Source organism: Motacilla alba, chromosome 2 (assembly GCF_015832195.1).
Source record: "Motacilla alba alba isolate MOTALB_02 chromosome 2, Motacilla_alba_V1.0_pri, whole genome shotgun sequence".
Taxonomy (NCBI): Eukaryota; Metazoa; Chordata; class Aves; order Passeriformes; family Motacillidae; genus Motacilla; species Motacilla alba.
Window position 1 is genome coordinate 120,645,866 of NC_052017.1, and position 72,089 is coordinate 120,717,954.

General features: G+C 37.9%; 1 protein-coding gene across 1 annotated transcript; it reads left to right on the forward strand.

The window, feature by feature from the left end:
- The first annotated feature begins 35,349 nt into the window (after nucleotides 1-35,349).
- Nucleotides 35,350-57,009, forward strand: PI15 (peptidase inhibitor 15). The gene is made up of 6 exons (XM_038128295.1): nucleotides 35,350-35,666; nucleotides 36,206-36,543; nucleotides 51,816-51,934; nucleotides 52,162-52,294; nucleotides 52,460-52,575; nucleotides 56,370-57,009. The coding sequence occupies exons 2-6, from the start codon at nucleotides 36,271-36,273 to the stop codon at nucleotides 56,503-56,505; spliced, it is 777 nt and encodes a 258-aa protein (XP_037984223.1). The 5' UTR covers nucleotides 35,350-35,666; nucleotides 36,206-36,270; the 3' UTR covers nucleotides 56,506-57,009.
- Nucleotides 57,010-72,089: the final 15,080 nt, after the last annotated feature.

Below are 72,089 nucleotides of genomic sequence, written 5' to 3' on the forward strand. Positions count from 1 at the left end.
TCTTCTCTAATTTTACCAGGCACTGAAGTGAGACTGAAATGCCTACAGTTTCCAGGGTCATCGTTATTACCCTTTTTGAAAACTGGAAAATGTTCACCAATTTCCATGTGATGTGGAATGGTCATATTTCCAAGACCATTCAAAAATTATTGACATGCTCTATGAGAATATCAACCAGCCCTTTGAGTATTCTCAGATGAATCCCATCAAGCCCCGTAGACTTACAGAGATCCAGCTGGAGCAAGCAGATCATGCAGGTACTCAGGGTTGACTGGGATTTTATTATTCTCACAGCTCTGAGCTCTGGGATTCCAGCATCAGTTTTGAGGACTGAAGTGAAAAAGCATTAATCTCTGTTTTGTCCATGTTCCTGTTTGTGAGGCAACCGTGTTCTTCAAGCAATGGACCAATGTTTTTTCTGGATTTCCTTTTGCTATTAACATATTTAATAGCTCTTTTTATTGCCCCTCAGAGTACTGATCAGCTTCAACTCCAATTGAGTTTTGGCCACACAAGTTTTCTCCCTGCAGTGGTAAAGAGCATTTCTGCAGTTCTCCCACTTCCCCTGACCTTGCTTACACTGGGCATACACGTGTTTTTTTGGGGTTTTTTTTTTTTTTTGGGGGGTTTTTTTTGTTTGTTTTTTTGGTTTTTTTTTTCCCCTTAGTTCTTGAAGATTCCTGCTTAGCCAAGCTGGTCTTCTGCCTCGTCTGCTTGACTTTTGGATATTCTGCGCCCAAAGTAGGTGGTGCTTAAACAGTGGCCATGATTGATGGAGCCCAGAACCCGCAAAAAAAGCATCTCCCAAGGGGACCTTACCGACTACTTCCGTGAGGATTTTGAAGCCTGCTTACTTCCCATCCAAGGTTGAAATTTTGTTGGCACTTTTTCTGCTGTCAACAGAGATTTTAAACTTGACTGCATGGTCACTCTGGCCAAGATGGCCACTAATCTCACTTCATTCACAAGACCCTCTTTGCTAACAAGTAACAAATCAAGGAGGGCATCTCTCTTACTTGGTTCTCTTAGTACTTGTACCATGAAGGTGCTTAAGGAGTTTTCCTCTTTAAGGAATCAGGCTTCCTCAGTAACCTTACCAGGCATTATCCTTTGCCAGGCATTTACTCAATTTTACTATTATTATTGTTTTTCTTCTCAATACGATTTAACTGTAATTTGATGCTGGAACTAACCATGTTTATGTCTCCAAAGGTTCACAGAAGGAAAATGCATCAGTCAGGCACTCTAGATTGCAGCACTGGAGTCACACAACGAGTGGGGTAGCCAGGACCACTAGAGAGAGCTCTTGTAACAAAACACTGCTCCCCCATGACGATCACTGCAATCAGTCCAAGCACTTCATCAAGTTCCAGTGAGACCTTGCCACTCACCTGCAGCTAGATCCCAAGCTATATATAGTTTTATACAAGGCTTAATCCTGAACTGGCATAAAGCAGACAAAAAGATTATAGATCCATGACCTATTAGCAGTCTGGATTTATGAAGTGAAAACTGTGCAGTACAAATGTTGATTATTTTTCGTGGAACAGTTACAAAAGCAATTGAGAAAGGAAAGAGCATATCATCTGTGTTTTGGTATAGCATTCAATACAACGTCTGACAAAATCTTACTTTTCAAATGAGTTACAATTGGCTTGGATCTGAGCTCCATCACATGGACAGGAAACTGGCTCATAGAGCACAAACAAAATATGATAATAGACAAGAACATATTGAGCTGCATGACAACAGGGGTGCCACAAGGCTCTATTGAAGGTGCTGTCCTCTTTAAAATTCACATAAATAATCTGGAATTGAAACATGACTGTGATAATGCAATTCACAGATGATGGTAAATTAGAGGTTGTTCCAGGAGCATTCAAGTCAAGAAAATAATAGAGGGTCTTAGAAAAAATTGAAACATGGGCCGAGAATAACAGAATGAGAGTCAACTTGGAAAACTGAAAATTCATCTGCAGAAAATTAATTCAAACCAGCCACTCCACAAGAAGGCTAAATCTGGAAAGCAATTAAGCTGAAGTATATTCCTGAAGTGACAGATGATGATCAGTGAGATAATATGTGAGTCTCCAGTGTAACAAAAAAAGAGCCAAGGGATTTGGAGCAACCAGCTCAAAAAGTCTCTTCTCCACAAGGTTGAAATTACAGTATCTTGAATATGCTAGTTGCTGCTAGACATTTCACAATCACAAACTGAAAATTAGAACCTTGATTTTAAAGAAGGATGGCTATTTAGAAGTTGTGTCTAGTCTAGCAAAAGAATCTTATTTCCTTTACATTCCAGGAAGAGGAAAAAAATAAAAGAAAGGAAACAGAAAGCAGGTGGCTTATAAACAGTTAATTCCACTTCTCTAAAAAACCTACCTGCTATGGGATAAAAATGCATTTCTATGACTATAGAACTTGAACTTTGAGACAATGAACTGCCTGACTTTGAGTAAGTGTAATTACATTTACTTTATTGTACCTACTCCAGGTCCTTACATTAGGAGTATTCATGCATTTACACTACTGGATAAAACTCTAAAAGTAGTTCAGATGGAAACAGCTTCATACGAGATCTTGTTTCTGAACTACCTAGTCACCAGACACCTTATCCCTGAGACCCTGGTGGCCTCATAATTCCTTTGCTACCACATGCTCAATGGCTTAGCTATCATAGGAGACTGCTACTCTTCCTCACTCCAATCAAATGGCATGTTTTTTGGATGCAGCAAATATGAATTTTAATTTGAATCTGGTCAGACTGCAAAACTGTATAAACCAGGTCTCCATTTCCAGTGTACAATCTGCAGCAAAGGTGCTACTTTTGGCTGTATTCTTGAATAGAAGACGTTGACTCTGTGGTGCTGCCTCTGGATATCAGAAGGGCTTAGGGCATAGCTAATGACGTGACTGTCTTTCCTGGAAGCCTTGCATAGAGGTCTGGACTGATTTCTATTTGGCTGTAGCTGTCTACCATCAACATGTGAGACATGTGAGACACACACACACACACACACACTCTAAAGCTAGATAAGATGCATCCCACCCAACTTTTCACCAGTGCATCTTTACATCAAACAAGGACATGGATGGATTCCAGCACCTAGGTCCTTCAGTAAAGCAACTTTGTGTACACACAGCAGCCTCGGCAGCTGAGATTTAAGTAGGAGTTGATAAGTAAGATATGTTCATAGAAGGCTGCCATTGCATTGACTTTCTAGATTGTTGTCAAGATTGACATTGGTGCCCATATTCTATATAAATACAGTGCCTTGGGTGTTAAAAAGGTGTTGGATCTGGATCCTATCCAAAACCTTGACTGTTCCAGAGAATGGTGTGTTCACTCAGATTTCAGACTGACTTTTCTGTCAAGGAACAGACTAAACTTTGTTTAATTAGAACAAACACATAAAGCTAAGCATGTGCAGCAGAGGAAAGGAAAGCCACTTGAAAACCATTATCTCTTGCAGTTTATCTGAATTGTTAAACAAAGCTAGAAGCAGAATCTTGTCAATGCTTTCAGAAACATCTCTGTTCTGTATTTTCATATTTCTATGAACTAAAAGAAATTTAAAATTATTCCTTATAATACTTTTGATTTCCACACAGATGCTTTGTGTGGAAAAAATAAACTTCAGTACATAACTATCTGTTATTTTCTTTCGTGATGCTTTTCTTTCCATTTCTAAACATAGATTCATTGGATTTTTTAAAATCTGTCTAGAGATATGGATCATTCTGTGTTGCAAACAACTCAGGATATTAGTGTAAAGTATTAACATTTAAATTCTTTGTTTGATAATATTTGAATTGCTTGCTCTAAAATGATGGTAATTATTAAAAACATATTCACCATTGTTGCAACATGTAGTTGTCCACCAGACTGATGAATTGACTTCCAATTCTGCCTGAACTTGCCCCTATTTAAGTTAGCCAAAAGTAAGACACAACCAGATTTTTTAGGACAAAAGACCCAAAATATGTAGGAGATTAACTATCAGCATGTTTCTGGGTTAATGAAAAACTTAATAAACCCTTCACATCTCTTGAATGAGAAACTTTGGAGTTAAATCTGAGAGAAATAAAAATTTTCAGTTTGAGAGTTCATACATTTTTGTAATTTGCAACCATGAAAATGGACAGGGAGTATGAGGTAAGTGGTTACATCTGGATAGCCAAACTATTTGTGAATTCTGCATATTTCTTTGCTTCTAACAGTGCTATTCCTGTACCTTTTCAAGTCATACAGAGGGTAGCCAAACCAAAAGGTACTAGCGAGTTTTATTGGAAAATGTTTTTTCTTTATGTGCTGTTTAAAAGCTCATAACACTCTAAGTATACTTGAAGATCAGCTTTTTTATTTTTACATTATGTTCCTCTTACTGATTACTAGACCAACTGCCAGGATTTGAGAGCTGAATACTGTCTTAATACCTTGCATGTGATTTAGAATTCATTGCTATTAAAGATCAGACAAGAACTTTTGTTGTCTGTGTTTTTCTATTGTGGTCTTAAGTTTTTCATGGAATACCTGATGAGAGATCCATGGTGGAACTCCTATCCTTTCACACACCACCATGAAAGTTGAGTATGCAAAAATATCCCTGGTAGGAACAATAATTTCTGGTAAGAAAAAACCCAACCCTCTACACTGAGTTAATTTTACGAAGAAATCTGTTTTGGAGAGGAACCCCCTAGCACACATGCCTGGTGTTGTCAGTTTTTTAACAATTTTTAACAATTAAGCATAAAAGGAATACATCACAGTAACAGGACTCAGGTAGTCCTAAACAAAAGTCACTCAGTTACTTATGTTAAACCCTAAACTTTTTTTTTTTCCTATCTTGATCTTACCGTTTACATCTGGGAACAGTCATGTTCGGTAAATCATGGTTTTTTTGTTGTTTTTATTTTACTTTAACTTCCTATGATTCCAGTTCTCTGGCTGGTCAGATCAAATCATATTTGGTTGATTGATTATGCAAGTTAAATGTCACTCTAAGAACTCATATTTAATTAAAGAACATGATCAAAGTCTTGCTTTTGATCAATGCAAATTTGGCATATGTATGAACTCTGGACACACAAGACTAAGCCTGGAAGAGGGACTGAGATCACCATAGTGCTGGACATTAAATGCCTTCCTTGAGCAAAGTCAAATTATAGACTCATAGAATTGCAGAGATGTTGGTTAAAAGTGATCTAGTCCAACCCTCTTCTTGAAACAGGGGTATTACTCTGTTACCCAGACTAGAGCTACCAGGACATTCTGGTTTTGTAAATCTCCAAGTCCCTAATCTTCCCGGGCAACCTGTTCCAGTGCTACATTTGCCCCCGTGAATGTTTTTCACTTGATGTCTAATCTGAACAATTCAGGGTGCACCTAGAGGGAAGTTTTGTTTCTTCATCTCTGTCACACCACTTTACATAGTTGTAAAGAGTTGTATCACCCTGTAGCTTGAACAAGGTCAGCTCTGAGTCTTTCCTGCTGTGTCCTGTGCTCTATTTTGCCAATGAACAACCCAGTGATACGGGTCCACGTATCAACTGCTGGGGAACTGTGCCTGCTGACAGTTGGACGTTGAGGCTGCATCCACCTGGTAATTTTTCTGTACATTCTGTAAAAATGTGCTCCTTCAGGTCATACATCCTTGGCTTCTAGACACAATGACAAATAATGTCTAAAGCCTTACTAAAGGCAAATTTGTTACTATCCAACCTCTCCAGATGAATAATAATCTACTCACTTTCCTATTAGAAGTAAAAGTCAAAGGTGCATATTCTCTTGAGAAACCAGAAAAAAAATTTGTTCCTTAAGTGGTGATGACAATGAGTATCTTGAAAATCTTTATATTATCTGCTTTCATTCCTGTAACCCTTTTCTTTCAGATTGACACCTCCTTCAGCTTTATGCATGCTTTACCAGAGAAAGCCATATGCCAGTATCTGGTAATGATTATGAAATAATATTATATTTTCAGTGCTGAATAGAAGCTTTCAAATTAATTACAGTTAAAAAGACAAACAATCAAGCAGCAACTTCAATGCTGTGAAAACTGAAAAATAAGAAATTGTCAGCTTTATGTAGAATTATATTGGCACATAGCCCATTTATTTGCCAAAATTTTCTAGACTGGAAGGGAAATGGTTATCTGTGCCACTCATTCCTGTCATTCACATGTCATAACAGTCAAATCCTTTTATTTAGACAAGTCAATTTTTTATCACCAATAGCTCTACCATTTAGATCACAGGTGGACATAGACATAGTGACAATTTTTATAAATTCCTTGCTGTTCCCTAGTTCCTTGGATAAATTATTGATCTTACCATTTCTCTTCTAGCTTTGAAAAGCAGAAGTTTTAATACCACAGATGGAATTAGAGGATAAAATCCTGCATTCAGAGTTACTCTGAGTCTTTTTATTTTGCCTTCTGAGAATGCTTTTATAACATTAAGCTGTATTTCTGTAATCTTCTGGAGTTAGTAAAAAGGATATGCAAAAATGACAGTTTAGGCTTTCCACATATGTAGTCCATGTGGAGTAAGTGCTCAAGAGGCAACTCTAAAGCTGACAGTAAATTGAGCTAAGGTCTATTTTCTGACCCAACAACAAAAAAATACTCAAACTAAACCCAACTCAAAAGAAGAACAACAAAAAAGCACCAAACCACATAAACAAGATTTTAGCTTTCTGGTGATAAAAGATGTAAAAATGCAAATATTTGGGTTGTAGGTGTTCCCTGCAACAGTCAAGAACAGAACCATGATGTGATTAAATTAAGTTGAACATCATCATATCTTATGGTGCATTGTTGCAGTCAGTTAACTGTGATTTCTGTCTTATTTAAACCAAATGCTATGTAATCAACTCAGTAACACATAACCCCTCTCTCCCCACAAAAAAACCACAACCACATATTTAGAAGGTGTTTTATTAAAAAAAGTTGAGTATAATCAACATTCTGTTTCCAATTCTACTGAACTTGTACATGGGATTGCCAGAAAGATTAACAGTAAAATGTAAGACATTTAAAGATCCCACTGAAGTACTTTCAGAGATGAGTTACAGATTTTTGAAAACACTTCCCTGCACAGAACAGCAGGATGCTTAATCCCTAAAAATTCATTGTTGATGGATCATTGAGAGTTCATGATCAATAATACACAGAATTTACCACAGTGTGGTGGAAAACCTTGTTAACTGCAGTCAGTGGATGGAAGTCCAAAATGGAATGACAGCAACAATATGAAGTAGTTATTATCAATCTTATATCTTAAAATTAATAACTGTGGGAGGTAAACTTACTTGCTCCCCTGAAAGAGACTGGAGGGGAACTATTCTAAGTGTGGATGTGGGCAGGAGGAAAAAGAAGATGGAAAAGAAAGAAAGATGGAAGAGCAATGAGCATTTTAACTTGCCTCTCTCTTTCATGGAATCATGAAAAGTAACTCCAAAATGGACCCTTTGATTATATAATGTGACCTACTGTAGATTACAAATCACAGTCAACTATAGTCATCCTGTATTTTCCTGTAATCTGCATTTCTGTAAAATTTATCTTTTAAACCAGTATTTGAATACATCAAAGGCTGCACAATTCTCCATTTTCTTTGCTTGTTCATTGTAATTTTTTAAGAAAGGACTTTATTGTTGATTGAATATCTCCTACAAAAGTGCTTTCACTACCTTATGCTGAGAGAGCTATCCTATCAGATTGTCAGGAAAAAGGTGGCTAAGAACTACTGCCACATTACTACTCACTTTACCTTTTCCTACAATCTTAGCGCTTTAAAAGCATAGAAAGAAAACTTTGTTCTGTCTCCTTCTACCCTAGAAAAGATTCAGCTCCAGATTCCCTCTGCTACAGCCTTGGGGTGGAAGTTCAAGTCATTTGTTTTATTGTCTGAGTATGATTGTTAGCTACCACAGAAGCTGTCAGCAAATTCTGCATAGAGAAGGAAGCAAGAAAGAAAAAAATCTGTAAAACAAGTATGGAAGAATTTGTGAAGAAAAAGCATCATATATGATATAAATTAGATCCTAAGAAGAGCAGCCATCTAAACTCCAGCAGGAATCTTTTAATTTGAGGTCAGCTAGAAATGTCAGGGAAATGGAAAACGAATGAAGTCAAAGCAAGGTTCCCAACTCAGTACTGCTGTTCTCGATGCAAAGGATAATCACAGAAAACCTTGTGCAAAGAGGGCACCCTTTCTATTTGTAAACAACACAATTATTAAAATTCTTGTCACAAGTAATTTGAGCAGCCTAGCATGTATAAATAACAGAGCTTTGTAATAGTTACTGGTAACATCCTTACACAAATGCATTTTTCCCTGCTCTTATGCAAGAATGGGAGATTAAAGGGAATGCCGATGAGGCTTCAGAGAGTTTCTATTGCAGCTACATTGAGTTTCTCTTAGCAGCACCCATTCAGCTATGAAAAACTCCTAATTCTACTGGTTGTTAGCATGAATTTAAGGCTTGATAACACAAGATAAATCTCATCTTTCATCACTTCACTCTTTCAAAATTTTTGTAGAAAACAGTTATTAAGAAGTAACAGAACTTGGGTCTTAGCTCTAAGATCCACTGAAATGCAGATTTATAGTTTGATCCTTTGAGAGGTGGCTAAAAGTATTATAGGAATAACTAAATCTGGCCTGATTCCTCTAAACATTTTTCCTCTCTTCTCACTGGAATAATTATCAGAAAAAGCAACAAAAGTATGGATATCTTGTGTCAGAAAAGACGTATTGGAAGGGAATTCTCATCCTCTCATCTTCATGTTCTTCATTATTTCTGCCTTATGGTTATATGGTTTGTGTACTTGTTGCTACTCAGAGGACAGGTTGTACACATCTTTAACACCATGCTTATTTACAGAAAGCTGCTTTAGCTACCAGATGATTATCAGTAATTTTCTGACACTATTGCTTCATTTTAACTTCTTTTAAACTTTTTTTTTTGTCAACACATGGTCAAAATTACTAAGGCATAAGCATAAATTTCTATAAAATTCTTGGTAGAAGTGTTCAGAAAAGCTACAGACTCTACTGAAACTGTTTTTTCCCCTGCTTTATTTGGCTGGAAGGGAAGCTATGTGTAGTTTAATGTCAGTCACTTTCACTCAACAGCTCAACACTTCAGGGTCAGAAGTTTGCAGATTTTGTGTATGATGCCTTGAAAACTGTTTTTAATACTTGCTTATTTATTAAAAGAAAATGAACAAAAATATCGCCCCCCCCCAAAAAAAAAACAAAAACAAAAACAAAAAACAAAACAAAACAAAACAAAACCAAAAAACAAAAAAAAAAAACAAAAAAAAAAACCAAACCAGAGAGGGTTATGGAATTTTGGAACCTGTAAATTCTGTTTGCAAATGGTTTATCCAGAAACTTCTGTGAATAAATAGGGAGACTTACAAAAGTAACTTGCACATTGAATGCATCTAATGAGGATTCTGCAAGTAGTTAGAATGTCTATTACTATAAACATGAAAGAGACCAATAAAAGCCTTAATGTAAAGTTAATGTAAATGTATTGATTAAGAAAAAACCAGATCTGTTTCATAATCATCTCTCTCTATCTTTTTTTTCCTTTTTCTTATAGAAATTTCTCACAAAAACACAGCTTCTAAAACAATTCCTTGCAATATGGTTTACAAGCAATCCACACTAATCCCATCTACTTTTGGAAAGAGGCAATCTTCTCTGCACTGTATTTCTATTGCTACAAAATACACCACTCAGTACAAAGCTTGATGCTGACATGAACAGTCCTTAGCCAATGCAGGGAATTCTATTTCTGCCTGGTTTTGACTTTCCATGACAACAGCCACCCTCAACAGGAATCAACTTTCAAACACAATAGTGAAATTAGACATTATAATGACAATGATCAGATTTCCAGAAGCATCATTTAAGAGCTAACTCTGATGGCTCAGTTACACTCTCATTTAGAAAATCCTACTCTAACGCAAAAAGTGATGATACTTTAGAAAAAAGTACTTTTTCAATGTGTTCAAACACTCTCCCAAAGAGTGGGAGAGGTAAAAGAAAAAAAATCCTACATTTTCACTGATAAATGTGCATGAGAATCAGATGACAGCCTGAAATACACTTCAAGTTATTGCATCCTTCCATAACCCTGATCTTCTCTATGTGAAGTTTCTGCCACCAGTTTTGCTAATTGCAAGGAGGTCAAATTATTTGATTACCTTTGCCCAGTATAGGTTTTCTCATCCATCAGCTTCTGCACGTCTTTTGATTTTAATTTTTATGGATGCAGATAAGATTTTTTTCAGCATTGCATAGAAGAGGAGGATATGTAACATAATTTCCCCACTGTCTATAGACCAGTTTACTTTTTACACCCTTTTCATGGCCATGTCTGAAAGCAGTTTCTCCTTGGCATTGTTTTCAGTAATTGTTACTGGGCATTCAGCAATTTTCCTTGGCCTGCTTATTTTCTTTTTTTTAAAAATTCCTCCTATTCTCAAAGTCATCCAATTTTTCATCACCAACAACATGGCATTAGCACACACTTCTTTTTTCCCATCAAGAGCATAAATGAATCAGTCTTGTACCAACAGCAAATTTTGGGAAAGTCTATACTCATTCTGAATTGCCTATTATACATCTTTTCAGTACTTTTAGATATTTTTACTATTTATTTTCTATGCTTGATCTTCCTCTTAGTCAAAATTCTTGCCTTCTCTAGTTATTCAGCAGATTAATTTCAACTCATAATTTCCCATAAGATATTATATCCTATTCTTTATGCAAGCATAGGTATGCATGGACTACAGTATGTGTTTCATTAAGAATACAATCTACACCAGCAAAGAAATTCCTACACTACCTGCTAATTTTCTGAAAATTTTGAAATGGATGATCATCCAATTACCTAATCATGACTACATTGAGGTGTCTGATTTCTAAGTCAAGTTCCATTCTGATATTTTGTTTTACCTTGATTTCTGTTATTCAGTTTGCCTCTGCCAGTTCATACTGAAATAATTAGTCTTACTGAAAGCTGAGACAAACTATTCATTTAGTATGGGGGCCATATCCAGATTATCTGAAATCTCAACCTCAGTCTTCTTGTTTCTTTTTTATTTATTCTGTTTTTTCTTTATATTCTCAAAGTGCTTTTTTTTCCTATTTATTTTGATATCCTTTAAAGGTCTAACTGAGCTTGACTTTTCGCTATTCTCATTTTATCTCGACACTTCTTGACCTCAAAAGATGATTTCTTGGCTGTTCAGTCCTTTTTTCCATTCCTTATAACTTTCTGCTTACTTCTAATATCCTTTTTGTTTATTCATTTAGCTAGGTCTGATGCTCTTCCTTGCACGTTTTTCTTTTCAAATGGAAGCATATTCTAGATAGCTGATGAAACTTTGCCTAAGGCTTTCCTCTATATAAAAGTCTTGTGTTTAGGCCAGATGACTTAATTAACTAGAATTTCCCTTTTTATAATAAAGGAATTGGGGTTTTTTTCTGTTATAAACTGGACCTGTCAATGAACACACTTTGGTAATGTTATTTTCCTATTTTGATGTAGCTAATATGTCTTCAGGCCAGGTTTGTAATATGCTCTTAGTTGTCTCAGTAATTCTGTGGAAGCTTTCACATTTTTAGGGCCTCTTTAAGAGTAATAGCATTTGTTTTCCAATCTATAATTATGAAAGCAAAGTCTCCCACACTGTTAGAGTTTATAGATGCATTGGTCTGAAATAACACTGGAGTGATTCCTCTTCATAGCCTCCCTCAGTGTTGGCTTCTAAAATTCTATGAGCTTAAGATCAGCAAAATTCCTTTTTCTTTCTTTCTTTCTTTCTTTCTTTCTTTCTTTCTTTCTTTCTTTCTTTCTTTCTTTCTTTCTTTCTTTCTTTCTTTCTTTCTTTCTTTCTTTCTTTCTTTCTTTCTTTCTTTCTTTCTTTCTTTCTTTCTTTCTTTCTTTCTTTCTTTCTTTCTTTCTTTCTTTCTTTCTTTCTTTCTTTCTTTCTCTCTCTCTCTCTCTCTCTCTCTCTCTCTCTCTCTTTTTTTTTTTTTCCCCACTCTTTTGTTTTTATTCTTATTTTTTCTGGGTGACCTAGCTGTACTCCATGTGTGACTCTGTGTTTCTGTTAGTGTCTTTCCAATCCTATTCCATAATTCTGCTCCCTTCATTTTGTTTTCCAAGTTGCTTGAATGTGTATGTGAAATGTTCATTTCTTTTTGCTCCTCCATACCACTAACAAGATCAAGTTTTCTACACAGACAACACACAGTCATTTCTTTACAAATTAGATTATTTCAACTACTGTCAATGTTAATATTTTCTTTCCTTGCTTTGTCAGTCTTAGAACCAGTGAAATTCCCTTCTCCTTTGCTGTATCTTTAAAAATTGTTTTTTTAAATATCTCTTTAATAAAACAATATATAGGTTTCATAAATTTCTCAATACATATCTCTTAATGATAAAGATCTTTTGGTTTCACCAACTTCATTTTGAAAAAAGCTCTATCCATACAACTTCAGAAAAGTCCTCTTCCTGTCTACTATATCCCTACTCACTGGTTTTGTGACCCATATTTTTTACAGAGCAAATCCTTCACTCCCTTTCTCAGACATATGGGAATGATTATGTTTTGCAGTAGACTCACTCCAAGTTCACCCACCTAAAATTCCCAAGCTTTCTTTACCGTCTCTCTGAATAAAACTCTGTCTCTTTGGCCCAAGTGTAGTAGCTAATGTCTTTTGGCAGAAACCCTGACTTTTCTCATGCTAATGTCCTTGTTGTAGGTCCTGGCATTAGTAACACAGATCTGGGCTTAGGACATCCTCCAAGGTGTTTAAGCGGGCAGATGTAATGTAAAACTCATAGGCCAAATAGAGTACACTTAGCTACTCATTTGGCTTCCAAGGGCTAAAAGGCAGGATGAACAGCTTTTTCCTAATGAGCTTTTCCTTCCAAGGCAATCACTGAATAATCACAGAATAATAGAGCAGAGCTAGGAGAGGTGCTCAGGCCCCCTGATCATCTTTGTGGACTCCTTTGGACTTGCTCCAATAGCTCCATGTCTTCTTTGTGCTGAGGATCCCAGAGCTGGATGCAGTGCTCCAGGTGGGGCCTCATGAGACACTTCTGAGGCAGTCAACATGTTCAAACCTCTTGAGTAATTGTGATCTACCAGGAGACATATGCTGATGAGTCAGAAAGTACTGGGTCCCTGTGCTACCCCACTGCAATATTTTACCAAAAGATAAAAGTGATGAGGTAAGTAAAGTGTGCATATATGATATGTATAGACACTGTCCACCTTCAACTAAACAGGGATTAAAAACTGCAGCATTTAGTAGCCACACCAGCAGTCTGTGTAGTACCAGTAAAAATTCTCAAGTCACATTTTGTGCCTTTGGCTTGACTTTCCAGGTATTTTTCTAAAGAATCCATTTAACTCCCCACCAGAAAAACTGGCATGTAAAATATGCCCTGAGTTGCAGAAACTGTCTCAAATAATCCTTGTTTGTTTAGGGAGGATTCCTTCTCAAAAAATACTTATTCCACAAAGGGGGGTGATGTGTATTTTTCTAAACTTTAACCAAAAGATATGCTCTGAAAATACATTTTCAATAAAAATAGTTTATTTTGGACTGCTGCAGCAGTCATGTTTTTTAGCACATTAACAAAATGATCTAGTGTTTCTGAGTCCTTGAGCATCCATCTGTTGTTATGTTTTTTCCATTGCAGTGAACATACTCAGTCAAGACCACTAAAAAAGTCATTTAAGTGACCTGAATGTGAGAAGAATTTAGCTCCATGCCCTTATTTTCACTCCCAACTCCTATTTCCTCCTCCTGTCCAAAGGAGACAGGACACCGACTCTGTGTGATGGCCAATCCACTTGTCCTCTGCATCTTGTTTCCTTCTTCACCCCCCAATGGTCCTCTTCAGGTCCTAAGCCAAAAGTCTAGGTCTGCAAATGGCCATCTTCCTTCAGGACCTGGAGAAGAGTTACTTCCAAACACTTCACCAAGTATAGACTCATAGAATGGTTTGGGAATGGTTGGGAGAAACCCTTAAAAATCATCTAGTGCAAGCCCCCTGCAACAATCAGGGGCACCTTCAATTAGATCAAGTTGCTCAGAATCCCATCCAACCCAGCCAAAAAAGTTTCCAGGGATGGAGCATCTATCATCTCCTTGGGAAACCTGTTTACCACCCTAATTTAAAAAAAATAAAAATCTTTCTTATATCTAATCCACATTAATCCTCCTTCAATTACCCCTAGTTCTGTTGGAAAAGGTTCTGCTAAAATGTTTGTCCCTATTTTTCTTACAGCTCCTTTCAAGTACCTGAAAGGCTGCTGTAAAGTCCTCCCAGAGCCTTTTCTTCTCCAGACTGAATAACTCCAGCTCTCTGAGCCTTTCTTCATAAGCGAGGTCCGTCCCTCTAATAAAGTCCATAGACCTGCTCTGGATCTGCTCGAACAGGTCTATGTCTTTCCTGTGCTGTATCAGCAGCGTAGTGCATTTGAGATCTTACCCAGCAGCAAAGACATATGCAGCTGCTGCTCCAATGCACACCTAGGGATTGGAGATGTGTGGCTCCCTTGAGGCAAGTGTACCACAGCTAGAGAACCTCTGGTTCTGGAACCTCAGCTACACAAAATGCTTTGGACACAAGAATACTGATTGCATTTGTAAGGAAGTGATAATTTGATTGGAATGGCAAATAAATATATACAGAAAATGATTATTTAATGTTGTATTGTAATGGAATTTATTTTCTTCCAAAGCGTTTCATGGAAATAAAATTAGGCTCTGTTGCAACCAGAATACTTCTATAATCTATTTTTATCGCTGTAGACACTGGGGAAATAGTAAAACTGTTTAACATTCTCTGCTCTATTGATTTAGCCCCAGCCTTTTGGAATCACTTTATAGACTCATGCAATGGGTGATACTTGTTGCTGAACAACAGGTTAGGTTGTTTTCTCTGTAACTGAGACATGAACAGTCTCTTATGTGGAGGACATTACATATTTGGCATGTAAGTATGAACTTACCCATAGTTTAGTCTCCCTTCCTGCAAGGTAAAAAGGGATTTATTGGATTAATTCTTAATTAATTATTTCAAAATTGTCACATAAGAAGATTAATGCACATGCTAATTTTTTTTTTACAGAGCAGCAATAATTAGTTACAGAACTGTGCCAGTAACATTTCAGCACTGATTACTCCTACAATTTGTCAGTTTTTAAACTGTAGACATATCAGCAATAAACAGAACATGGAAACCAATGTTTGTTAACATATATTCTATGTATTATTTTGGAACACACAACCAGCCTACTTCATCATATAAAAGTAATTCCAAAGCATAAAAGTAGCTCATTAGAGTGTTTATTTAGCCACACATTTTCCCCGGGCTTTTTAATTTTGAGAAATAGCATATTGGATTCTCTTTCATTTGCTTTGCTTTCAAAAAGCACATGAACAAAATGGCAGTGTGAGCTGATTCAGCCAGGCTTTGTTTCATCAAACTAAGTCACATATGTGAACTCAAAGAAAGAAGGTGGCTTCTCCCTTTCCCAGTATTGTTGTATGCTTTCACAAGCAAAACTTGGGAGATGTAATAAAATAAACAGATTGTTTTTAAACAGATGTTCTTGTGCTGGTCTGCATGGGAACAGCTGATATATGAGGGAATAGTCTAAGACCCATTACAAAAATAATATTTAAATTGGAACAAGTGCTCTTGTGATTTACACCTAATGTTGTTCTCACTCTGACAGACAGCCAAATGTTACAGAGAAAACATCCAATGACTGTTCTCATTTTGAAGCAGCACAGAAGATATGTAGACAGAAATGCATGAAGGGTACATTAAACCTTCCACAGTTAGTTTTAAGATGCAGTTCAATGAGTTGTATGTAATGGGCTTGATTACAGCTACTCTCAAACTTTTTAAAAACCATATATATATTCTAGTAACTAGCTTGGCTTTAAGACTAGGTATTTCATGGGTGACTAGGAGATACATATATTTAATTTCCTTTGAGTATGACTGCTGAGCTACCATTCAAATAACCTGATCCAACAGAGCCCCTGGAAGCTCAGAGCACAGAGCACAAAGCTGTATCAAATTTTACATCAAAATGCTTCAAAATATCTCCCATACTAACTGCTAAATCTGCACTCCAATGAGAGATCACCCATCTGTTGAAAGCACTCTTTGAGTGCCCAAAGAGGAGAATGAGAATCTTCCAGATGGAAAATCATTGTGGGGGATATCCTATAGAGTGGTGAATCTCTGATAGGGAACACCATGAGCATGAGAAAAACTTGTCTCACAGAGGATAGAAGAACAGGTGAGCACAGGATGTGCATGGAATTTTAGAGGGAAATCAGGAGAGCTGTTCCTGTGGATCTCCTGCTAAACTGGAGGAATAAAATGTGCCAGGGCCATGCTAAATGGAGGGACACACCTGTTCCCCATTGTCCCCAGCTCATAAGGATGCGAGGCTGTCAGTCAGCATGCAGAAAACCTTATTCCTGGCAGAAAGTGTGATGCTTAGATTTAGGATAGGTTATTTAGATTTGTCCACAGTTCAGGGTAGTAGTAGAGAAGAGCTAAATTCACACAAAGAATGTTTCAGTAAGGGGTGATTTATAAAATCCCATCTCACAGTTCATCATCAGAGTACTAGTAAATAAAGGTGTAAGCATATAAGTATCTGTACTCTTTTATTTCACTTGAAAAAACCCATGCCATGTGGTATACATTCTCTTCATATATGTACTCATAGTTTGATGCCATGGGTAGTACTATAAGAGCCTAGAAAAAGACAAAAAGATGAAAAAGTCTAGAAATGGCCTGCATTGAAAAAGAATTTATCAGATTTATTTCATGAACTCAGACATTTCTTAGAGCTCTGCAAGGAGCTTTTGTAGTGGTTGACTTAGAAATCAGGTCAGGTGGCAGCTGCTGCCAAATACCTCAGTGGGTCATGTCGTACAGTGATGGCTACTCTGGACTTTAATGAAGATTTTTGATAGTCTCTGGAGTGGCTAGTGCAGAGCATTATGAAAATGCCTGTGCCCGTGCCAGTACGGAGCCAAACCAAACATACATAAGCCTGGGATAGCCTAGAGTTGATCTTCTGACCAAATTTCCAAATAAAACTCAAAATATAACAACTTCCTTTTCACTCACTTTTTTTTAAAAAGCTCGACAGAACTTCTTAGAAAAGTGAGGGGAAAATTATTACTGGAGAGAAAATGTTGCCTGATCCCTTAACTAGATGTCTGGAATTCAGTCAGCCCTTGAGACAATCCTGGACTAGAGGTCTTATTCCTTTATCTTCTTTATCCACAAGTCTAGTTCATATAACTACAAATCAAAACTCAAACTCTACCTTTGAAGACACAGAAGTATATTCCAAATTTTTTCAGTTGCCTGTCTTGTTTGGCAAGAGATGACAACCTTGGATAATGTTATTCCAGTCTGCTCTAGTCTGAAGTTTGCAACAAAATTGTTCTTTTCTGCTTCATTTTTCTTTTTAAAGCAGGGAATTTTCAGGAACATTGGTGATTTAAATGGCAAAACATTTGAGGCCATTTTGCTTCCTGCTTTTCCCTCCTAAACATATAATTCCATAAGAGTGCCACCAGGTGGCACATGCAAGTGCTCTCCAGACACAGCTCTCCAAAGCCCAAAGCCCACTCAAGAAAAAGAGAAGGTAGAATTTGCCATTTGATCTCTGTGCCATTGGCTTTCTCATAACCTAGGGTACAATACAGGAAGTTTTTCATACTTCTAGCAATCAGGATTTAAACAAATATTCCATCCATGTGCAAGTGAGGGTAAAAATATTAATTAAGAACATTATGTATTTAATATGTACATAATTTTCCCACATTATCCAGAGGACAAAAAAGTGATACCTAATTCTTACACTTGTTTGCAATTCTTTCTCTGGCCTAACTGTTGATTGTCATCTCATGTCAACTAATTTTATGTTATTTAACATGTTAGGTGCCAAAGAGATATTAAATAACAGCAACACTTCAATGTGAAAATGCTTAAGCCTGCATTCTCTAACAAAAGCATATGGTCCTTTAGCTACAGTTATGAGACATAAAAGTGTTTGAAGCTACACTTTTTTGCATATGCAAATATCTCATATTTTAGTGATGGCTAAAATAGTGAGAATGCAGTAAAAACCATCCTTGAAAAAGGCTCTTTTGAATTAATATATAATAAAAAAACGTAGAAGAAATGCACCAATGAAAGAGGCCTTGGCAGAAATCTCTGCTAATATTCTGACTGTCTTCAGTTGGTGCTGTGACCAGATAGAGTGTGAGTACATGACACAATTCTCCCTGTGACCCAACCCCTGAATCAGCCTCAGTGGGGACTTGGACCTCCAAGTCACTTGCCTGGTGGTCTTGTGGAAACAGAAAAGCAAAGGATAGGGCTGGGGAGGGCTGGTGGGTTTCTGAGTCTCATCCTCCCCAGGGATCAGCAGAAGAACAGAAGAATATGACTGCTGGGTCGTCTGTATTATCACTGGGTGAAAAGCCTATTAGGTGAAGTCTGAAAAACCCAGATTTCGCTACTATAGTAGAGAAATCTCTAGATTTCTCTAGATAGTCTCTATCCTGGGAGACTCAGGACACCAAGAAGAAGGTGAATTTTTCATAAGTTCCTTCTCATTTCTCATAGATTTGCTTTCCCTTTCTGAAAGGCTACAAGGCTACTGTCCCTTCATTGACTAGGAAGGGAAGAGAAGGGAAGACAAAGAGCCTCACCAGACTGACACCTTATGTGAATCTTCTTCTAAGCTCCTTTATAAAATAAACACTGAAATTGGGTCATATAACCACCCCAAGTGGATATACTCATATGTTGATACATGATATCCTTTCTCATTCATCCCCCTCTCACAATAAAACTACACCTAGGCCTCTATGTTTTCGCGGTCAAAGAGATGTGTCTTGTTCTCCAGACAGAATTTAGTGGGGCAAGTAAAAGACTGATGATAAGGTTATTAGTTATTTAGTTATTTAGTTCGTTCTCAGGGGTTTTCACTGCCGTGTTTTTTCTTCTGCAGGAAAATGTTGCGTCCGGTGCAGATGAAAAATAGCAACGAAGTTTCAATTGTAATAATATCTTTCTTTGAATTTAAAAATGGTGCCTTAGTCATAAGTCTGATTCCTGTGTTTGCATTCTGAATCATTTCTACTTGGTTTATTGACAACAATAACATTTTGCTGCATTTTATTTTCTCAGAAAGATATGAAAGATAGAACTGCATATTCAGTTCTATCTTTTCCTTTCCAAATTTGAGATGGTGAGGAACCTATTTTGTGTCATTATAGTAAGCAGCAGTTTTGGCAATATTTAAAGAAAATATAAGACTTTTCACTGCTTTTCTAAAATAGCAACAAAATTTACCTGAGATGCAGAATTTAACAGCAACTGTGTTATCCAGTAGTTTTTTCCATGTGGAGCTAACATTGCATTAGGATGTGAAAATTTTGGGATGAATTCATGATAGTAAATGAAAAAACCCATGATGGACTAGTTAAATACACTCAGATATGGGTAAGAGATGTTCTACTACAGTTCCCAGGGCTCAGTAGCTAATTAAAAATGAACTTCAGACTTCTTTTGCCACTCAGTTTCTCCATGGGGATGGAGTTTGAACACATCAAATCTCCTTCCAGTTTTCACTTGGCAATGTTAGTGTAGTACTGTCATTTTCAAACGATTTGCTTTTTTTTTTAATGCTGGTTTTGGTTACTTCTAAATACAGCCCTTGGTATTAGTTTGGGATAATTGGGGTTTTTTCCCAGACTTTAACACACACATGTGCTAAGTTCATTACAGAGTGTGTTTATCTTGTCAAGTAATTTTCAGCTTTTGAAGCTGCAAAGTTGTAACTAAGTACAAAAATAAGAGCAAAAAGGTCTCTTTCTCACTAATGCTACCACAGGTATGTGAGCAATAGCTTTGTCCTTCGAAATGGTAAACTGATGAGTTTGCTGAAAGACTCAGGTTTCCTCCAGTTCAAAGAGAGACGAAAACATGAAAGAACAGACCAAATAATTTTGAGTATGAAACTTGGTGTGACACAAATTACATTTTTTTTCAGCTTGCTAATACGCTTTTATTATTTTAAATTACCTATTTAGAAACATTTTAGAATGAAATAGGGTATTTCCAGTTAATCTTAGTAAGAGGTTGGTGTTTCTTCTTAAGACAATTCATGCATCACACTGCATTCATTTGTTCAACTGCTAATATAAATGATGACCTGTTGAAGTGATCTCTCTTGGCAAGACATAAAACTGGCAAGGATTTCTGGACAGTTGAGTACATTTACTTTATGAACAAGTACACTGTTCTGTGTTCCAGCACTCACTACATTGCATTTAACAGTCCTGTGAACATAATATGACTTTCTGAGAGTTTTAATTAACAAATCTTTTGCTGAGAGGATGTAAGACTTACAGTGATTTGGGCTTCTGTTTTGTAAGGGTTGATAAGTTTCTTTAAAAATTCTGAGAGAGATCTCCTGCTAATTTGACCATGAAGAAGGGAATTATTGCCCTCCATATCCTTTACCCTGTACCATATCTAAACTTAGTGTAATCACCTGGAATGAAATTATGGTCACATTTAAAGAACAGACATGGTTCGACTTCTGTGGATCGCAGTGGCATCATTAACATATGGCCTTCTCTGTTGTTAGGGAAAAATTCTGCTAGCGCTGGTTATTAACTCACTGGTTAAGTTAATAACTACTCTCAGGCTAATATCTTGTGAATATGGGTGGGTGAAAACAATGGTATTTTTTTGTGGAAAATCTTTTATAATCGCTAATTTACTCTGGCTGATAAATAGCCCTACAAGGTGGAGGTGGATGCAAGATCACATCTTGACTGATGAAGACTGAGGCCTGTATTAGGAAGAGACTATCTGTCTGTGGGTTAGTGTACTTTGTTTTTACACTGTCTTTTTCATCTTTGTCCTGACTTTAGACTATTCTGAGAGAATTGGACCTTTCTTATGTCATGGAACGTAAAATGTTACCACATATAAGCAAAAAAATGCAAAAACTTGATACCTTTTTCTGCACCTGTATTGCAGCATTTTTATTTTTACAGCTCTAAAGAAACATGCTGAAAATGTAGGAATACTTTTCTGAATCTGTACATAATTTCAAATGATGTTTTAGAATGGAAAATCTTGTAAGAAAAATACTCGTAAAATCTGACTTTGTATATCACTATATTTATGACACCACCATTCACTGATGGCAGAGTACAGTGATTATAAACACAACAGTCAGAGTTTAATCATTCCCATCAGCAGTGATTTCGCTCATCCTCACATGTCCTTAAATGTACCATCTTCAAGCTGACACAGCACAATCTACCAGTATCATGCCTACTTGAGAAATGAGGCCCTTGACTCTAAATTGGGCTGCTCAGCAACTTGCAATCCTAAATTTAAAATAACTAAAAGAAGCTACATGGTCACCATATAACTCCCAGTCTCTGCTAGAGAAAGTACATAGACATGAAAAACAGTTAAAAGTAAGCTTAAGTGGAACATGAAACAGTGGTTTAATCAGTTGTGTTTGTGCTTGCAAGTCAGTAAGTATCACTGACCCAGCATCATTTTGGAGAATCAGATTTTTCCTATAAAATTTGAACTGAGTACTTGACTAAGTACAGTCAGTAAAGTTCACACTGGACTCTGCAGGAGAGTGGAGTTATTTTCCTGAATGTTTTAGCTGTATCCTAGCTTAGATGGCTGTACTCAGCCTTCTTACATTTCCACTGATAATTGACAGGAAATGCTCTAGTTTTTAATCTATTGGTTTAGGATTTTTCTGTTTTGGCTTCATTTAGTTTAGGGGTTTTTTGTGGTGCTGCTTTATTTTTTTCCCCTGCTGTGATCTGCTAGAAGTGGTTTGTACTGCTGGTACAGCTGGATGTGGCACACATTGATGAAAAATCAGTTCAAGATAATGGTGTTGAATTTTCAGGTTTATATTTGAGTTAGCAGATGTGAAAATTGGATGCTCATCTTCCTATTTGTATCTGGAGTTTGCACCTGCAAGCAACTGTTGGCCAATAGTTGACTTCCTGGCAGATCTGGTTACTGTCATTTACTCCTGGTATCTGACTTGGGAATTTTAGTTTCCCTAATTTTTTGTGTGGCTCAGGTGATGTGAACATCTGTGGTGTTCAGTTAACTGAAACTGCAAACAAACAAAATTGCAGGTGAAATAATTTGCCTGAAGTGTTAAGACATGGGAATAAAAGGGAATACACCCTTTTGAGATGACTCCTAAAAGAGTGAATAAGATCACAGTGTGGAGAGATACTATTTGTGTATATGGCTCATAAAACACTAGATAAATCTTCCTAGTTTAGGGTGATTATGCAGTATAAAATAGTTATTAGCAAATTAATGAAAAGAATACACACAGCAACAATGTAAGAAGAGAGTCCAGATGAAACCCCAGTGTAATCCGTGGACCTTAATTGTTTTCATATGAGCTGTTTCTATCTCCACTTAGTAATTTATGCGAGCGCTTACAATAATTTTGTGAAATCACTCTGCTTTGCACTATATCAAAATGTTTGATAAAACAATGACTTTGTTTTACTAAATTAAAAGGATTTTAACATCAGAATTGATTCTATTTTATGAACTTGGACTTTGATGAAGAATGGAATGTAGTTTTCTTACCAAAAGATCAGAATTGTTGTATACAGCTGGAAAAAAACATTCATAAGGGCATCAAATAATAATATTGTGCTCTGTCTTTTGTTAATACAGAATGTGGAATTCCAATTTGCATTTGCATCACTTGGCAAACCTGCTGTAAAAACAAACTCAACACCACCATTCCTCTTTTTTAAGATATTTTGTCTAGTTGTATTACCAGAGATCTTTGTCAGAGATCTTTGCTTGAGGTCAAAGAGGCCATTGTATTGCCTGTATTCATAAAAGGGTAAATAATCTAACAGGACATAGAAGATTGACATGAGTTGAAGGTGTCTCCTTTAGTCTTTGCCAGTTCTTCCCATATTGAACGCAGATGTATTTAGAGGAAAACTACTGATGACAGGAATGATCTCAAAAGGAAGACATAAAAGAGTAGTCCTTCCAGTGACAATGATTTTAATTTGGGTGATATAAATAATTGAAATTAATTTCTCTTAAAATCTTTTAGCCTCAAGGAATAAGTGCCACAAAATTAGTTGAAACAAATTAACAGTAAAATATTTTTGCCCAAGTCCAAGGTTTCAACTAAGGATCAAGTTTGATAAAACCATTGCCACCATTCTGTTCAGCACTAAGAAATGCCTTTACACATCCTCTTTGCCTCCTAAGATATGGTTTCCCCAGAATTCTTCCAGTCAGTAGTTCACTGACAAATAAAAAGGGCCATTTATTCTTCTTCCCTGATGAATGTTCATATCGAGTTGTTGCAAGGTTTGTAAAAAGCCAGCGACTCCCTCACGCTTTGCCTAAAATGGAGATAGTTCATTAACGTTTTTAAAGTAGGTCACAGGACTGAGCTACATTTTTTTTAAGCAATTTGAAAAAAACAAACCATAGAAACAGATATGAAATTTTTTTAATATGGGAAAACTCTTCAAGTGCAGCACCACGTGTTGTTTGCCCTCTACATGGTGTACTTGCCACTTTTGTGTTGAAAGTAAGGCTTTTATATATTGTTATATATTGTTTAAGAAAACACTTTGTGAACCACATTTGATCCAGGGGCTGCATTTTTCAGTTTATATAGAAAATACAAAAGAAATGAAAAACCTTGATCTACATAGATTCCAAAGTGAATGATGTATCTGCACCTAAACTGCCAACACTCAAGAAAAAAACTTATGTGAGGCAAAAATTTCAGAGGTAATCAGTATAAAAAAAAATCATCTGATGCTAGTGGCTTTCTCTTTGTCTCCAAGTCATTAGGGTTAGACTTGCCTGAAATTCTTATAACAGCACTTCCTAAGAGAAGACAATATTTAACCATAAGCAGCAGAAGAAAAATAGGAGTCTTATTTCTTCCGATGTAAATCTGACACCATGCTGAATATTGTTATATTTTTCACATCACAGTGGCTGTTGAACCATGGGAAGCAGATGAAAAGAAGGGGGAAAAGTACATGTAGCACAACCTGCAGACAGCTATCCTTCACACATATGCACAGGGGGGTTCCTCATCTGAAACGCGTGTGATTGATTACCTTATCCTTATGTGAGAATGACCAAAGCATGGGCAACACCACCTCAGAACTGGACAAGAAATCAAAAACTTTTTTTGATTTCTAATCTCTTCTTGGAATGAGGGGGAGTGAAGAAAAAAATACCCTATTTACATTAATCTTCTCTTTATCACAGGGCACAGAGTATTCTGTAAAAGGTAAGTGGTCACATTTCTCACCATCTTTGTTTCAAGCACACCAGATTAAATTAGAGTCACAGGAGTCAAACAAATATGCTGAGTTGCTTTTTCCTCTATAGAAAGTCCCTTAGATAGCAAATTCACAGAATATAATTATATAAGGATATGTACTCTCTATTTTCTCACAGACAACTAGTAAAAGGGAGTGGTGTTTTAAATGTAGAGTAGTTCAAATCAATGCTTTTTAATGTCATTTGACTACTTTGCCTACAGACAAAACTAAACTATAGCACGTTGTGAGCAAATAATTTTACCATCTGAAGCATAGCCCTGACAGCACAGCATAGCATAGCAGGCTCTTCAAAGGTTTTGGGAACCAAAACATGAAATCATGTCAGAAATCAGAGTAACTTGACCTAAGTACAAAGAGAGTTAACGAGTTCTTCCTAAAATGGGAAGAAGCCTTCTGTAGATAGATGGATTTTCCCCCTGGGTTCTAGTGTCATAGGGTTGAGATGAAGTTCAAAGTCAGACAAAGTCAATATCTTTGACCTTCTCTTAGCAAAACAAACGCAGTTGGTGAGTGTCAGTAACAGTTCAATAGCAATTAATGTTTTTCTTAAAGGACAGGGTAGAGTCAGGGACTTTGTTCTCCATTTCTGAGGGTAAGCTTGTTCCACTGCTGGAAGACTGCACTGTATGTCAGCTCACAAACTGAATGATGTCAATGTATCAGCGTGGCAAGAGTGGCTCCAAGGACATGGAAAATAAGGAAGGAAGAATTTGGATCTTCTCAATTTTGAAGTTACTGAATACAAAAGCCAAGTTTTTGTCTTGTGTCTGCATATCATAAAAGAGGAAAATCTTTTGAGAAGTTGTCCTTCCATACTGATTCCCTACCTACTTTTTCTTTATCATTTGATTAAGCAAGGATTTCTTCATGGTGAATTTTTGTGAGTTGGTACAAAGGTTTGACACTGACATTTTTGTAGAATTTTTTCTATGCTATCTGTCATTTTTGATTTTCACTTGCTAACTTTAATTACTTTTACTTGCCGTAAATCACACTTTTTGTCCTTATGTCCTTGATTTTTATTCTAAAACTTTCATGTAGATCTTTTGAAACAATTTTAAGTCTTGCCTTTCTAATATTTTGATTTACCTTTACATTCAGTAAGTAGGACTCATCTTTCTAACTAAATTTTAACTGCGTTCTGGGATTTTGGGATATTTTTATGCATTTCTTTTTTCTGCAGTACATCTATAGCCATGACCTATGCCTGTGTATCTCACTTACAATATAAAAAGGCTTCATCAAATGGTTGTTCCAGTCTCAGGAAGCAACTATCTCTGCAATACTTCTTGACCAATGCAGACCAAATGGCATTGGTCGCTGCTGCATTCAGTTCTGTCCGGTGGAGCAAATGCTGTCTTCATGTTTAGAGTAGTTCTAATCTTATTTCTTTACAACTGCAGCCTAGACCTTTCTGAAACAAAATGCCTGTTCAACAGCAGGACACAGTTTAGGGCTGTACTTGCTTTCATACCACATGGAGCCTTTGTTTCTTGAAAACAAGAGCTGTTTCCTGCTTCATTTTTCTTTTGTCTTACAGTGTCTTTGAAACTGTCACCATTTTGAATTCGTGTTGCCTGTTCCTGTGAGGTTATTCTTTACAAGTTCACCACTGTAGTGGTATTGTCTTGCTTTTCTTTCCAGAAATTAATCTGTCTTTGCGCTGTTACCATAGAATCATTGAGGCTGGAAGTCTCAAAGCATGGTCAGCTCTAAGCTCAGACCAGGCTGCTTGGCGATTTGGCCAGTTGGGTCTTCTAAGTTTCCAAGAGCACAGATCATACAGGCTCCCTGGGCAACCTGTTTTGTTGCTGTTCTGCTCACATAAAGGAAAAGTTTATTATGGCTGAACTTCTTGTTTCAACTTATATCCATTTTCTTTTTTTCTTCTGCTGAGCACTTCTGAAGATACTAGCTCCATCTGCTCAGTTACCTCCACATAGCTTCTGCCAGACCAGTCAGGTCTTCCCCAAACTTGTCTCTGCTTCAGGCTGAATAAGGCCTATTCTTATCCTCTTCTCAGGACAAATGCTCCAGGTCCTGATCATGTTGATGGCCCTCTACTAAATCCACTCCATCTTACTGGTGTCTTTGTTTTAATGGGTAGGGTGTGTCTTGAGGAAACTGGATGCACTACAGTGTTCTAGATGTGGCCTAAAAACTGTCAAGTACAAGTGAATAATTACTTCTGCTAATTCATCCCAGGAAGCCTTTGATGTAAGACATGCTGCTAACTCATATTAATTTGGTCTACCAAGGCCTAAAGTCCTTTTCTGCACAGCTACTCCTTGCCATTATCCTAGTAAGCCCAGCTTGTATCAAAGGTTTCTTCCCAGTTGAAAGATTTGGCATCTCTCCTTGCTGAAATCCCACTGCCACATTTCTCCACCTGTCTAGAATTTTTTCCAACCTTCTCCAGCTTTTTCACTTCCATTCAAACACCATAGGGCTTCTCTACCTTCCGTGCAGTTGGGGTTCCAGCATCTCTGCTGAGTCTCTGTTATCTTCCAAGACAATGTATTCCTGATCTTTTATCTGCATCTCCCCAGCGTGGCAGCCTGGCTCCTCAACAAACACCTGGCTGCTGCAAGTGAGGACATGGTCTCCCACAAGGTCAGCCTTTAGGCTCCCTCCAGAGCCCTGCCAGGGACAAGGCCTCCTCTTTCTCAGATGCAGCTGCTTGACTTTCCCAAATCAGAAGTTAGCCAAGATAAAAGATGTATACACGTTTTAGTGTAAACAGCCGAATAAGTATTTAGCAGCTGATAGATTTGGTAGAAGAAAAATTGTGGAGTAGCTACCCTTTCCCAGAAACAGTCACTCTAAAATTTGAAGAAGACTGTCTACAGCTCCCCAAAGATGTTAGAAGAAGGTCTCAGAAGATACTGAAGAAGAGCTGGAAACGACTCTGCAAACTATCTTTTCTCTCAGCTTCAGTTTTGCATATTTTAACAGTTCTTTTCTATGTTAAAGTCACATTCTCCCAGAATCTCATTCTCCATTTTGGGTCTCTGATCCTTACTACAATTCAGTCTTGAATTAGGGATTCCATAAAACCTCAAAAATTACATATTTAATTCAAGCATCTCAAATCTGTTGTGAATGCTTGAAAAGTTTCATCCTCTCTTTCAGTTTTCATAAGAAACTGATCTATTTTAAAAGACTCTTTCTCTCTAGGAGTTCTGTTTTCCTAAAATATCCGCAGTACTGGCTGATAATTGTTTTATGCCATTTCACTTTTTTGGAATAATAAATGCTTCTCATACCTCTGGCCCAAGAGTACATAGATAAAAAGGAAAATATCTTCTGCTTAATTTTTTAAAATAGATTTATTAATCCTTAAGAAGATATAAAATTAACGCTCAACTTTGCTGCTGTATTTCCGAGGATTTTTTACTGCATTTAGTTATTGAGCTTATTAGCTACTAGGCATTTAATAACTCACCACTTCAAATTTCATGTTTTAAGAAACTGTTCCTCCATTTCTTTAATCAGTGGTCTGTGGGAGACTTGTGTCAGATTGTGTGACAACATAATACCAAGCAAATTAGCAACACAAAAATGTTGTGAAGGTGAGAAATAGATATCAAAGCAGACCTCTCACAAGAAAAAAAAATTAAATTGCAGTTCTCGTGCAGTACTTTATTCTACTCCAGGCCTAAAAAGGTTATCTGTTTAGTGCAAATAGATGAGATAGAAAAAGACACAAAAGGGCATTTAAAGACACAGATTTAGACTTTTGCCTGAAGTTGTAGGCAATGAACTACACAGTTCAGAGTCACAAAGAAGGCCAGCAACTGATCCAGAAACTGATGTCAAATTTTCTGCTTTGAATAAAATGAGCTGGTCACTAAACTCTATATTTTTTGAATATTTTAAAGTTTTTCAGTTTTAAATTTAGTTTCTTTAAGTGAAGTTCATTTGAGCACATTAAGGTCAAACATAATTTAGAAGGTTGTTTAGCTCACAGGATTTGCATATGAAGGAAGAAGATGAACAGCTTTCTCGATTCCTGGGGTGTGTAACATATATTCCTGACAGAGCTGGTGAGGGAATCAAGCAGGGAAGGGTTCCCACTGGACCTGTTGTTTTTGAACAGAGAAGGATTGGTGGGTGATGTGGTCAGAGGCCATCTTGGGCACAGCAGTCATGAAATGAGAGTTTTCAGCTATCAGAGAAATAAAGAGGGGGATCAGCAGCCCTGCTGCCTAGAACTTCCATAGGGCAGACTTTGGCCATTTAGGAGACTTGTTGACTGCCCTTGTGAGGCAGTCCTGAAAGGCTAAGGAGTCCAGGAAAACTGGACATTCTTCAAGAAGGAAACACTAAAACACAGAAACAGACCATCCTCATGAGTGGAGTGATGAGACAGCAGGAAAGATGACCGGCCTGACTGGACAGAGAGCTTTGGCTGGAACTCAGGAAAATAAGGTGAGGTTGTGACCTTTGAAAGAAGGGACTGGCAACTCAAGAGGACTTCAAGGATATTGTGAGGTTAAGCAGACAGAAAATTAGAAGGGCCAAAGCTCAACTAGAACTTAATCTGGCCAGTGTCATAAAACACAATAAAAAAATGTTTCTATAAATACAAAGCAAGAAAAGGAGGGCTAAGGAACATCCTCTTGTAATGCCTTCTTTGCCTCACTCTAGAATAGCATTGCAGTTGTTTTCTGGGTACTGAGTTCCCTGAGCTGGGAGACAGAGATGAGGAGCAGAATGAAGCCCCCATAAACCAAGGGAAAATGGTCAGTGAACTGCTATACCACCTAGACAGACACAAGTCTATGGGGCCAGATGGGATCCACCCAAAGGTGCTGAGGCAGTTGGGGGAAGTGTTCTCTGAGCCACTTTCCATCATTTATGAGCTAACTGGGGAGGTCCCAGCTAACTGGAAGTTGAAAAATGGGACAGGATGCTGTTGTTGTCTATTTTGATATCAGTGATGTTTTTGACACCATTTCTCACAGCATTCTTCCTGAGAAATTGGTGGCTCGTGGCTTGGATGGGTAAAAATACTGGCTGGATGGCAGGGCCTAGACAGTACTGGTGAATGAAGTTATATCCAGTTGGTGTCTGGTCACAACTAGTGTTCCCATGGTTCAGTGCTGAGGCCAGTTCAGTTCTAAATAATATCTTTATTGATGTCTGTCTAATATCTTATCCAATTTAGGTTGGATATTAAGAATTTTTTTTTCACTGAAAGGTTTGTCAAACTTTGGAACAGGCTGCTGGAGATATTTAAAAGACGTGTAGATGTAGCACTTACAGACCTGGCTTAGGGGTGGACTTGCCAGTGCTGGTTTTACAGTTGGATTTGATGATCTCAGAGGTCTTTTCCAATCAAAATGATTCTATGATTCTATGCTCCTAAAATGAGTACTCTAAAGGTCAGGAGAAATACTGCAGCATATACACACCCATTCTCCAAAATGAGTGCCAAGTTGTTACGTATCTTTGCTTTATATACAAAAAAGAAATATTAGAAGTGTTGAAAGTGACATAATGCTAGAGTAAGAACCTGATTGGCAGATGACAAATATTGAACACCCACTAAAATATTATTCTTTTTCATTTCAGTACTCTTCAAAGTTCTAAAAAGGATGCTTCAATCCAGCAGAAATGAAATGTGAACTTCTGCACTTGGAGTGAGAAATGTTGCTTTTTTTAGTATTAGATTAAACTGGATTTTTCAACTCCATTTTCAATTATAGAGATGCTTAAAACACTATATAAAGAAACTACATCATCAAAGAGTTATGAAAGAACAAAAAAAAAAAAACCCAAAAAAACTTATGCTTGATTATCATGATCCCACAAGACAAGCACTGAAGACACTACTTTGATGCTTAGGGAGATTTTGTTTTATAATTTATCTATCAAAAAAATTAAGTACTGATGCCTTCATCTGTTTTCATTATGCTGGTTATGATAAGACTCCTAAGCAATGTCCAGAGTAGTGAAATGTGACCCAATACCCAAAGGAAACTCTGGAAAATATATGCTTGAAATGACAAATACACTTAGCCTAGTAAATTCTTAACCCTTCTGCTTCCCTTCTCTGTGACCTGTGATTTCTGCTGATGTGTCAGTGAGAAGAATACTGATTTTATCAGCGCCTCAAAGTGTGCTAATTACCTCATTTCTAAGAAATGTTATATTATGACTGGCAACAGCTCTTTAGCATCCACTCTACTCGGCAGGAATTTCTTGGCAGAGCAGAGATCTTGATGCATGTAATTAGCATTTCCTCTCATTATAAATAATTGTTCCTCATTTTCTACTAATTCTTTTCTAGGCTATTGATATATTTCCAGTAACAACAGAGAAACCTGAGCAAACTGGGAGCATCTTTCTTATGAGAAGAGACTGTGGAAGCTGGGCCTGTTTAGTCCAGAAAAGAAGACTGAAAGGGGACCCCAGTAATGCATATAAATATCACAAAGGTGGGGGTCAAAAGGATGGTGTCAGACTCTTTTCAGTGGTGCCCAGTGACAGGACAAGGTGGCAGAGCACTGGAACAGGCTGCCCAGTAGGCAAGGAGTCTCCCTCTCTGGAGACATTCAAAGTCCATCTGAACTGTTCCTGTGTCACCTTCTCTAGGTGACCCTGCCTTGTCAGGGGGGTTGGACTAGATGATCTCCAGAGGTCCCTTCCAACCCTAACAATTCTGTGAAATTGTTTCATGAGTCTTCCATATGCCACTTTTGTTATTGTTGCCCAATCCGGTGCCATTTGCTACAAAGTATACTAAGGAGATTAATGTTTGTGTTTGGTGAAAGTTATATTTTACCATGTTTGGAAAAAAAAAAAGTATAATGCTGAGAATATGATTGTCCATATCATGCTTATTCTATCTTCTTTGTTTGAAACTTTTTATCTTTGGTACAGTTTGAAATACTGGATAGGATTCAATTGAAGATGAAGCCACCAAAAGTACTGTCTATATATAATCTGAGTGCTTAAACCTCCAGTGTAATTAACAAAGATATAGTAAACACAATGAATAATGTTCAGAGTTATTCAAGCAACCTTCCAGGGTGTGTGTCTGATGTGATTTGAGAAATATGAATGTGAGGTTTTATAAACTTTACTATGCTTGGAGATGCAGAACAAGAAAAAAGACCCCGCATTTTAGATTTCAACTGTATGAATTATTGTCTGCCACTACAGATACAATATCAAAAGTATCTCAAATCCCAGGCATGTATTGTCAAGTTATTCAGAAGTAAAATAAAGTGTAATAAATATTTCAAGCTTAACTGCCTAATATCAGCAATCTCCATAAAATTATTTTGCTGTAAATACACTATTCTTAAATTAAAATTCAGCTTTTATAAATTCGTAATACATTTACTAAAAAAAGTCACTCAACATGATGAAGTTCATCCCACTTTGTTGAACAATGCTTAATCACCCATTACTCAGAAATTCAGGATTTATAGTCTTAATGAAAGGAATACACTGCAGAAGAACCATGACTACTGTGAGTCATCACTTTTATTATGAGCGAAGCTAAAGATGCTACATTTAATAAATTTATATCCTGTTCTTTTTGACCCATGCCTTTTTCATAGGCTTATGGCCCAGACAAAATCTAGATCTTATGCTAATATGTTATATTGCCATTTCTCCTTTTTTTCCTATGCATGAATACTGGTTCTGTGGAAATGTAAATGTTTTCTAGTGAAACCTTGAAATCTTGTCCATTTCCTAGAACTGAGTCTTTCAGAAGATAAACTGAGTTATTTTTCTTTCTTAGTTTCTTCTACATTCTTTTTCATTCTTGATGATATAACTTTTCTCACTAGTAACATTTGCCGACATTAAGTACAAGAATTATCGCCCTTTATTTTTTTCCAGACTGCTCAGTAACCATATTGTGGCCATCTTGGCTGGCACATTCTGTTCTTAATTCAGTTTACAGATATTTTGACTCATTCAAAGTCTCACTAATGCTCTGTCTCTGGCCTGTAATGGTCTTTTATCACAGGTCTGATTGCTTGCTTTGTCTTTTTGGAGATGGCTGAAGAGTCAGGAAATAGTTCTTTTTGTGTATGTTGCACATGGTTCCATCCACTTCTTATTTTTCTCTTTGCAGACATTTTTGATGTGTTTTTTCTTCATTCTTCTTCATTTTAGACATTCCTCTCCTTGGCAGAGACCTTCATGAAAACTTCAGTGTGGCTTCATTGGTCTTGCTTGCTAAATTTCATCGCATATCTAGTGATTAACTCTTCCAGAAGAAAACTGAACGCACATGTGAAAAACACCAATCGCTTTTTTTTTAGGATTTTAAAAGTTTAATAGTAATAAAGTGATTATAAGAATAGTAATATATATAGAGTAATAAAATTTGAACAATTGAGATTAGGACAATACGAGACAATAAGAACAAAGAGCTGTGGACGGTCCGAGTACCTTTTCTGGGCAAAATAAGCCTGAAAAAGGATACACATTAACAGAGGATTAACCCTTAAAAACAATAGCCTGTTGCATATTCATACACTTCATACATGATGCATAAATTCCATTCAAGCAAAGGATTTTGTCTGGTCAGTGTCAACTTCTTCCTCTTGATCCTAACGGTGTCTTCAGGGCTGAGCAAGGCGGGAAGAAGTTAGTTTCTTCTGATAATGGAGCAATAAATCCTCTTTCTCTGAAAGATTTAGGCATCCTGTGGCTGCTATCTCACTGCAAGTCCTTTCTTTAAAAAAGTATCTTACATAGCATAGTTTCTATTTTAACATTATGTTATAACCTAAAACTGTATTTAACACACTACTTAAGTAAATTAATACAGCATAGCTTTCCAACATAACACATATAAATTCATTTTAATATTTGCGAAAAGCCAATCATAAAATATGCATTTTTCACAGCACATGTGTGTGTGATTGATTGTCTTTGCTATATTACTTACTCAAGCTATCTTACTATCTCAAGCCTGAGAGTTACTATCGCATTTTCACTATTTGCAACTCCTTCTTGACAACTGAGCAGTACAACACATTTGGGTTGAGATACTCTCATGCTCAAGGCCTTTCACATTCACAAGAACTTTTTGCAAGAATGCTTTTCAGCTTTGCTCATGACCTTTTTTTTTTACATTTAGGTCAGTAGCTGCACTGACTGCTTGTTGACATGGAAACAAATACTTAGACGGTAAGAGAAATAAAAGAATTTTCTCATAAACTGGTCTGTTCATAGGGAAGTACAGTTCAGTTTTACAGATGTGAAATCTATGGCTACTTCACATCTGCTTGTATATCCTTGCTGCTCTGTATTGTGCCCTGTATCATGACAGCCTCCAAGTACTGCCATGAGGTATGAGGAAACAATTATAGCACTCTAAAATGTGACTAACTAGTAAAATCTACCCTCTGAACTTCCTGACATGTTAAGTTGGTGTCTTCCCTTTGATAACTTATTGCAGCTCCGATGAAATCAAAGGACCTGCGGCAATTCAAAGGAGCTGAGAATCCTTATTGTTTTCAAACAATGGGAAGACAGTTCCTGACATTAACATGAACAAATAGGAACTTCATTTCAGAGGAAAGAAAATTGAATGAAATGAATCATCCAACATCTAGTCTTGCAAGGACAAATTATGTCTTCAAGTTTCTTGTATAATCATGCAAAGGAATACCTGCAGCTTAAGCAGCAGTTTTGGAGAGGCTGGGTATACATACAGTAATGTAACTAAGTATGATACTTTATACTTAACACCTTTCATCACAAAGTACACTATCAAACACTAGTCATTTGATCCTTACGACATGTCTGTAGAAGACTATTATACTGTTGTAGAGATTGCACACAGAGATTAAATGGTTTGGGTTAGGCCACACAGCAAGAGAGCAGCAGAGCCAAAAGGAGAGCGTGAGTGTTGGCTTCCAGCCCTGCGCTCCAACTACTGGACTGCACTTCCTTAATACTTAAATCCCATATTGCTTCTCTAACAGAGCTACTGACACTTTTGAGCACTCATAAATTTTGGTGTAACATCAAATCTGTTATGTGTCTCTCTCCTAGCTCTTTTATGATGTCACAAACCAGTGTAATGGCACTTTTAAGGGCCTCATTTCACCGGCTGCCCCAGGTCGCCCAGCCCTGGTGGGGGGTCAGCCTGACATTGTGTAGCTCCCATACTCTGTCCCCAGTACACAATTGCTGGCTGCTGCTGCTTCTCTGCTCGCTTTCGTCATGGCCTCAGCGTTATGCCCTTAGCTCTGCTGTGTGAGTGGCTGGACCATTCTGTGCTTAAAGAATTCCAGCTATAGGCTAGCTAATGGGAAACAGATGTCTCCCTGGCACTGCCGGCAGCTTTCGGTCCTGCCGCTCCCGTAGTTTCCCACTGGCAGACGTTCAGGTAAACTGCTTTGGGACAGCCACGGCCGCCCGGAGCTCTGCCCGTGCCTCGGAGGGCAGAGGGCGAGGGAGGAGGGGGCGAGCGGAGGGGGACCAGCCCTGGGGCAGCAGCCGTGCCGGCGATGCATGGAGCGGGGCCGCTCTCCCGGGCTGCCGCTCTGCCGCTGCCCGGCGGGGCCCGGCGACACCGCGCTGCCGGGTCGGGCCGGCCCGGGTCGGGGCACGGCGGTGCACGGGGTCCGCTTCCTGGGACCGGGACAACAAACTCAGGTTTGCAAACTCTGCGCTCCAGACTGCGCCGTGGGGGCTCGTGGAGCTGCGAGAAACAGCGCTTCCCGAGCCAGCATGATGCTCGGGAAATGAGGAAAAAAAACCAGCCACTGAGGGAAAAAAAAAGGTAGGAAATGCCGAGTAGAGAGTCTTGCACGCTGCCTCTTTGCGCTGCATCAGCCGGGGGTGTGACTGAGTCCCCGCAGCACCCACCCTCTGGGGTGCCACCCAATGGCTGCCGTGGGCTCGGCACAGCCCCTCCCGCCCGCCTGGGCTGAGCGGGACCCGCCGGGACACTGCCCGGACTGGCTCGCACAGGCTGTAAGATATAAAGGCTGTCAGCAGCTCCTCTGGCCAGAAGCTTCATAACCAGCACAGTTTTGTTCTTTGGGGGGGTTGTAATAAGAGACACTTCTTCACAAAGGTTCATATCATCACATAGGAGAGTGCTATATATACTGGGAGAACAATAGACTCTGTTCTTTTTTTCTTGGTATTATCCAGAGGTAAGCCATTCAGTTCCATAAGTTTGCTTTGCATGCAGTTTTATCAATGCTCATCACACTTGGTGAACTTAAGATTTGAATGCTATTTCTAAGATGTCCTGCTTTCATGCTGTATATGTTTTCTTTTGCCTACTGGTTTATCTCTGCCACATTGTGTCAAAACACTCCATGCCTATGGGGTAGGCATAGACTGGGATGGATTTTCAGTGGAAAACATGATGTGAGTTTTGCAATCTCCCTATTTAAGATCTACAGTGTGGTTTATTGACTGATCGAGTGTGATAGCACGGTCACTATTTCAGGAATACTACTAGCTCTGACCATGTACTTCATAATGAGACTTCATTTGGTGTGTTGTAGTAAGACCATAATCACTTAATACAGTTATTGAAAATTGCTCAGCAGCACGTGTTCTGCCTGGTTTGTTTTTATGATTGAGCTGACAAACAGAATGATTTTTCTGGTCACAGCCTGCTTATTCACTTTGTCTTGCTACACAGATCTACAGAATCACATCTTTGGTATCCTCTCTTCTACAGATTTGCTTTCTGCTGCCCTGACTTAAAGCAGAGTACCTCTGTGGCCTGTCTCCTTTGGCCCCAAAATGACAGTAATTGCTGCAATCAGTTGTTCTCTCTTATTTTCCGTTCTCTGTGAAACAAGTGCATTAGTGTTACCCAACTCCACTGACCTATTCCTGTCAGACAATAATTTCACTGACATCAAGACGGCTTTGGCAGCTCATCTGGACTCTGCAAAAATTCCCAAAGCCAGGAGGAAGCGCTACATTTCACAGAATGACATGATTGCCATTCTTGATTATCATAATCAAGTCAGAGGCAAAGTCTTCCCACCTGCTTCCAACATGGAATATATGGTAAGTGAACTGTTTATTTCAGAGTAAAACAAACTGTAAATCAGTGATCTGATTTTCTTAAAGAAATTGTAAAGGTTTAGTTAACTAAATAATTTTTTTTAATCTATTATTGCTTACTAAAATGTTCTGTCCTTACGTTTTTCAAGCTGCATTAACTTCAGCAAGCAAAAGCTGAATACTGAACTCTGAACCTCCTACTTGCCCTGCTCAATTTTCATTTCCATGTGTAGTCCCAATGAAATAAGTGAAGTGGTGAGTTAACTGCTTGTTGGCCTGAAGAGTAGTATGTGATCACATGCAAATCAAAATGTTTAAAGTGCTGATCATTAGCCCCATTGTGTTTGTGGAGTACACTGAAAGTCATTGCCCTGATGTGGGCAAAAAGACACCCAATGAACCTTTCTAATTTATTTCACACATATTATGTATGGAAGCAATATGGTAAGACTGTTGGCAAAGTAATTCATCTGATGCACTGTTTGTCTCCTGTTCATGTGTTTTTCTTACTGCATGTTGTTTGTGTACACCTAATACCTTTATCTTTCCATCAAATGCAATGCTGCTTTTTAAGGTTTTTCAAGTATGTAGGATTTCAGTGTGCTCCAAAAAAAGTATGTGGCAGGCACATTTTCTCCTTATTGGAAAATACTTATAGGAAATATCTGTTCCTGCAGGTATGGTAGAAGTTACACATTCACTGTGATCTCATACTGCTTTAGCACTACTGACTAAAGCAGTATTTGCTACTTCATATTCCAGCTTTGCATACATGCATAATGTGGGCCTCTAATATTAAACACAGGTTGTCCAACAATTTTTTTTTATGTTGTAATTAAGGTATTCACAATGTTTTGACAGTACAGACAAGTTGTGTCAGCACCATAATAAGTGCTTAAAGAAACCGTTTCTCATATGACAGCAGACAGTTAATAGGTTTGAGAAACAGGACACCATCAGCTTGACATAAAAAGAGGATATCAGTAGTAACAGCTCCTCCTTTGTAGCAGCTAATGACTAACAATTTGGACATGTTTCTATCACAGATGTTACCTAAATCTGGATTTTGTCATATAATCTGTTCAGCATATCCCAGAAGCACCTCAGAATGCTGAGCGCTCTCAGAATATTGCAGGATGAAGACCATAGGCTGAGTTTGAAGTCTGGTTAAGTGGAAAGGTCAGAGACAGAAAAGCCAAAGCGGTCAGAAGTCAAGCTCAGTCATCATTTTCATTGCTATGCTCTCCACTGATGTTTCCTTTGATTCTGTATAAATAAACTTTGTTGTAATGTCTGAGGGAATGGCAGCCTACCATACCCTTCCTTGGCTTGTGTGTTTTAGAAATGTGCTCCTGCAGTTTGCTTAAGTGAAGCCAGCACCCTGTCCTATTCCCAAGGGTTTTGTAAGTGCAGTGTTCTTAGCCTGTTCAGTAAAGAACCCTCGTAAATAGAAAGCAAGCTTCCTGGATTTTAATGAACTCCTATACATAAAATGCCAAGATTTTATCTATATTGGTGGGTATTCTGCTGCAGCTTTGCTGCAGCATAGATACAAAATCAAGACTGAAGTCATGCTCTTTACAGCTGTTCTTTTGCTGTTCTTTTCATTGCCTTTCTTACTATTGCTTTTGCCAGTAGCAACCAGCCATAGGATGTACATGTGTTCCTGGCAGCATCAGCCCCAACAGTAGTCTCAAGTGCAAGGACTGAAGGCTTTCTTTTACATTTGGTTTTCCAGTCTGAAAGTACTTTGTGACTTCATGCTGCACAATTCAGATCAGCACCTCTAGCTATGTACGTAATGAACCAGAGTGCAACTTGAGCATGAATCTCCAAGTGGCAGCCACTCTTCTGCCACCAATTCTCTTTCAATATTGTCTAAGTTCTGTGTGTGTCCCATATAACTACAGAGCGAAAACTGCTCGGTGAGCAACATCACACATAGTGTGCTCTGCCATCTGCATTGTGGTTATGGCACCATCTGTGAAACTTCTTACCTCTCTGACTACAGAAGGATTTTGGTAGGGAGGTCTGGAAGATGACACAGTGCTGTAAGCCATACTGGAAACACCATTATCAGTAACTGAGTTTGCTTTGTCCATTCTTTGGTCTCTGAATAATTTCAGTGTATAGTGCAGCATCTGTTGTGTCTACAGGGACATGAGGTTGCTGCTGTTATATAAAAAAAGATGTTATGTTTCTCAGTACTTATTTTCATAAATAAGACAACAAACACATTGTCATTTACAACAGACAACGTGCATTTTTACTTGAAAGAACCTTAAAGAGTGTGTGTTCCTTTCCTGAATACTATGGAAAAGTTCTGGGGTAGTGAAGAAAATGGCCTATCCCATTTTCCCTAACAATGACTAAAACGAATGTCACATGTTAGAGAGCTGGAATTGCTTACAGATGCAGTAGATTGTGGAAATCTTTTTAAGTGTGTTGAAACAGAGAAAAACGAAGGCACTTTGAAGCACTAGAAGAATATATTTTTTCATCTTTTCTGTGTTCACTGTCATACTAAATTGTGTTTTGTTGTTTTTTCCTAATTCTTTTAGGAGCTGTTCTTCTCATTAATTACTGTATCACATTCTCACTTCTGTGCAGTTCCACTTGCTTTTTTTTTCCATCTCCCTGGTGGAAATAAAACCCCTTTAGGGTTTGGTTGCATGGTTTGGTTCTTGTGATTCCAGTTCTCCACACCCAACCTTTTTTGGGGCTTTTCTACTTGACACATTCTGTTCCTCTCCCTGATTCACTCTGCTTCTTGTGTGTTCAGTGCAGTTACAGATACTTGACACTCCTTGGGCGTTATTCTCTCTGCCCTTACTGCCTAGAATGTTTATCTACTGTATGACTTTGGATGAGAGGTCTGGAAGAGCAGCTTTAAATGCACATGGGTTAGGCAGGGGAAGTTCAGATAAGCACAGCTGAGAAGTGTTCTAGTTCTCTTTGGAAGAGGTGAGTCTGAGTGTTGCCCCAGCCTGTGGTTGCGTGCAGCACCCCACAAAAGCAGACAGCTGGGAAGTCAAACATGGTGGGCGGCATTGTATCAGTCCCCAGTGAAAGAAACTGGTGTGTCTAGTGCCAGTTACACTTTGGTAAGTCTTTCTGTTGGGACACTGGCACCCAATGTGTTAGATTTTAAAGTAGTCCTCCTTTTGGTTCTGGTTCTGGAGGTACCGATGCCTTCAACTGGAAGTTTTTCTACAGGTACAAATCTAGTCAGTGTATATGTGAAGGAAAATATAATAAAACAAGAGCTTCCAGGCCTGTAATGCAGAGTTGGTGAGTCTTTTTTTAAAATTTGGACCATTTTCTTCCTCATCCTGAGAAACTCTTTGCTTGTGCTTTAAAAGCTGAGGGCATACCTGCAGAAAGAAAGATGACACCATATTTCTGGCCTGACAAAGGGTCAAAATCATCTACTTGTCTTTGCATATTTTCTGTGGAGAAAGCAGAAAGATTCCATAAAATTCATGATTCAGAAAAAGTGAGGTGTAGAGTTGCCAGCAGCTGTCTAGTGTGAACAGTATGAACATCTGTAGTTCCAGCGGAAGCATGTGAACGAAAAATCCATTTTTCTGAATGCTAATTCTGTACTATAGAGAACTGTGTTACCTTTCTGGAACATTTCAGCTACTTGGTAGGCCAGTAAATATTTGCAAGATATTGCTGAAATTTGAGTCTCGTAAAAAGTCTTTTAATATGCATTGGTACTATCTTTAGGCTTCCAAAACATTCATTAATGAAATATCTGTTCCTATGAGGATCAGAAGTTATTTTTACCTTTCCTTCAGTCATCCCCACTTGAGGCCAGTTTCTTCAAAGTCTGTATGGTCTTTGTTGTATCCCACATCACTGTGTTTGTGCAAAAGCTGGTTGAGCAGGTGCTTATGTACAGACATGCTCTTTACAGCTTTGCATGCAGAAGCAGTAACTGATATAAGTGGGCCTCGATGAGCACTGAACACCATCCTCCATGATATTCCCATGCAAAATGGGAAAATCTCTTTTGTTTAAGAGTTCTCTAAGGTGATCTGAATAACTTGTTGAAGAGCCATAGCAAAGGCAAGTCATGAGTAGTTTCACTGCTGGCTCTGCAAGGATGAGTCCTGAGCCCAGTATGGATCAACATAGTTATTAGTGGACTGGCAGTAGCATGTCTGATGTATAATAGAGGGGGCAGGATTGAATACTCAAAAACATGTTTGTGGAATGCTGGCTGAAGATTTTAAGTGCAAAAAGTGCCCTATATAAACTCGAGCCTGCTGATGTACCAAAGATGTTCAGACACAGTTTCAATTCTTTTTTGTTCAGTAAGTGCACATTTATATTGGGGAATGTCTGCCCCTGGTTGGATTTTGTCACTTTGACTCACCTTGTAGAACTCAAAGTAGTAAAAGATTTCCAGACTAGCCTGAAATGAGTTAGTTTAGCTACCCAGGAGTTATTCTGTGTTTCTTATGAGCTGATGGCACGGGAACTGGAGGAGAATGGAGAATTTCAGCATATGAATTTCTAGTAAATCCACATAAAAGACCATAATAGACTAAACAAAGGAAACAACCTATTGTTGTAGAAGAAAAGCAGTTGTGTTCAAAAAGGAGCTCCTGTAGTCCTGTGAAGGAGTCCACGTGTGTTGTGTTGGAAATAGGTACGCTCTGCGTGGCCCAGGAATGACTCTCTTTGCCAAGGTGATGTATATGGATACTTCCTGTCCCAGAAAATTTGCAGGTAACTTCCAAAGCCAGGTCAGAGAAGCAAGGTATAACCCAGTTAGAGCTCACAAATGCAAATAACTTCCTTATTATTTCACTTCTAAGTTTGAAAGTCTTGATAAAATTCTTCTGCTGTCAAGGTGATCTTAAAAATATTCTGTGAATATGCAGTAAGTGATAGGTAAGACAAAGTCAGAAAAACCCCAGCAAACCTACTTCAGGTTTTCCAAAGTTCTGCTTAATCCTGAAAGCCTTTTGTATGGACATAGAAAGAGTGAGTTAGGTTTTCTCTCAAATTCAATAGCATTTCTGATAAATAAACTTCTCAATCTGTTTACCTATTTTTATTTTTTTTACTGCTTTCATTGTGGATCCTTACAGACCATTCTAAATCTTTAAGGACATTTTGTTCTTGAGTCATTTGCCCTGGCTTATTTACATGGTCCCACTGAAATCATACATGTCTGTGAGTAAGGATTGCAGTGCTAGTTCCTTCAAGATTTATGTCTAATGAGTTGGATAGAGTCTCTTAATTCATGTACTTTATCCGTGGCCTGTTGCAGGACTTCCTCCTGCATTACTTACATATGGTTTTCATCTTGTCTACTCTTGAACACATATAGTGATGCTGCCTCAGTCACATCTCTTGGCAAATATTTTACCTTAGGAATAGAAATTATTTCCAAATGTCTAACCTAAATATTTCCCTCTAAAGCTCAGATAATTAATCTTTATATGCATTTTTAAACTGCCAATAGAATTACTGTCCTTTTTCATTTCAAAAAAATACCCTTTACATATTTACTGACTGTTTTCTTGGCATTAAGATGTATATTATCTTTCCTCAATTTGCATGTGCATGTCATTAGGATACTTCTGCATATTGGATCAAATTACAGTTGCACTCCATTTACAGTTCCTTGGGTAAATTACTGAACAAGACCCTTAGATGTCAAAGAAGATTAGGCCCATCATTTTAACTGTGCATGTCTAACTCCCATAATGCAATGAAGATTTGACAGAGGAAGTTACTGGCAGCATACTTTTCCCATTCAGTAGCCCTGTTCCCTTAAATCCTGTATACAGAGTGAAGTTTGAAATAAAGTAACCAGATGATGACTCAGGGTGCAAAGTTCTTGATATGCTTTTCATCATGCTAGAGCACAAAATAAATGCAAGTGCAGTCCACCTTAGTCTTCAGGCAGATGACAGCTCAAGATACCTGGAGGTTTGCCAGTGGGGGCCTCCTGTCCCAGTCTGCCATGGCTTTTAGCTTGCTCTATGCTGGGAATTCACAAGTGAGGTAAGAACACATGAGAAGAGGTATAGTGGTGGAATGTGTTCACTGGTTCCAGTTTCTGCCTCCACTTGATTTTCTGTTCAGCTAATTAAGTATGTCCCTTCTGCCTAGTACCATAACCCAGAACCAGGAATGTCTGAAGATCATGGGCAAATGAATTCTGGAATAGTAATCCTCTCAGAAAATTAAAATAATATGGAGGGAACTGATGTGGTTCACATGGTTACAGTTAATGGCGTCTGTCTGCATCACAGCCTGGAAAGGAAGCACTTGTTTCACAGCAACAGCAACTTGGCCTTTTTCTGCAGGGGAGGCACAACATGGCAACTGACAGACAGAAAGCAGGAGTAAATGGAGCTTACTTTCTGCTGATTTTGGCATAATAGACTTACCTAGCTCTCTTTTGCCTCACGGGTGAGTTTAGCCACTTACATATTTCCTAGTGCACCAGCGTCAACAATGCAGCACTGAGCTACTTGGCTATCGCTGACATGTAGGGTGTTGCCCATTTTTTCCTGCAGTTTCATTGACAGAAAGCTAGGAAAGCCTGTTCAGTCTCAGTAACTGGTGTTCATCTAGGGTCAAATCCAAGTGGATGTTACTGATAAGAAGTACAAAAGCCATCTGTTATGTTCAGTGTGAATGATAGAAGACCTGTTCAAGAGGTGAATGGAAAAGACCCTTCCTTGAAAGTACTCCTTGAAAACTCTAAAGAACTTCCCCAAAAATGCTGTTGATAAATTTTGTGGAAAAGAATGACTGTGTTAAACATGCTTTAGTACTAGAGCTCTGTTCCAAAGTTTTATGCATAGCAATTTTAAAACATCCATCTTGATAGTGTTTTTGAAAAGAATATTTACATTATTTAAATTTAGTATTAGTAGAAAGCCTTCTAGGAGTTTAAACAAACAAAAACAACTTAGTAAAGTCTCAGATACAAAAGCAGCCTGCCCAGAGGCCTCAGAATTAGACATTCCTTTATTATTAAATGTAGCACCTCTTGAACTTCTTGGCTAAAAACAGAGACAGGGCATTTTTCACAAGAATCTTGATCCAAAGTACACAATACTTGGTTTCATACATGAATGGAGATGATAGTAACCTTAAACCTCTCAACGTTTTTGTCCTCTTTCTCTACCTAAGAAGATAAATACTCTATCATAGGTCTGGGAAAATGTGTATCCTAGAGGCAGCAAATGATGGAAGCCCCAGGATGGCCCCTTGTTTGCTTTTTGTGCACAGAACCTTCAGCTCAGGCTCCTCCATGTATGAAGGCATCTGCAGGTGCCCTGGGATGGGGTTTGAGGTCTATCTAAACAAAACTGAGATTTAACTGGTTTTGCACATCTATGTATCTGTCAGTGATATCTTTTAATCTGTATCAAGAGAAAGAATCTTAAATTTAGCTTTATTTTTCTGAGAATGAAGAACTATTGTTCTTATTCTTTATTCTGCAGAAAGAGGAAGCTTCTATATGTTTTCTTTTAAGTCATGCTGTCATATCTTTCAGCTAGAGCTATTTAGAAAATAGTAAGTATTTTCTTTGAAAACTTTTAAAGAAATTAAGAACATTTTTCCCTTTGATGGAAAGCTTCAGTAGTTAATAACAAAGAAAAGCAGAATTTATATTTTTTCTGTATGCAAGAGAAATTAAACACCACAAAATAAATATATTTTCATTCACATTTTGTGTTTATAAGAAAATACAGTTTTTTCTGATCATATTTAAAATGAAAGTGGTCAGACATATTCCTTTTCAGACTTCTGACCAATTGTCAGGGTGACATGGAGCTAGAGTTTGGTCATTTTTTTTACCACTTCTAAGATAAGCTGTTGCCAATTAAAATATGCCTTGCAGTAGGTTAGAAAAGCACTGAATATTTTAAGATATATAGCTGTGATATTTAACTTTTCCAAAAGCTAAACAAATAATAGCATATCAGAGAAGCTCATTGTTATTAAATCTGACAGGATACCAATTTTCTTTATTTCTTATTTTCTGAAAGCCTGATGCCAAACATGAAAGGAAGTTCAGACAACCTATAAAAGAAAAAAAATTGACTACTAACAGCGGTGAAGCTTCAAATGATAGCACTTTGTGTTTGCACCACATAGACACCCAGGAATATAAACTTCTATGTAAAACACAGACTTGAATTTTCATAAGAAAAGTATTTCTGAAAATGAGGTTTCTTGGGAATACATCTGGTGATGCCTGGATTAAGCCAGACCTTCTAATACTGAGCTCTTCAGAAGTGTGACTCAGATGTTTGGAGGTTTGTATATATGAGAGTAAATTTACTATAAAACATTTCACAGTTTTACTTTGAGTTGCAGTGGATTGTTGGACAAGCAGCTTGATGTATTAACCCTCCGTTTATTTGCAGAAGAATGACATACAGAGCTGTGATTCCCATCAAGATGTTTTTCTCTAGAGGGTAGAGTGGAAATTTTCTGTGTAAACTTTCTAATTATTACCTAATGCATGTGGGAAAGTACCTGCATGTGTGGTAGGGACCAATTACAATATACATACAAAAATTCTAACAGGTGGCAGTTGAGATAAAAAAAAAACAAAAACATATTCTTATAGAGAGAGAGTCTTAAAGTCCAAATGATCTCAGAGCCTAAATAAATATATAAAATTTGCCACATCTCTCTGTAAGTTCCAATGAGCTCATATGTTTTCATCACACAGTATGTGTTGAAAAAAGTGGGAGCAAAAAGACGAGGCTCTGTCAGTCATTCTGCTGTAAAAGCATGCAGGCAGAAGGGCTATTGGGTTGTTTTATTAAGCTTTTTGCCAGATTTAGGGTAGTGGACGTGGTGGGAGGTCCTACAGAAAGTTTCTAAACTTGAAAATGCTACATGTCTGACTATATGAAAGAGAAGGGGGAGCAAAGGACTCCTGTGTGCCCTGCGTGCTGCTGTGGGATTTGAGACAGCCGCCGCACGCGCAAGTGGTGCAAGCGGTGCAAGGCTGAGTGACCCATGAGGACAGGACCTGTGTGTTGGAGGGTAGCAGCCTCCATCTGCTAATCCACTCTGGGACTTGCACGAGCAGCTGTGGAATGCAGCTGCACAGATGGACTGGACATGTTGGATTTCATCCCTTGGCTTCACGGTGTTTTGATCACAGGAAGAAATTGCTTGAGTCAAGGTTTTCTTCTTTCTCGCTTGCTGCCATTCTGGAAGTAAGAGCTTTTGATCTTCAACTAGGCAAACAAAGAGAAGCAGGGAGCTACTGGAGAGTAAAATAATATGTTTGAGGTGGAAAGGCTAATTTTGTAACTGATCATTGCTAAAAGAAGGTCATACTGGCCATCTTTCTGAGATGCCTAAGGATTGCTGTAGATCTGTTTGTGTCAAATAACAATCTGAATATCACTAATATGAATCCACAGTAAACATATGAAAAACAGGATGCCAAGACTGGGAAAAAAATTGCCACTTTTTATTTGCTTTAAAATCTAGCAGTGTTGTCATGCAACTCTCTTCAAATTGCATATCCCAGTATTTCATTTGCCATCTCTTCATGTAACTGCACTTGTGTAAAGAAGCTGTTGCAGAAGGGAGTTAAAATAGTGAACTTCACCTGTTTGCTCTGGATTTGTGTTCACATCTATACCCAGTGTTTGTCACTACAGCTGTTCAGTTGGTGGCAGCCAGCTGAGGGTCTGGTCACACTACAGCTGTTCTGGCACTATGGGCAGCAGCCCTGACTCAGGGAATTCCTAGGAAGATAGTGAGTGACCAGGGTATGTATGTTTTGCTTAAAGTACTTGTTTTACCTTTGGGAAATATGTGTAGTATTATCTTAGTTGATATGTTACTTAAAAAAAACCACAACAAACAGACCAAACACAAACAATGAGGCACTGAGGGTTGCTGCTGGTGTTTAATATCCAGAGCAATGCTCTGCTGAAGTTCTCTTGTGCTCTTTTGCAAGTTAGGAAGGCTTCCCAGTTACTGGCAATAGAAATGCACTGGGAAAGATTAAAGATCATGATGGCAAAAGAAGAATTAAACACAGGTTTGGATTGCTTGAGTGTTTTACAATGATCATTAGCACAGTCCTTACGTTACCAGGTAAAAACATATCTTTATGGACTCCACAATTAGCCCACATCTTCTATCTCACAATCTGTCTGCTGTCAGGGAAGGAGCATGCCTACTTACCAGATTTTTTTTTGTATTTTCTTTGTGACAATGAGGGCTGTAAATTTAAGTGTTTCTGTAAACCTCCAGTTTACCCACAGATATCCACACAGAATGGGAACATACTGTATGGCTTTGTATTCTGTTCCTTTTGAATTTAGATCACAAATTCTTGCTATCTGTTGCCATTAATAATAATTTCAGAGTACTTGCGGAGATGAGGAGAGGTCATTGTCATTTGAATGATTAGGTTTGTCTCCTAAGACGTTTGTTGAGAAGAATGTCAAGAAAAAGTTGCTCCATTTAAATGATTGAGGACTACAACTCTGCCTGCAATGAAAATGACCAGAACCATGTTTCTAAGTTCAAGTGATAGTTAAAAGTTGTTATGTACGCAATTCTTCAAATTAAAACATAGGTATCAAAGTAGGAAGGGAACAGCCAATTATTTTTCAACAAATATCATTAACAGATCATTGTAATATTGTAGTTGTTTCTTTTCTTTTTCATCATCAGAATGTTTATTCAGCTTCACCATTGTTTTAATATGTAAGAACATAGTTGTGACTAGGACCTCCAGTTCCAACCAAGCACAAAAGGACAACTACATCCTTTTTAAATGGAAATTATCTAAGAACAACTGAGAGATAGCTATAGGAACAGCTATAAAAAGGAAATATATGAGGGAACTGTGACCCACGATACTAAAAGGCTTTCCTTGGTGAAGGAAGCCCACTTTTTGCATTTCAAGAAATTTCATTAAACATGAAATAGATTTTGTTTTACACTCTATTGCTTATTACACATTGTGGGGATTAAATATTTTACTATTTGTTTACAAAGGGAAACAAGCAAAATCTAGGATGAAATTCTGGCTCACTGGCAAAATTCCTGCTGATTTTATTAGTGCTAAGATTTTACTCCTAACTCTCAGCAAGCACATGCTGTGTGAGTGCAGAGAACACCCCAGAGCTGCCTCATGAGGTGGTCTCAGATGTTAAAACTCCCCATGTAGAAACACTGTCCTGTTCCTTGTGTTCAGACCTCTTGACAATTTTGAAGTGAAATGTAGTTTGGAAGAGTTGTTTTGCAGGGAGCAGTACAGAGAGCACAGTAAGAGAGCTTTCTAGGAAAATAATCTTTGGCTCAAGAAAGGAAAATAAATTGGCCAAAGGATGTTCATTTCAAGTTGTCAGTGGAAGTGTGGTGACAGGCTTTAACTCTATTGTGGCTCAGTTAGACCCAGTTGAGAAGTGGGAAGGTTTCCATGTTGGACCAAATCAGTGATCTGGAGTTTGGGGGGCATCTTTATACTGTATAGAAGGTGTCTTCTTCCTCAACTACTTGCAACCTAGCAAGTGAAGATTAGCTGTCCCCAGAGAGTGGATGATCATATTTTAGCACTGGGAGTTTGCATGATCAGCATTTCAGGATGAGTCACCTTCTTAGATCTTAACCCACTGAGTATGGAAATCTTTTTTCTTTTTCTCTTTTACAATTTTGTGTTCATGTCAGGCATCTTTATTGGATGTGTTTAATAGGAACACTGCATTGCCCATATTTCAGCTTGTAATTTTGTTCATACTCTGTTTCTTTTAAATTCTTTGCTAACTAGCTTGAGCTTTTCAATTTCTCTTTACACAGAAACTGTCCCTCTCACTTTCAAGTTACTTCAGTTTCTTTTTAGGATGTATTTGCATTTCTTGGTATGCTATTTATCTATGTACACATAATGAAGCCACATGGCTTTAAAATCCAAATGTCTTTGCTTTGTTCTCTTACATGTCCAAAACAGGGGTCTGAACTCTGATAAAAGTTAGTACAACTGTGGACTCAGGATCAGACTTTCTTTGAAAGGGTTAACTAATGTCACAGTCTCTTACAATATTTTGGGTCATTATGAGATAATATTTTTCACTTTCAGCCTATATTAATTGTTTGCCTTTATATAGAAGCACAGAATGGTTTGGGTTGGACAGAATCTTAAAGATCATCCAGTTCAAAGCCTCCTACCATGGGAAGGAACTAGACCAGTTTGCTCACAGCTTCATCCAGCCTTTAACACTTCCAGGGATGGGGCATCCCTAACTTCTTTGGGCAACCTGTTTCATTGCCTCATCAGCCTCGCACCAAAGAATTTCTTCCTAATATCCAATCTAAACCTAGCCTCCTTCAGCTTTAAGCCAATTCTCTCTTCTCCTATCACTTGATCCCAGTGCAAAAGGTCTTTCTCCAGCTATTTTGTAGGTTCACTTCAGGTGCTGAAAGACTCTATAAGGTCTCCCTTATGTATTCTCTTCTTCTGGTGATCATCTACAGCTATTCTCTAGAAGGACTGAGACCACCTTTTCATCTGATAAAAAATGAAGTAAATAAGGAAGGTGAGGCAATCAACTTCTCCCATGAAACACAAGTGATTTACATAGCAGTAGGGGAACTCTGTAGAGGCTTTTCACCAGCCTGCTAATGAAGGAATGGAGGAAATGTAAAGATTCTGCATATGCACCCCTCCCCCTTATCCCTTACTCAGTAGTTATTTTCCTTGTCCTTGTTTCTATTTTTTTATGTTTGCCAGAAATTTTATCTGTCCAGAGAGGGATCAAGAGTGAATAGATAATGGAAAGCAGAGTGCACTACACATGACAAACTCGCAACATTTTAACTGAGTTAGAAACAACACCTCAAAACTTTACCAATCCAGTGCTGCAGATGATTCCTGATAACCAGAAATGAAGCTGAGGAGAAGAAAAAGTGAACTAGAAATGCCCTTGCCATCCAAGGCAGGGACTGTGCCTTTCTTAGAGAGTGTTAATAGTGAAAACCTACTCCATTCTTCACATTTTTTTCAAACACCTAACGTGCTATTTTGCGAGGCAGTTCAGTACACAAAAATGTGCTGGGTGGAAGTCAGGATGTTGGCGCTCTTTGTGCGAATACAGTGCACGTTTAGATTACTGCGGGAGTGCAGACAGGTCACTTGGGAGCAAGCACGCAAACCTCATGTTCAGCCTCCTGGCAGGAGCACTTGTGCCAGGAGCGTGATTAATCCCAGCAAAGAGGGTGTTTATGGGGTGTCACAGTCCTGGCAGAGCAGCCCCTTATGGATGCACACCAGGCAGCTGTGTTTGGACCCACGTGCTGGATCCGTGAGCTCCTCTGCTCCCCTGGGCCTGGGCAGGCTCCAAACGCTGGCTGTGGCCCCAGCCTCTCAGGCACACTCCCCAGGCACTCTTTTATGTTTGTACCTACTTTTTTAGCCCTCTTTTTGGGAGCACTGCTGTACCACAGGCATTATAAAGGGGTTTTTATACACTGGCCACATGCAGCTAGTAAACTTAATGGCAGAGATACAAAGCAGAAGAAACGTCTATGCACAGTTTTCTTCGCCTTGGGCCTAGAGCATATCCTGGGTTTTGGATTTTTTATCTCCAACTCCTCCAAGACACTCCCATAATTTTTCAGGTCTAACTGTTCCCTGGCTTGAAGACTATTCCTTTGTAGCATGCTTCTTCTTAAGACTTCTGTCTTTTGACATTGTGCTAGCAATTTTCTTTGACTTTGTCCTGGAAAATTTTCTGAACAGGCATAAAATAAACCTTCTCTTCTTTAAGCACCACCCACTTTACCATCCCTAAGGTGGTTCCACTTGAATGGAAAATTATTTCTGTTAAGGAGTTTTCCTGGTCTCTATTGTGCTTCTTCATCTTTAATTGAGGAGGTACTTTATCCACTCCATATTTGCAAAAGCTTGGTTCAATGGCCTAGCAATTTCATAACATTTATTAAATTGTGGCCTTCTCACTTAGATAAATTTCACAAAATACTAGAGTCAGGGCATGAATTATTGTCCTAGTCAATGATCAGTCTTTTCACTCTTCAGGTTTGTGAAATCAAAACTGAATTCAGTGATAGAAATTATTATTAGCTCATAGTACAGAAAATAGTTGTGATGTGGGCCACTTTATCCTTTGATAAGTTAATTTCTGACTTTTCCTCTTATTTTATGCCTCAGAGAGCATACTCTTTATTTCATAACCACTCAAGATATATGAGTTGGTGTTTGTGTTTGAAAAGCACTGATGATCTACATAAAAAATTTTACCACATTCTGTTCTGCCTTTCTACTAGCAATTCACGACAACAATTCTGCACCTAAACACTCCAAGAAGGGTATTCCAAATATTCATGTAATTCCAGAATCTACAGCCTACTTGGGTATCCCTTAAACACTAAGATATACTAGGATTTGTGTGCACTTGTAATGTAACAGTGAGCTATTCTTTATCAGGAGTTGCAGTGGTTCTGTAGGTTCTGTTGCCAATATCTCTGTTATTTCTGAGACAAACCTGTTTTGCTGTGGAGAAAACAGCAGAGTTACAAATCAAGCATGTAATTGAGCAGGCAAAGCATATAAAGGAGACAGTGTTTAAGTTCATTTGTCATGTTCCAAACACTGGAGAACTTAAGAAGTCAAATTGTCTGTTCTTACAGACCTGGTATCTTTTTTTTTATATCAGGCAGTGAGCAATGCCAGTTCCTGTGCAGAATAAAGTAGTGAAATCCATACTGTACCTGGAAACTATCCATAGTCTTTGCCTTTGGGGAATCCCTTTCTTGACCTTGTGACTTCAAATATGAACAGCTGCCACACACATTGGCTCTGGCTACAGATACTCCTGAGGTCCTGTTTCAAATGTGTTGGGGTTTTGTGGGTTATGTAATACCTATGCTGAATTGTTCTCCCGTGTGTTCCTCTCCTTCACTTTCTATCTGAGTCCCAGCCAACATTTCACTCCTCTCCACACATGGATCTCATCAACACAGAAGGGAAAATGGTAGGAGAATGGCTGTTTGGTGAAGGGCTTTTCCAGAAAAAAAAGGGGGAGATCAGAATACTTGGCTTCCTCTAATGATATGGGCAGGAATTCTGTCCAGCAATAGGGCAAATGCTGCTCCACAGTTCTCTTAGTTCCAGATCTGATGTATCATGATAGTATATTTGTGAGTTAAGGTACTTGCTCCTTGTATTCTTCCACTATGATCATTATATGCTTTTTTTCTGTTCTACTGCTAAGGATACTTTATTTTGTCAGGTTTGGGATGAAACTCTTGCCAAATCTGCTGAGGCTTGGGCTGCTACATGCATTTGGGACCATGGTCCTTCCTATCTTTTGAGATTTTTGGGCCAGAACCTGTCTGTAAGAACTGGAAGGTAAGAGGTTACCCTACAAGGCAATTATTTTTTCAGCCTTTGAACAAGCTTTAGGAGATAGATCTTGGATGGATGCACCTGTCATCCAGTATTCCATGTCCGTATCTTTAGAATATATCTATATCTGCCGGTGTTTGTTTGGCTCAAGAATATTCTTACTTAATACTGTGACCCTGGTGATGTGAAGAGAAATCTAAAATGACATGTTTTTCTTTCTTTTTTTCCAGATATCGATCTATTCTCCAGCTGGTAAAGCCATGGTATGATGAGGTGAAGGATTATGCTTTCCCTTATCCTCAAGACTGTAACCCTAGGTGCCCGATGCGATGTTATGGACCCATGTGCACCCATTACACACAGGTTATATAAATTTACTCTATTCAAAATCTCATGTCCAAAGCTAAACTCTCCTATGATGTATTTATACCCCCCTCTCTCAAATAAATGTATGTGTAGATCTATAAATATGTATATATGTATATTCCTTTTCAATTTGGACTTCACCAATAATAAATATTTATTCAGATGGTTTGGGCCACTTCCAATCGTATAGGCTGCGCAATCCACACATGCCACAATATGAACGTCTGGGGATCGGTTTGGCGGCGAGCTGTTTACTTGGTATGCAACTATGCCCCAAAGTGAGTTGGTCTCTTTTATTTTTGTTTATTTTTATTGTTTGTGCATGTTTTGGTCCTCTCATAGGACTGCTTACTCCTTTTTCGGCAGCATGACCTCTCTTTGTGCTTTTTCTGTGGGCTGCTCCTTTGTTCAAGCTTTCCATCTGAACATACAGAAATGTATGACTTCAGTGTATGAGGAGGAAAAGGAATCATCTTGTTGGGTGTGGAACAAAACAAAAAAAGTGGTTTGCTGTTATTGTTGTTATTATTATTGTTTATTATTATTATTTTCTTCCTTCTTTGTGCTGACTTCACTTTACTTTGAATTCCTTATTTCTTCACTCTTTTATAGATAGGCATGGTGGACTAGACTTCCTCAGGTAAGCAATCTTACTGTAGGTCAGGCTCTTGATTTACTGACAGGTGGGCCTGTGCAAACCTTATGAAATTCAGTAAGGTTAAATACACCTGGATTGGGTTAATCCAAGCACAGGTACAGGCTGGGTAGAGAACGTATTGATAACAGCTCTGAGGAGAAGGACTTCTGGGTGTTTGTAGATGAAAAGCTCAATATGACTTATAAATATCAATATCATATTATCAATATGACTTATCAGGGCATGCCTACAGCCCAGAAATCCAACCATAGACTGGGCTGCATGAAGAGAGATTTGCCCAGCACATGATTCTCTTCCTCTACTTTGCTCTCCGTCTGGAGAGCTTCATCCAGTTCTGGGGTCCTTAGCACAAGAAAGACATGGACCTGTTAGAGCAGGTCCAGAGGAGAGCCACAAAGTTGATCAGGGCTAGAATACCTCATTTATGAAGGCAGACTGGGAGAGTTGGGGCTGTTCGGCCTGGAAAGAAGAAGGCTCCAGAGAGACCTTGTAGCAACCTACTGGTACCTAAAGGGGTCTTACAAGAAAGCTGAAGAGGGACTTTTCACAAGGGCATGTAGTGATAGGACAAGAGGGAATGGCCTTAGCTTAAGGTGGGTAGGTTTGGATTAGACATTAGGAAGAAATCCTTTGCTGTGGGGGTGGTGAGGCACTGGAACAGTTTACCCAGAGAGGTTGTGGACTCTCCATCCCTGGAGGTATTCAAGACCAGACAGGACAGGGTTCTGAGCAGCCTGGTCTAGTGAGAGGTTCCCTGCCTGTGGCAATGGAGTTGGAATTACTTTGTCCTTAAGGTTCCTTCCAACCCAAACCATTTTGTAATGCATTCTTTGATGCATGTTGTTGCCCACAGGATACCTTCGCTTATGACCATGCTACATAATCCATACCATAGCTTTCATATAAAGTTCATCAGCCTAAGCTCCATGTGTGCAAATCTATCTCATCTTGCCTTCCATATTAGGGTCTTTTAAAATACAGCTAACAGACACTCATAGGTGGCCGTATATCCCATAACTTGCAGAGGTCTGTGTTAGATTGAAATGCAGAAATTAATTTTCTGCCAGCATTTCCTAGACATCATCCCAAGCTTGCCTTTGGGTGTAGAATGAGTCAGTAAAGTGTGGCTCTGGAAGAACTTCAATTTGCGGTCTGGTTTGTGCCACTGTTGCAAAAGCTGCACAGACAGTGTAAGTGGCTACTTGCTCTGACTGTGTATTGGGCAAAGACACAGTTCTGTGTAGGAACCTGAATATAATAACTGAGCATGTTTTCCATAAACTCTTGGTGGCACAGGTCCATTTGTGGTAAAGAATATGCAAGAATATGTCATTACTCTAGCTGAGTAAAAATAATGAGTAAAAATAATTTTTAAGGTTTTGCAACTGAAAAAGAGATAGGATTTTGTAACAAAATTTACTTGGGGTAAAAACCACTTTTGGAAATCAAGAAGATTTCTAAGTCCTTTTGTCTTTAATATTTACTGGAAAAGGATTGTAAGAAATGAATGTGAGGGAGCAAAGATTATGCAGCAAAGACTCTATCTGACTTAGAGCTCCACAACGTGGACAAGATTAAGTCAAAGATTCTAAGATAAATATTTTATGTATCCTAATTTGAAAAAAAAAATTAAAATTATAAACTTTCTGGAACATTTATCTCATTTTCATATATAGGAATAAAATGGATTTATACATTAGGCATTTTTGGAAACTAATTTAGTGTTTGTGCATCAACTAGGGATGAATTAATGACATTTTATATTTTCTGAATCTGAAAGTCCCACAGCTTCTTGAACAGCTAACCAAAGCTGGAAGTTGCAAACTCTTTCTCTATGTGAGATATTGAGCAGACCTTTCAGTCCCAGGAATTGGAATCATGACTTTCACTTCTGCTTCTTTCAGGGCCACAAAAATTATATTGAGTAGTCTTCGCTGGATTAAGTTTGTATTTCTAGATTTAATTGAGTTAAGGACATTTGGCTTAGAGTCCTTGGGCCCACGCACAGAAGTCTCTTTGCCATTCAGTAAAGTCTATGTCCTTCTGAGTAACCAGCACATGAGAAACTTGTCTAAAGAGGAAGGGAGTGAATATCGCAGCCCCATCTGAGTTATTAAGATTGGAATTTGGCAAAGATTTAGGATTTAGAACTCCAATAATTTTCACTGGTGACATGCTGTAACATGGAAAAATATTTATGCTTCTGAAATGAGTGCAAACCCCCTGAAGTTAAGGAGGATAATTGCAGTTTAGAAAGGCCTCAGATTATCTAGCAGTCTCACACAGATCTGCCATGTGTTGCATAGAAAATGAAGCAGAAAGCAGTTTTCAGCAAACTCTGAATTTCCATATCTGTTATCAGACTAAATATATTCCCTGAGCACTTAGTCTGCCATGCTCATTTGGAAGAGAAGTAGGAATGAGCAAATTATTTGAGATTTCTACTTTCTTCCAGGGCACAATCCAGACCAAGGCTTTTGATCCAGGGTGCCTGGCTGGGAGGTGGGGAATGACAAAATGTTTCAAAAATAATTGCATTACTCACTGCTATTCCACGTCACATGCAAACTAAAGGAAAGTTCTCTGCTCTATGAGACATAACATTTAAATAAAAATCTAATTTTAACTTTCTGCCTACATCATGAGTGTTACATGATTCTTTAAAAGTCTGTGGTTTACATAAACCCCTAAAAGTCTGGATGTGTTTTTCAGATGTTCCTAGATGTTTCAGAGTTACCTCTTTTCATATGATCACTTTCCAGACTTTGTACCCCTTTATTCCTATGGTCCATTGCACACCTCTGTTCACCAAACACCCAAATTCTCCTCTCATTTGCATCTGTGAGACCTCTGGAAAAGCCCCAGTCCTGTTCCTTTTAATAGTTTTTTATCTTCTTTTTTTCTCTAATAATGAATTCAGCCTCAGAGCTTCACAATGTGAACCTAGGCTGGTGCAACCTAAGAGTAAAGTTTTGCTCAATTTGTCTTTCCATCTTCAAAGCACAAAATAACTGACAGAGAAAAACATGCTCAAGGAAAAATTGCACCATTGCTTATTTTGCTATTTTTTGTAAATATAGATCCCCAGTAAAAAATACTCTGTCATGGGATCAGAGAATCAAAAATCACTTGGTTGTAGCAAAAGCAAGAAGGCTGGGACTTCACTGAGAATAAATGATGTGGAATGGATATTGCTGGGCTGGATTCACATGGTCATTTTCCTGCTCTTTCTTGGGAATTGCTAGATCAATGTTTATAAGTAAACTACAGCAATAAACTGTCGTGTTTTTACTAACAGAGAGTTTATGGGATATCAGTGGAGATAGTAATTTTAATCACTTAAAACAAGTATGGTTGATGATTTTTCTTCCACTCTGAAATTATTAAACATTCTTGTTCATTTTTTATTTTCAGGGGGAATTGGATTGGAGAAGCACCTTATAAAGTTGGAGTTCCATGTTCAGCTTGTCCTCCAAGCTATGGAGGTTCTTGTATCGACAATCTTTGTTTCCCAGGAGTAACATCAAACTACTTATACTGGTTTAAATAAGTTAAGGTTAACATTATTTTAAAGAAAACCCACAGATGAGTAACAAGAACTTTGTGTATTGAATTTTGCACATATTATATATAGAGAGATATTGTAATAATACTCTGATATTTTCTTTTTGTATGCTTTTGTGTAATTAGCTTTCCAAGTACAGTATAATTTGGATTTAACACTTTGGGATTTAAGACTCACATTATCCCTTTCAGATTAACATTTTGTTAAAGGAGAGCAAACTCATTTTAATCTTAGCAAGTGTAGCTTCCTGAAGATTAGATTATATTGAAAGCACATCAGAAGATAGAAGATTACTTCCTGTTAAAAATAATAACTCTAGAAAGAGAAGGGTCGTTGTTTAACACTGTGCTTCAAAAATGGAGTGCGACTTGCAAAGAAACAAATTGTCCTCACACTCCCAATGGTTCCTCCTGTTTACACCTGTGCTTTCACCTGCAATGTCAGTGGGACACTGAGCAGAGGAAAACATATGTGCAAGAGAAACTGCAGGATATTACCTACCTCATGCACAGCATCAATTCATTTATGGTGTTTCAAGAGTTCAGCACATGGCTGCTGCTATCACATGTCTGTGTGCAGACAGGAATATTAGAGAGTGAGGAACCACACTGACTAAGATGCAGTGGCTGTTAACTCACGTGCCTAAAGTCTTATCTAGATAGAAGGCTGCATTGCTGTAAAAATACTGGTATAACAGCACCCCTTGATTCTACCTTCCTGTATTTCTGAACACAGTCATAGTTCTATAATGGTGCTTTGCAGGAGTATATTCATTCTTTACAGGAAGAAATATGTTGCTACAAAGCAGTATACATCAATACATGACATCCATAGTGGTTTTTACACTATAGGTTTACCAGTATATATGTTATCCTTCTGAATGAGATTCAGTAGAGAATCAGGAGAGATCAGACCCAAAAACAGGTAGGAAGATTTCTAAATGAAAGACCATAGGGATCTTTAATATTCATCAACAAATCTATATTTGTTGCAAAAATTCCAAATTTCTAAAGCATTTGCCAGTGTCCATTAAAAATATATTGCACTGTTTCCTGAAAATATCTGTGTGCATTATTAAAAACAAAATCTGCCAAAAACTTTCTGCCAAAACCTGAATGCCTTATGGGTGCCTAATAGAGACATTAAAACCAAAATATTATACATGTACTTTTCTTGAAAAACAGATTATTAAATGGAAGAGATCAAATGTCTGCCACTGTTACTAGGTCATTGAAATAGCCTTGAATTTTGGCTTTATGTTACAGGGCAGCATGTACTCCACTTTAAATGTAAGTGTTTAGTCTACTTGCACTGCTACATTTAGACCTCTGAAATGTATGAACTTTTATGAAAAGCAATACTGAGTAGAGCAAATGGAACAACAGAAGATAATTTCACTAGAGCTACATATGTATGTATCTTTATGTCACTAATTCAGTCTTTTTAGGGTATTTGAGAGGGTCTGTAACCAGGATATGAAGTAATATGCTGTTGATATAAAAAGAAAGATGAGAATTTGAATTCTGCACATTATTCTTTTTCTCCAGCAAGAAATCTGGGACAGGCTGTATAGGGTATGAAATGTAGCAGCCCCTCTCTATCTGTATTCTGATCTCTCAAAGAATGTCAGCAGCTGATCTATGGCTCTTCAGATATTTCTAGTTAGTGACACTTCTGTATCTGACAGGACAAGAACTAGACAGGCATATTGCCTTTATATATGTCCACGTTGTAAAAGGATAACTCTGTAATATTCTACTAACTTTTATTCTAACAGGTATAATATGAACATTTTTCCTTTTGTTTTCAAAGGAGTTTGGACTTGAACAGTACTCAATCAGTCAGATACTTTGGCGGAGTAAAAGCCAGTCCTGTTTTGGGAGTGAAAGACAACCTCTTTGCATGATCTGTGTACACACTGAAGTAAATGAGTGAGACAAAACTACTTGGTGGGTGACCAGCACCTCAGCCAGCACAGTTTTTGACAAAGATGCAGGTGAAAAATGCATTTTTGTTCTGCATAAGAAATCTTCTATAGAAGTAAAGACAGAACAGTTAAAGCAGTGCATCCAGCCATTTTCAGTATTTTCATTTTTGAAATACAAATAGGAAGCAGAGCATAAGAAAAAGTTCAGGTTAAGCCATGAAGCCTACAACACTAGGGGTAACAAATGACTATGCACTTTGAAACTTGCAACTTGTGTGTTGTATGGTACACTTTCCAAACAGGACTAGACATTGTAAATTAATTTATAATTCTTTAATTCAGCTGAAATTATTGTCACGGGTATATATGTTATCGTATCTGTTACTTTTTAAGTTGCTACAAATACCTTGATTTCGTGGAATATTTTGTTTTCTGTGAATATAGAAAACTTTGCTTTTAACAAACAGGTATGCAGGTATTTTTCACAACATCCCATAATGGTGCTAGGGATTAACTATTGTAATCACACTGTAATTGACAGCAGCAAAATATGATCTGAAAATAAGCTATTTCATGCGAGCAGCTCCTGATAAAACCAGCCACAAGCACTCAAGCATTAGCTGAATATTTTTCGTTTAACAGAGAGGATTACAGATCATCAGATATTTGGTTGCCACATGAAATTTTCACTGTAAAATGGAAGGCCTTTCTGTATTGCCTATTTGAATTGCCTCAGTTTCTACTATCTTTTTGCTCTTGGGCCAGGTAATGACAATGCCAGTAAAGCTCTATTTTGATTGCCAGTGCTTCCTGACTGACTACCTGACACCAAGTGCTGCTACAAAAAAAGCACTGAAATATGCAGAAGACTTCAGATGTCTTTGGCAGCTCTAATACATGCTGAGCTTGATGAGTTCAAGGCCATGCTGAAGCAAACCACCTCCAGTTGCTATTCTGATGGCCTTGAAGTACCAATTTCTTCTCAGCAGAGGGGTGTGCCTTTAAAGACAGACAAATTAGCTCAGACTTCAGTTCTAAATATAAAATTGTAAAAGTATGCACAAGCTAAAATAAGGCAAAAATTATTTTTTGTCAAAATACTGTGAGAGGCATAGGAGTAAAAAGTGATATAACAAAATTGATATAATTAATTATTGAGTGCAGCTGTTTATAATAATATCTGCTTGTGACTGTTTGCCTCATTTAAACATCTAAGGTGATGGGTAGCCATTGATACCTTTTGGTGCTAACCTCTGTGTTCTGGTGCTGAAGTTACAAATTATTTTTGTGGAAATATTGCCATATACACTCCAGTGTTTGTGAGATCTTTTTCAGCTAAACATATAACTTGCCACTAGGTCAGATTTGCTTTCAGAGCTCCTTTTTATGGTTGTTTCAGGCTCTAATAAGAGTTTTATGTGCATCAGAGCGGAAAATGTATTCCAGTTCAAAACCAAAACAAACAGTACCCTCCCCTCCTCACAACAGGCAAGTGCCTGTGGAACAAATTATGGGGAGAGTAAGACCTCTGAAAGTCATGACTTCAGATTGATGCTGAGCAAGTTTTAGTGATTCCAGATCATCTCTCTGAAAAATAAATGACTTCAGAAAATCTGGGCTTGACCTTGCACACTTCTCCTTGGGATCTATTCTTTGAGATCAGTTTTTTTCCCTCTGACTTTGAGGTGAGTTTGATGACATCTCAGTGAAAACCAGAGGAGTTTGAATATAACTTCTGCAGGAATGAATAATTGGACTCCATGAGAGCTTTGTGAACAGCAAAATTAGACTTCATACGCCATCCCCTATTAATACTAGGATATACCATGGGGCTTGGAAAGAGGAAACCTCCCAGAGTAAAAGTACTGTGGCTGCATGGAAAGAAATATATCTGTGTCTATATCCATATCTGTATCTGTAGGTAGGTGGACAGTGTATGATAGGTGATAGAAACATATGTTTATACATCTCCCTGAGGATCGGGTTGCAAGCATGGAGGCCCTCTTGTGGTTGAGAATGCCTCTACTCATTACATAGGAATCCAAGAGGTTCTAGGATTTTTTGGAAACAAATGCAAATCTAAAGTTTTCAGCCTTGATTTTAGAGACACATGATTTTGTCTGTTTCCTTTGAGAAAAGAGGTGTAGTGCACAACTCCTCCATTTCTTAGTTCTAAATGATCTGTAAGTACAGAATTCAATTACAATTTTATTCGCTGATGACTGCCTAACACACAGAGTTTTATGAGTATGAGGTAAAACAGAGTTATTCAGATGTCAGAAGAATTTTTAGAAGTGTTAAGTTATATGTAGTTCTTAAAAACCAGTGTGTGGGAAGCCTCATTACTCAGATGCTAAACTATGATGATCCCTAGTAAAATTTTAAAAGCCTGAATTACTGTTGAAATCTGCCCATTATTGCTAAGTTTTCGAGACAAAGCTCTTGCTTTCCTGTTCTAGAATGAGATGATCTTGGAATCCAAGCACAAAAATTTTGTGGTGCTTTTTAAAACTGCAGAATTGAAAATTTGTATGCTCCAGGTCTCAGATCATACATAATTGGTCTGGTGGTCTCAAAGTGCACAAACCTTGTTTAAATTTGCAAGAAGAATGTTGAAATTCTATCAGTAGAAGACTGAAATAGCAATAACCTTCTCCAACTGCTTTCTTTCCATAGAAAATAGTTGAAAAAATAATAAAAAATAGCAATTTCCCCTCTGATTAATTTCAATGGACGGGCAACAGCCTCTCTGGTTGATTCAAGAAATTATGAATGAAATTGGTTACTATTGGTAATTTCAATACTTTATTTCTGTTTAGCCTTCATTTTCCAACTGACCCTCATGTTAGAGTTATTTTCTGTTAGAAAATAATTAGAAGGCAATGCATTTCTAAATTCACACAAATCAGTGGAACAGATGGAAAGCTTTGATTATTATCCACATTCTGTTGAGTTCCCATGAGTGTGATCTGTGAGAAATCCAGACTGAAAAGGTTGTGATTCATTATCTCCTTCTGCCAAAAGACAAAATTCAAAGTGGAAGAAGATTTTGGCATGTTATCGTTGGGTAATAAGATTGCAAATTCTTTAAAATCCTTTAATAAATTCTTTAAAATTTACATGCACTTTTATAATGAAAGTGCATATAGATTGTACTTAAGCTTATTTTGGCCAGCAGGAAAGAGAGGGAATATCTCTCAGGTTATATGTTTAGCTCACAACAGCAACTGTCATTCAAATCACTGGCTGTTCATCATGCTGCTAACTCACTACAGCTTCAACTGACCATTCTGTAAGTCAGGAAGTATCTTGGATGTGACGTTTAAAGTAATAAAATTCTTCCTTGAGAGTGAATGGTAATATTGGAATCAATAGCTCTTAGGAGTTAAACAGCTTTGTTTCATGTAGGGCGCTCTAATGTAATTGAAATGGTGCTCAAAGGCAGGGTTCATTTAAGAAGCCAACCATCTACAGATGCTTTTTTCCATATGCAACAAGGAGATATTTTTCTGAGGCTTAAAGATGCTGGGGATTGGAAAATAATATATTTCTATGCTTTTCAATCTGAACCTATGTAAAAAAATTGTTCAGTGTTTGTAGACTGAAATGCTCTTTTCCCCCCTCTCATTATATATTTTCATTTTTCTTGTTCAGATTTTTTTTTATAATTGTGTGGTGGGGCTGTATCTAGTTTTTTGGAGAAGAAACCATGTTGTCTAACACGTATTGCAGTGAACTTACCAATGTATCATTTCTTTCATGTTGTCATATGATGCTATATATGTTATACCTGAGATATAAATTTGTATCCCTGTTTCAACTTCTAATGCTATGAAACTGTACATCATTTTGATCTATTTTGTAACATCTATGCATTTAAATAAATAAGTAAAATTATCAATATTTACAATTTATGTTCTTTTGAGACATCTTCTGTTGTTTCCTTTTTCCATTTGTGCCCTGAAGAAGACAAGTTTTCAAGGAGTCAGTAAAGGACAGATCTAAACTAAATTTTAATTAAGTTTTAATATATTTTGTACAAGTGCATGTGCTTTACACTGGTGCTCCATTATGTAAATTGAAATCTGTCTTGATGTATCCACCCATATGGATAGGAGCCTGTCTTTTGGTGTTGAGAGATGGAACTCTTCACCAGAATTAGGGTATGTTTTCTTATGTGCCTCTGGCCAAGAAGAAAAATCTGAACTGTGACCACAGGAGATATCCACAGAAAATCATAGAGGAATGATAGTAAATTGGCCAAGTTTTTTTTTCCATGGAATGAACCATGCAACAGTCAGAAAAAGAGTAGTTCTTTTTTCCTGAATGAATATTCTTCTTCCCAATGTTGTATCAAAGCTGTAAAAGCTACATTTGAAAGCAAAACCCAAAAAATTTTGAATAAGAAGGACCCTATGTCATGAGGACAGGGGAGAACAGAGGGAGAAAGAAAAGGCATTTTTAAAATGCTTAGACTTAGCATCACAAAAGCTATTCAAACTCAGTGTGTAAATCCTTGGTTCTCTTTGCTTCATCCACCACAAGCTGGACACAAAAAACCTCCTTTTCTTAAAATTCAGCATGACACTAAGTTACTTTATGTATCATTTAGACATTCTGCCAGAAGGACACAATCTTATAGAGTACAGGAAAGGATAGAAGGAAGATCAGATTCTTTCTGAATGCCACCATGCATTTTCCCTAGTATACTATTTTTTTGTGTAATGACATTTTATGATTTTCATCACACCTATTTCTGATGTAGAAGTTTAAAGAAATTTGGGGTTAATAATATGAACTGAATAAATACAGCACAAGCTGTTGGCAGTCTCTAGGCAATTGTAATGGGATTATGTCAAATGTCAGTATCTGAGCAACAATATTCAGTGTTGTTGCTAGTCTCTCCCTCATCTGAGCCCAGTATTGTTTGGACCGTGACAAAAAGAATGTGATTTTGCCTAATTTCTTATTTCTCAACAGACTTGTTTCTTTCTCTCTTTCTATCTTGCCTCTCTCCCTTCTTTGTCATGATCTGTGAATTGGTCTGCAGTTTTTGGAAGACAATACTAAGACACATCAATCTTCTCGAGTATTTTTCATTTTCTCTGTGTTGTCCTTTTATCTGGATCTGAGAATGAAACAGAACTGATAATTGAAGTTTTCTACTTAGTGCCATGTCTCAGTCTTCCAGTTTTATAATCATGGTTTCCGTCTGGCCTTCACACCTTGATTTTTCTCCAAGAGGAACCAAAATATGGAGAAGCTGATGCGTATGTTTCACCAGTATGGAAAGTAGATGAGGATGGATTGTGGGAGTTTGAAAGCAGTTATGGAATCCACAGTTCAGATGTAATGAGGTGCTCTAAGCTGTGACTGCAGCAGGAAAATGTACATCACTCTTGCCAGGAGGCATCAAGTCTGCATTTCATTGTAGTGCCATGGTTTGGTGTGCCTTTATGTTATTGCACAATGGGTATGGCCAGGCTGAGAACCTCTCATGTAAACTAGGAAAATGTGTTTTCCTTAATTCTTTGAGAAAGTGTCTACCATGCCAACAGAGTATGTGTCCACAGGGTAATAACCAGATATATCTGTGTATCTACAGGTAGTCAATGTGTCATCATAGCCATTTACAACCTAGGAGAGAGGCAGACAATTTCCTTTTTGTGCAATCATGCAGTGCCTAAAATCTCAGTTAAAACAAGTTTTGCCTTAATCTCTAATTCTGCAAATCCCCAGTGTCTTTGACATCAGAAATGTTAATTTATTCTAATTTGGTGCTTTTTTTTCCTGTTTGGGTTTTTTAGTTTTGGGGTTTTATTGTATTAGTAACAACAACCTGAAAATTGTTTATTCATCCAGATGAGTTTTTCCTGGGTCTTTAACATATTGCTTAGTGTTTCACTGGGGGACCATTGTAGTAGCTGCATTCCTTACACATATGACAGGCCTTTACAGAAACGTCATGAAAACATGTAATGAAAAACAACATAAAGAGTTCTTAACAGATAATAGCAATTAAGAGTGTGTTTTCTCAACTTGGCAGTCATTATGGCTTTTTTTATTTTCTGTGGGATTTCATCCTGAGCTCTAACTCCATCATTTTGAATACTCTTTTCATATGAGGCAGGACAGGTTTATTTGATTTTGTCCGTGAAATCTAGCACTGGACTTGCTCCACTGCACTTTTTTTGTCAAAAAAGTTTGAATATATGTCTGTAAGCCCAAAACTCTCTGAGGTTTTGGCAAATTTGCAGTCCATACATCTGCAGCTACAGCCTTGCTGTTTTACAGCATTTTGTAGACATTGGCAATGCTGAGATGATGGTATTTTCAGACAACAAGGACCTTGAATAATGATGGGAGATTTTTTTCACCCAGGTAACCTCCAAAGTCTCCTCTTTAAGTAAACGTATTGAAATTCACTTTCATCAGCAGTCATGGCAGCTGAGTCTATACTTGATCATACTGTTGAACATAGAACAGAACACAGAGAAGCATGTGCTAGTATACATGTAGAGGGTGAATAAATAATCTGCATTATTTAAGTAACATTCCATGTTCTGTAAAATTTTAATAACGTTATGTCTGTTTAGGCACTGTAGGACCCTTGGCTGGCTGCTTTAAGCTGGGTTTTATTTTGTCCCCTTTTTTCTGCGTCATTCTTCAAAGAGTCTATGTATTACCTCCTTGTTTACAGGATCAGATGTGTTGATAAATTCTTCATACTTACTGGGATCTACCTGCAGATCTTGCCATGTAAACTTCTCCCCATGTTTGCTATTTTCTTTACACAGAAGTAGTTTTTTACTTGTTTAGCTTTATCCAAAATCTCCAGCTTTTCCCATAGCTGTATGATCTTGTAGTCATTCTCATCTCATTCTCCTCCCAGTAAAAAGTGTACTGTTTAGTGTGCTGTATACCACCAACATTTTCTATTTTCCAATGAAAAGCATATGTGCCAAACATAACTGCAATGGCAGTCTGCAAAAAAACAATGTCTTCCTATGGGTGTGTTGAATGTGCACAGACATGTGGGGTTTTTTCCTATGGGCAATGCCAGAATCCTGCTGATATATCAGACATGGAAAAATGTTTGTCATTAGCCATCTCCTGAAGGATTTTTCCCCTCACAGGTAGTGGAAAATATTCCTCTTCTACATATCTGTTTGATTATTTTGGGTATGTCCAAAAGCAAAATAAGCACACTAGTTTTAAGTGTGCTTTGAGTGTATCTGTTTTATCCATTATTCTAACCCCAGTGTAGTCACCTGGAGCTATATTCCAAAATCTAATGCTTGGGTATGGGTGATATTTTGCCGGACATCCAGGGGAAATGAGGAGGAGGACTCCCTCTTATCAGAAGGCTAATTAATTACTTCATTATACTATATTATTCTATACTATATTACACTAGATTACACTGAATATGCACAAGCATCCAACTGCACTCAACTGCAGAGTCTCGTGACTGTCAGCCGTCAGTCCCGACACACACACACATGCTTGGCCCTGAAAGGCCAAGGAACCAAAATACCATCACTCTGGGTTAAAAATCTCCAAATTGTATTCTACTTTGGCACAAACACAGGCACAGCAAATGAGATAAGAATTGTTTTGATCATTCTTTTCTCTGCTTCTCTCACTGCTTCTCTCAGCTTCAGGGAATGTGAATCCTACACCTGGGAACAGTATAAATCAGTGAGCTGAGGGCAAGGAATCCTCCAAGGGTGACTCAGGAACAGAAGATGTCTTTGGCAGCCCTACAATACTTCTATTTTCTTGCTAAACAAGTCTACATGGACCCCAGAGCTGGACTTCATGATGACATTGTGGCATTTCCATCTCCAGAGTCTGTTTCACTGCCTTCCATAAGCCATATAATGAAAAAAAACCATCACACTGAAGTAGCCTTATTTGTATGACAAAGCTCCAGCTAAAGGTCTAAATGTAATTCCATGGATTCATGGGTGGGAAGCATCTGTTTTATTGCAGGAACAGCCAGACTGGAGAATGCACAGCAATGAAAGATCCTCCCCTCTTGAAACTGTCAAATTCCTTACCTGCTTAAGTTCTTTTCTTTCTAAAGCATGAACTTTCTTCATAAAACAAATGAAGTGACATAATTCTAATGAAAAAAAAATGCTGTTTACTCAGCTTTTATTGAAGTTTCTATAATTGCTATCATTTAGTCACCCAGGCATGTAATTCCTCTACTCTTTCATGGGAATAAACTCAACCTGAATATTCACTCATCTTCTAATATTTGTAGGTCTTCTGAAAAAAAAAAGTGAGGAATGTTTCAGGAAAAAAGGAAGATAAATCTTTAACTTTCCTTCTGTTCCTATCCATTTAGTCCATGACAAGAAAATGTTTTAACTATGGTCTGCAGTAGTTGATACATGCATAAGTTTTCAACTTAGTTGGCTCTTTTTAGCTTTTTATCCCTCCATAAAAGGTATTTTAATTTCTTTTTTATCTTTATGCTTTTATCTTTCTTTTTTATCTTTTATCTCTTCCTCAGGTTTTTTCCAGAAGTTTATGGTGGCCCATACATCTTTTGAGCCAGATAATTCCCCACTCTCATGACTGGGTTACCAATTCACCCTCAAACATCATCTGTCTTTTGTGTCATCTTTACACCTTGTTACTCATGCTCTGTGGATGCTGATTTTTTTGAACCTTGCTGATTTTATTGCATAACTTTCTCCCTGCTTCTTGCAGAAGATCATATTTTCTGATTTTTTAAAAATCTTTTTCTTCTCCTAAGGCAGTGTCCTAGTATCCATGGATGCTAATAGCTTTTTCACAGAGGTCCATGTAGTGATACCTTCTAAGGAACTCTCCTCTGAAATAATGCCATTTAGGCGCAAGTACTGCTATACAGATATATAGCTATGGACTCGAACATCAATCTTTTGAAGTCAAGAGTCACAGGATAGGCAAGGTGGACCACACTAGGTCATCTGGTCTGACCTCCCTGCCCTAGCACAATCATCCTAGAGCACATGGCGCAGGATTGTGTCCAGATGGTTCTTGAACATCTCCGGTGAGGGAGACTCCACAACCATCCAGGAAAGCAGCGCTCCATTTTACATTACAGTGACTTGTGAAGACAAACACCCTCACTCCCAACACCTGCCCTTCCTCCTTCTTCTCCCCGTTATAAATGCTCAGCATTACACCAAGCACTATAGAACATCCCTTTGGTCAGTTGTGGTCAGCTGTACCAGCTGTGTTCCCTTGTGCACCCCCAGCGGCTTGCTGGGGTGAGAAGCAGAGAAGGCCTTGATGCTGATCAATAATAAAAACAACTATATATTATCAGCTCTGTTTCCAGCACAAATCCAAAACATAGCCCCATACCAGCTACTGCAAAGAAACTAACTCTATCCCAACTAAAACCAGCACAAACCATTTTAAGAAGTATTGCTTTCCCTCAGCAAATGAAGGAACTTTAGAAATACCTACAAGCTTTTCCTCTTCTCCAAAAGGTGCATGAGCATATAACAGAGAGGGCAGGGTTAGAAAAAGGAGAAAATTCATCAGAAGGAGTAAAATCCCAGCTGAATGAAGCTATGCAAATGGAAAAGATAATTTTAACTCCGAGTCTTTGAAAATTTCTACTTTAGCATATGCTGGTTTTGTGCCATACTGTGGAACTCACTTTAAGTGTAAATACTTTTATTTCTGACAGCTGCATTTACAGAAGAAATAGAACCAATAAAAGTCATTAAACTGAAAAAGATAATATAAGTAAAATATCTGATTTGGGTAAAAAATTACCTTTTTCTTTAAGTGCCCTTATTTTCTTAAGCTAAACAATGCTATTTATTTACTGTGAACCCAGTGACATTAGACATTAGTTTCTACTCTAAATTCCTACAATTGTATTTGTTAAACAAATTTTCTCCAATTACATTTTAACTATGATTTTAAAATATTTTTGTCTATTTTATTAGTATTGTCGTATGTCCTTTTCAATGTTAAAACAGTCTTTGTAGCCTGCCAATCAGAAAATACTGGTTATTAAAACTGCAGTACCTGTCTTTCTCTCCATTTTCATATGAATTATGTGCTTTCAAGACAATATGTATTAAATTAGTTTTAACTAGTACTTCAGAGTGCTGTTTATATATATTTATTCAAAATGTCTCACCATTATATTAATAAAAATTTCATACTTCCTCACTAAGAGTGTAAGGTACTGAAAGACTAGTCCAGGAACCATATGGTATAACAGCTGGATAAAAAAAAGGCAAAATTCCAGAGAGTAACTTTTTTATTTAAAGAGCTACTTGCAAAGAATACAAGTATCTACATCTAAGAAAGTGGCTGGTAATTCTTTCTTTCTACTGACAATGTCTTTATATAGATGAGATTGCATAGAAGCAGAGCATGTTCACCTGTTTTCAATGGTAAAAGGAAAACCGAATTTTGACATCCCAAGTATTGAGGGCTAGAGACTTCTTCCTAAAAGACGAAGAAACAGAGGGCTCAGAAGAGGTACAGAGCATGGAGTTTGTTCCTTTTGCTGTCCGGGAAGAAGAGAAGAGGCTGAAGTTTTGGCAGAAAGTGCTGCTTATGTAAATGTTTATGTTTTTTACATACTGGCTATTTTTTTTTTGATAACCCTTACAAGGAGTAGGAGCCTCAGAGTTACTTTCATCCTTGTCCAGAGGGGATTCAAGCCCTTTATCACACTTTCTGTAGACTCCCAAATAAAGCTTTCTGTAAGTGCAGAAGAGCATTGTCAAAAATCATTGGCAAGGATCTACAACTGTACAGCCAGGTGTAGAAGAGTCATGTAAGAGGCCCAAGGGAAAACAAAAGTGGTGGTTTGGATACCTAACTGGAAGAGTTACAAATCTCAGTTCCTGCTCTCAGGACTGTGGCTGCTGTGGACAGTGATTTTGGCATGCAAAATATGTAACACTACACAATGCAAAATGTCTAACATTATGCATTTATTTTTAAAGACAGAATGTGAAATGAATCATTTCAAGGAACGCAGACTAGAATCCACCACCTGCTATGGAATAGTGTACATCTTACCCTAGGGTAGGGGTATCATTTAATCTCTAAACCTTGCATAGGCTGAGCAAGTCCTCAGAATTGCTAGGTAGAAGCCAGCTCTGCAGCGTGTATTATTCATGCAGAAAAAATTCAAAAAAGGAAGTAGAAATTTATCCGAATGATTTTTAAACATCACGAGTGCACTCTCTGAGATGTTTTCTAAATTTAAAGAGACAAAGAACCTCATCTGATAAGCATGGATCTTACCCTACAGATAGGGTGGGGTAAGATTCATAGGATGTGAGGGGTGTGAGCTCTGTAGTGCTCGGGTCACAGAAGGCCAGATTTTGCTACTTTTATTCCAGCTGTGTGGTTGAAAGGGTTACTGACTTTATGTAGTGGGATTAATGGCAAAGTAAGATAATACAATGGTAAAGTCATGATAGAAAAACAAAGACTATGCTATTTATCTGTGCATGTAAAATTATATTTGGATCTGCATATATTCCTAAGCTTTCACATTCCTCATCCATGAAAAGTTTGGCAAACTATAACATTACTACAAAGAGTATATATTAATCCATAGAATTTACTTCATAACTTTTTTCCCCTGCACCTTAGCCAAGCTTTACCATGTGTGTGCATAAGAAACCCTTGACAAAAGCCAGCTGAGGGCTGAAATGTTGGGAATTTGCCCTCTTCACCCTTATGAATAAATCTTTCTTTAAAAGCAAGGAAAAAATCCTCTTGGCTTGGAATATCTCAGCATGCTGACTGTGCACAAACTAAGGCTGGAATAATTGTACATTACTGTGATTTGTTTTTATATAGCCTCCTTGTCATGTTTTAAAAAAAGAACACAATTATTATAATTTTGTATTGCTGTGCACCAGGTGCTTGCCAGATAGCTAAGGAGGGCCAGCTGTTAGCTTTCAGGAGATGACAGTAGAAGAATTGATAAACTTTTTTAAACCAATGCATTCAGAAACCTGTAACATTCCAGCAAGTAGTACAGCATTTTCTTGCCCTGAGAAGGAGCGCTAGCAAAGTACTGAATCCAGGTTTAGCTGTCTTTTTAGAAAGGAGAAGAAAGGAAAAGAAAGGTAGCAAAATGTGCACTGTGTAATGAGCTAATTCTTCATGGACCACCAGTGAGTGCTCTGCAAGCTTTGGGAACCATGTCTGTAAACGATGCCAAATGAAAGCATGGTCTGATAAACCCAAAGAAAAATAGTTCTGTCTGTCTCTACCTACCCATAAGCTATATGGTGAAAACACTGAGGCTTGTTCCATTCCTACCCTTGACACTTAGGTTTATGCAAGCTGCAGATACATGAAGAGAGTTTATATTAAAAAGAATGTGCCATCAGAAAATCTGTGGGCAAGTGCTATCAGTTTGCTACTATTGCAACAGGATGATTTTAGTTTTCCTACAGTTAAAACACCAATTTTCCTTATTTGCCATTTGATTTATGGCACCAGCTGAGTTTTCTTTTGTTTGTGCTGATGCTTTAATAACCAGAGGTGTTCTTTCTTGTTTTATCCCATCCTTTAAATTAAATGGCTTTCAATTAAGCTCCGCTCAGTGTATCTGATTTGGCTCTATCCCAGCTAGTAAAGTTTGCCAGTGACTCCAGTAGAAGTTGGTTCAGCTTTGCCCAACAGTGTGTGTGGTGGGAGCAGCACTGCAGATTTTTCCCTTTCTTGTCATGTCATGCCACCATGGCTGTGGTCTGTGAAAGCTGATAAGAAGATAGAACATACAGGGAGAAGGCCAAAATTTCACTAACAAAACACTAATGATATCTGAGGGTATCCAGAGCAAGGGTACCATCTTGCAACTGTGCAGTCACAAAGTACATTTTCCACAGTCTCTAACACTCTGACTGTTCTTCTCTGCTCTTATTCCATTGCTTTGTGCTTATAGTAAGTAAATACTCATCTCAACCTATAGTCACTCCTTTTTGTCCCTCCTTTTTCAGAAGATGTGGGGGAAGGGGAGTGGATGATTTGGGGTTTAATTTCCTGTTGGTATTAAACCAGCACATCTGACAATGTGAAGAAGATGAAAAATTTGCCAGTTTATCTCCAACAGCAAAGCTAACCACTGGCAACAGAATTAATTATTAGGCAGAATCAAAGTTTTTGAAAAATATATTGTACAAAAAGTCAGGGAGCCTATATCCTGAGGAAACTATTATGTTGAGGGTTAATGAAGAAAGAAACAGTTGCTCTCTACTAAAATGTGTGAGACAAAGACGTGATAGAAGAGATGGCATCCAAACCCAATTCTCTGTCTTATGCTCTTGGTCTCCCTTCTGGTCATAACCATGGGATGGTAAATTTGTTTGGCTTAAAAAATCAATTTTGTATCAGTCATTTCACTTTGAATTAGGAAGTAAGCTGACTGTAGGTACAGTGGATGGCATCATGGCAGTATTAGCAGATGAAATAGTTTGCAAAGAAGCATGTTCATTAAGAAAGCAACAGAAAAAAACCCTTGATGAAATACAGTTGGATAAATGACATATAGATAAAGAGGTAAGAGATGACAGTTCCTAGCATCTGGCTGGTCTCATTCTTGACATGGCCCACTGAAACTTAAACAGACAAAGCTCTACCAAAC

Bases quoted from the DNA above. Each gene is read 5' to 3' on its own strand.
- PI15 (XM_038128295.1), top strand. From the start codon at position 36,271: ATGACAGTAATTGCTGCAATCAGTTGTTCTCTCTTATTTTCCGTTCTC. The intron at 36,544-51,815 runs GTAAGTGAACTG...TTATTTTGTCAG, and splicing joins CTTCCAACATGGAATATATG to GTTTGGGATGAAACTCTTGC. The intron at 52,576-56,369 runs GTGAGTTGGTCT...TTTTATTTTCAG, and splicing joins GTATGCAACTATGCCCCAAA to GGGGAATTGGATTGGAGAAG.